This window comes from Rhinolophus ferrumequinum, chromosome 23 (genome assembly GCF_004115265.2).
Source record: "Rhinolophus ferrumequinum isolate MPI-CBG mRhiFer1 chromosome 23, mRhiFer1_v1.p, whole genome shotgun sequence".
In the NCBI taxonomy this organism is placed as follows: Eukaryota; Metazoa; Chordata; class Mammalia; order Chiroptera; family Rhinolophidae; genus Rhinolophus; species Rhinolophus ferrumequinum.
This window is the reverse complement of record NC_046306.1, coordinates 23,853,282-23,925,061: the sequence shown is the minus strand read 5'-3', so window position 1 is coordinate 23,925,061 and position 71,780 is coordinate 23,853,282. Positions and strand designations below refer to the sequence as shown.

At 45.9% G+C, this 71,780-nt stretch overlaps 2 protein-coding genes across 3 annotated transcripts; one reads left to right on the top strand and one right to left on the bottom strand.

The window, feature by feature from the left end:
* Nucleotides 1-5,852: 5,852 nt before the first annotated feature.
* TMEM74B (transmembrane protein 74B) lies at nt 5,853-11,891 on the top strand. 2 transcript variants are annotated; one of them, XM_033094373.1, is made up of 2 exons: nt 5,853-6,231; nt 10,428-11,891. In XM_033094373.1, the coding sequence occupies exon 2, from the start codon at nt 10,469-10,471 to the stop codon at nt 11,165-11,167; it is 699 nt and encodes a 232-aa protein (XP_032950264.1). In that variant the 5' UTR covers nt 5,853-6,231; nt 10,428-10,468; the 3' UTR covers nt 11,168-11,891. The 2 variants fall into 2 exon arrangements, with proteins under 2 accessions (XP_032950264.1, XP_032950265.1); XM_033094374.1 differs by lacking the exon at nt 5,853-6,231 and adding an exon at nt 6,367-6,447.
* A 13,300-nt stretch (nt 11,892-25,191) lies between these two features.
* Nucleotides 25,192-55,133, bottom strand: PSMF1 (proteasome inhibitor subunit 1). The gene is made up of 7 exons (XM_033094772.1): nt 54,834-55,133; nt 48,748-48,900; nt 47,228-47,310; nt 39,084-39,272; nt 27,436-27,489; nt 26,139-26,297; nt 25,192-25,607 (listed from the first exon to the last, which is right to left on the bottom strand). The coding sequence occupies exons 1-7, from the start codon at nt 54,960-54,962 to the stop codon at nt 25,556-25,558; spliced, it is 819 nt and encodes a 272-aa protein (XP_032950663.1). The 5' UTR covers nt 54,963-55,133; the 3' UTR covers nt 25,192-25,555.
* Between the last annotated feature and the right edge of the window lie 16,647 nt (nt 55,134-71,780).

Here is a 71,780-nt window from a genome sequence, read left to right as displayed (position 1 = left end):
AAAAGATTCCATACAAATGGAAACCAAAAGAAGCTGGAGTAGTTATACTTATATCAGACAAAATAGACTTTAAAACAAATACTGTGATAAGAGATAAAGAAGGGCATTGCATAATGATAAAGAGGTCAATTCAACAAGAAGATATAACATTTATAAATATTTACATATCCAACACACAAGCACCTAAATATAGTATAAAGTAAATATTAACAGATCCAAAGGGAGAAATAGACAGCAATATAATAATAGTACTGGACTTCAATACTTTATTTATATCAATGGATAGGTAATCCAGAAAGAAAATCAGTAAAGAAACATCAGCTTTAAATGGCGCATTAGACTAGATGGACTTAACAGATATTTGTAGAACATTCTGTCCAAAAGCAACAGAATATACATTCTTCTCAAGTGCACATGGAACATTTTCCAAGATTGGTCAATATGTTAGGCCACAAAACAAGTCTTAATAAATTTAAGAGGGTTGAAATCATATCAAACATCTTTTCTGACCACAATGATATGAAACTAGAAATTAACTACACAAAGAAAACTGGAAAATTCACAAATATACAGAGATTAAACAAAATACTACTAAACAACCAATGGGTCAAAGAAGAAATCAAAAGAGAAATAAAAAATACCTTGAGACACAGAAATGGAAATATAACAGACCAAAATTTATGGGATGCAGAAAAAGCAGTTCTAAGAGGGAAGTTCATAGCTATACTGCCTACCTCAATAAACAAAAAAAGTCTGAAATAAACAACCTAACTTTACACCCCAAAGAACTAGAAAAATAAGAACAAACGAAATGCAAAGTTAGTAGTAGGAAGGAAATAACAAAGACTAGAGCAGAAATAAATTAGAGATTAAAAGACAATAGAGGGGCCGGCCCGGTGGCTCAGGCGGTTAGAGCTCCATGCTCCTAACTCCAAACGCTGCCAGTTCGATTCCCACATGGGCCAGTGAGCTCTCAACCACAAGGTTGACAGTTCAATTCCTCGAGTCCTGCAAGGGATGGTGGGCAGTGCCCCCTGCAACTAAGATTGAACACGGTACCTTGAGCTGAGCTGCCACTGAGCTCCCGAATGGCTCAGTTGGTTGGAGCGTGTCCTCTCAAACACAACTGCCGGTTCGACTCCCACAAGGGATGGTGGGCTGTGCCCTCTGCAACTAGCAATGGCAACTGGACCTGGAGCTGTGCCCTCCACAACTAAGACTGAAAGTACAACAACTTGATGCTGAACGGCACTCTCCACAACTAAGATTGAAAGGACAACAACTTAACTTGGAAAAAAGTCCTGGAAGTACACACACTGTTCCCCAATAAAGTCCTGTTCCTCTTCCCCAATAAAATCTTAAAAAAAAAAAAAAAAGACAATAGAAAAGATCAATAAAACTAAGAGCTAGTTTTTGAAAAGATAAACAAAATTGGAAAACCTTCAACTAGGCTCACCAAGGAAAAAAGAAGAGGACTCAAAGAAAATCAGAAATGAAAGAGGTGGTGCTACATCTGATACCACAGAAATACAAAGGATCATAAAAGCCTACTATGAACAATTATATGCCAACAATTGGACAACCTAGAAAAAACAGATAAATTCCTAGGAATATACAACCTACAAGACTGAGTCATGATGAAATAGAAGATCTGAACAGACTGATTACTAATAAGGAGATTGAATCAGTAATCAATAATCTGCCAACAAACTAAAATCTAGGACAAAATGCCTTTACTGTTGAATTCTACTGAACATTCAGAGAACTAATACCAATCTTCCTCATACTCTTCCAAAAAATAGAAGAGGAGGAAACTCTTCTAAACTCATTTTATGAGGCCAGCATTACCTTAATACCAAAACCAGACAAGGATGACACAAGAAAAGAAAATTACAGGCCAATATCCCTGATGAACATAGATGTAAAAATCTTCAACAAAATATTAGCAAATCAAATTCAGCAATACATTAAAAGGATCATACACCCTAATCAAATGGGATTTATTCCAGGGATGCAAGGATGGTTCAACATCTGCAAATCAGTCAACGTGATACACCACATTAACAAAATGAAGGATAAAAATCATTTGATCATCTCAATAGATGCAGAAAAAGCATTTGACAAAACTCAACATCCAATAATGATAAAAACTCGCACCAAAGCAGGTGTAGAGAGAACGTACCTCAATATAATAAAGAGCATACAAGGTCTGACAATTAAGTTTGCAAACTCATCCTAGAAAAAGTGCTACCCACCTCATTGCTCAATATCACTATGGTCACCTTTGAAGTACTCCCCTTGGGAAGCTATCACCGACCAGCGCCTAGTCCACCCTTCAGAGCAATTTTGGAACTCTTTTTCTGGAATGGCCATCAGAGCTGTCATCATATTGCCCTTGATGTCCTGAATGTCATCAAAATGTCTTCCTTTCAATATTTATTTTATCTTCAGTAAAGAAAGAAGTCATTGGGGGCCAGATCAGGTGAGTTGGGTGGGTGTTCCAATACAGTTATTTGTTTCCTGGCTAAAAACTCCCTCACAGACAGTGCTGTATGAGCTGGTGCATTGTCGTGATACAAGATCCATGAATTGTTGGCAAAAAGTGCAGTTCGTCTAACTTTGTCACGCAGCCTTTTCAGCACTTCCAAATAGTAAACTTGGTTAACTGTTTGTCCAGTTGGAACAAATTTACAATGAATAATTCCTCTCATATCAAAAAAAGTTAGCAACATTGTTGCAACAAGTTCATGAACTTAATTGTTACACTTTGTAGATCACAAGCCCACTGCTAACATCATACTCAACAGTGAAAATTTGAAAGTGATTCCTCTAAGATCAGGAACAAGACAAGTAATGCCCACTCTCACCACTTTTATTCAACATGGTATTAGAAATCCTAGCTATGGCAATTAGGAATAAAAAGAAATACAGGCATCTAAGTTGGAAAGGAAGAAGTCAAACCATCACTATTTGCAGATGACAGGATATTTTACATATATAACAAACCCTAAAGACTCCTTTAAAATACAGTTAGAATGAATAAATGAATTCAGTAAAGTTGAGGATACAAAATCAATACTCAAAAATCTCTTGTGTTTCTATACACTAATAACAAAATATCAAGAGGAGAGATTAATAAAACAATTTCATTTACAATTGCACCAAAAAGATTAAAATATCTAGGAATAAATTTAACCAAGGAAGTGAAAGACCTGTATACTGAAAACTACATGAAATTAAAGAAAGTGATTGAAGAAGACACAAATAAATAGAAAGGTATTCTGTGCTTGTGGATTGGAAGAATTAATATTGCTAAAATGTTCATACTACCCAAAACAATCTGCAGATTTAATGCAATCCCTATCAAAATTCCCCTCGAATTTTTTCACAGAACTAGAGCAAAGAATTCTAAAATTTGTATGGAACCATAAATGACCCTGAGTGGAAGTATCATGCTTTCTGATTTCAAACTATATTACAAAGCTATAGTAATTAAAACAGTATGGTATTGGTATAAAACAGATCAATAGATCAGTAGAACAGAATACAAAGCCCAGAAATAAACCCATGCCTATATCGTCAATTAATTTACAACAAAGGAGCTAAGAATATACGATAGGAAAAGGACAGTCTCGTCAATAAATGGTGTTGGGAAAATTGGACAGCCACGTGCAAAAGAATGAAACTGGACCACTATCTTACACTACACACAAAAGTTAACTCAAAAGGGATTAAAGACTTAAATATAAGACCTGAGACCATAAAACTCCTAGGAAAAAAATTAGGCAATAAGTTCCTTGACTTAGGCCTTGGTGATGATTTTTTTAATCTGACACCAAAAGCAAAAGGAACAAATGCAAAAATAAATAAGTAGGACTACATAAAACTAAAAAGCTTCTGCACAGCAACAAGATAACAAGGCAACATATTGAATGGGAGAAAATAATTGCAAATCATATATATGATAAGGGACAACATCCAAAATATATAAAACACTCATACAACTCACTAGCAAAAAATAAACAATGTGATTAAAAAATGGTCACATCTGAATAGACATTTTTCCAAAGAAGACATATGGATGGCCAACAGGTACATGAAAAAATACACAACATCATTCATCATCAGAGAAATGCAAATCAAAACCACTATGAGATATCAGTTCACACCTGTTAGAATGGCTATAATAAAAAAAGACAACAAATAAAAGTGTTGGCGAGGATGTACAGAAAAGGGAACCCTCATACACTGCTGGTGGGAATGTAAATTGGTGCACCCACTATGGAAAACAGTATAGAGGTGCCTCAAAAAATTAAGAATAGAACTACCATATGATCCAGCAATTTCATTTCTCGATATTTATCCAAAGAAAACAAAAACACTAACTGGAAAAGCTATATGCACCGTCATGTTCATTGCAGCATTATTTACAATAGCCAAGAAATGGAAACAACCTGTGTCCATTGATAGATGAATGGATAAAGAAATTGTGTCATATAGCTATATCTGTATATCTACACACACACACACACACACAGGAATATTATTCAGCCATAAAAAGAATGAAATCTTGCCATTTGTGACAACAGGATGGACATCGAAGGTATTATGCTAAGTGAAACAAATCAGACAGAGAAAGACAAATATCATATGATCTCTCTTATATGTGGAATCTATAAATCTATGAATGAATGAATGAATGAATGAATGAATACCAAGCTCGTAGACACAGAGAACAGACTGGTGGATGCCAGAGACGAGGGCTGGAGCTATCAGGAAGAAGAGTATCCCAGGCAGAAGGAACAGCAAAGGCAAAGTCTCTGAGCCAATACTGTGCATGACTCAGGGAGGGAACCAGGAGTGCTCAATAGGGAGTATCTCATTTAATCCCCATAAACCTTACTAAGTCCATTTCACTGATGAGGAAACTGAGCTCCGAGAGGGGAGCCTTTTGCACAAGGCCACACAGCTGTGAGTGGCAGAGCTGGGATTCCCTCAGGAGTCTGGTTACATAGCTAGATTCTCTTCCAAGTCCCCAAAAACAGGCCAGGCAGGCCTCTGGAAGGCAGGTAGAGACAGAAGCCTTCTCAACCCTGGAGGTCCTGCCCAGAATTCCACCTCCTCGCAGGCTCAAGCATCTGGCTTCCAGGTGGCCTCTGCTCTCCTGGTTGTTGAGGACTGCACAGGCATTTGCAGTAGGACAGATCAGGCTCTCACACGAGGTGGCTTGAGAAGGCAGGACAGGACTCATTATCTGCCTATCCTTCCAGATGGCCGACCACTGCCAACCTTCTCAAAGCCCCGGTAGCCTGTATTTTCATGATCCCATTGGCAGAGGCGAACACTGAGGCTCACAGAAGTGAGAAGATTTACCTGAAGCCACGCTGGTGGCAATGGGGTCATCCTAGAAACCCATGTTCTTCAGACCAAACTTTTCTTTGGACTTGGCCTGGGCCCCAAAAGAGGGAGTGTCTCTTTAACTCATGTGCTCTGGGCACCTCGTTTGATTCACCTTAATCTGGGACCTGTAAAGGAAAGAAACAGTGAAAGTCACCCCTACTCACTGCCTGTTCACCCCACCCATCACGCCGGGCTCCGGGGTCCAAGAGAACACCTCTCTTGGGCTGTGCACCCCACTGTCCACTGAGAAAGAAGAGCAGGTAAAAAGGTGGTGTGGCGGTGGGGAGAAGGGGGGCGTTCGTCAAAGGCTTCCTTTCAGCCTTCAGGCGGCGCCCTTGAGCCACGGAGACGCACGCATCTGTGAAGACTGTTCGGACTTAAGGACCTGGGTCCTACCTGGGGGCCGTGTGTGTGCGGGGGTGGGGTGGGGTGGAGAGGAGAGGGCTGGGGAGGGAAGGAAGATTTTGAGTTTGGCGCAGTCAGGACTCCCCAGCGGTGGGGAGAGACAGGAGGCGGGGGAGGGGTCCTCTTCACCCACCTCCACGCCCCGCCCCTGCGCCCCGGACCGCGCGCTCGAAGCTTCAGTTCACTAAGCCCGCTGATGAGCCCTAAGGGGAAGGGGAGAAGGGTGTCCCTCCACCCTTACTACAGTCAGACACCCGCCGCCCAGTCCCTCCCGGTGCTAACTCTCCGGGCGCCCTCGCCGGCCGCGGGTGGAGCTCGATCCGCTGCGCTCCGCGATCCCGGGCTCCCGCCCCTTCCCTTGTCCCCCCTCCCCGGAGACCCCAGCTGCCGTGGCCACCGGCGTGCAGCCCCGCGCGGCGCAAGCAGGTACGTGCGCCTCGGCAGTGGCTCCGCGCGGGGCTGGGAAGGGGGCGGGAGCCGGGGAGGGCGAAAAGGTGGCGGCCGGGCCCGCGCCCTCCGGGGCTGCGCCGCAGCGGAGACACCCGCGGGCGGGCGCCGGCTGCAGGGAGGCGGGCGGGTGCCCTCGCTCTCGCCCGCCGGCCGCCCGGCGCCTCGCCTCCCGCGTGGGGAGGCCCGGCACAGGTACGCTCGCGGAGCGGGGACTGCGGGGACGGCGGGCGGCTGAGGCCCGAGGCGGGGAGGGGTGGCCACAGAGAACTAGCCTGACCTCGCGGCCCGACCGAAGGACATACGGAGAGGGGACTCGGGCGCACGCGGGTCCTCGCAGAGCCTGGCCTCGCTGGGCCGCCTCGCCACCCGGCTACCGGTGCCGCCCGGCTCGGCCTGGCCTGGCCCGGCAGCGTTTGTGGTCAAGGGCAAGAGCAGGGGGTGTGAGCTGCAGGCAGGCGGGCGCGCGGGTGCGGCGGGCAGCCCAGCGCCAGCGCTTGCGAGGAACTTTGGGTATAACAGCGTGGACCTGCGTGTGTGTATGTGCGCGCCCTGAGGCTTTGTGTACAACTCGTGCGTGTCTGTGTCGGTTGGGTTTTGTGAAGCTTCACCCACGGCCGCTGTGCGTCTGTTTCTCCGCGTGTTAGTGTGCGCGTGTGGGGTGTTGGGCCCGGTGGGTCTTGGTGGGTCTAGTAGCTTAGATCTTAGCAGTCCTAGGGTGTGTGTGTGTGTGTGTGTGTGTGTGTGTGTGTGTAACCAGCTCTATCCCTTTCTGGGTGTGGGTACCAGTGGGGTCCGCGGATCTGTGGGTCCCACCGCGTGGCTTCCCATGTCTGTGGGTGCTAGGCGTGGAAACGGCCCCTAGGGGTGTGAGTGTAGAACTGGGGTGTGCCTTTCCGGTCCTGTTGAACCGCAGATGGAATTGGAGTGTAACTGGTACAGTTGCTGGGTGTGAGCCGTGGACCCCAGCATCTTTGTCAGTTTGTTTCTGCTTATGTTTTGGGTAATTGACTGGGCGTGCCTTGTGTGACTGTGGGTATCTCTGAACCTGTGTGTGAGAGAAATGCTGAGACGAGGCTCCTTTTTCTCCACCCTCCTCCTAACTCTGGCATCCGAAAGAAAAAGTTTTAGGTTCCTGCTGGTGAAAAACAGCTCTGCTCCCAGAATTTGGGTGTCCTGGGTTTTCTCTGGGATACAGAGGCATCAATGTGCCAGGCTGGGAAGGTGGTTCCTGGGCCATTCCAGGGGTTGAGTTCTCTGAAGGGTGCTGAAGACCCTGGGGTGGGATGGAGGGTGACATCTGGACACCTACTGGGCAGGAGCAGTCACTGCCAGTCCCTGTTTGTGGCTGGGCACTCAGGAAAATGCTTTGGTGCTAAGAGTGAAAAAGCCAAACAACTTACCTCTCCTCTTGGTTTACTGGGAATGGGAGCAGTCTGGGCAGGGCCTGGCCTTGAACAGGCCTCCCAGACCCGTGTGTGGGAGGGATTGTCTGCCTGAGCAGGTTGCCAAGCCATTCCTGAGGGGTGGCTGTGTTCTAAGCACTGTACAGGGGGCTGGGGACCCAGACGGAATTTAGACATATCCCTGCCCTCAAGCTACTCATCCTGGCTGTTAAACAGTGGGATAAATTAAAGAGTCTAGAATGACAGCTGGAAGAGCCAGGGAGGGAGGGTAGAATGATGCCACTGGCACAAGAGTTTGTGGGTTTGCAGGTTTGTAGCAGTTCTTAGGGATCTGAGTTCCACTCCAGCCCCCCACAAGCGTGCCATGGGCTCTCAGCCACCTTTTGCAAATGGAGACAGTAATTCTTGCTTGTGGGGGCTGGTGAGGGTTATACGAGATAATCCCAAGGGAAGTGCCCGCTATAAGGGCCCAACAGGGAGTGTAGGTGCCCAGTAAACATTTATTAAATTGAAACTCAGGAGAGAGGGATGTGGTGATAGAAATGGATTGTAAGTGGAAACAGCTTTGTACACAGATGAAAGGCTCTGTGTGTGTTAAGAGGTGTTCAATGCAAGTCCATGTTGGAAATAAGATCAGAAAGATCAGAAAACGTGCCTTCCTGTACTGAGGCTCTTTGAGTTTCATTCATTTCCTTCATTTCCACTTCATTCATTTACTCGTCTCTCTCTCTCTCTCTCTCTCTCTCTCTCTCTCTCTCTCTCTCTCTCTCTCTCTCTCTCTCTCGCACACAGACACACATAGAACCACAGTGCACTGGAGAATAAACTCAGGCATGGGAGTACAAAGAAACATATAGAATCGTGTGTGTGTGTGTGTGTGTGTGTGTGTGTAGACACACTACAGCACATGAGTCACTCTGCAACCGGGGGTCTCTCTACAGTGTGGGGACTTTGGTCTGTGTGCCTGGGGCCCTGGATGTATGTACCTCTAGGACATCGGTGTGTACGGGGAACAGAGGAGTTCTGCTGTGGGATCAGGAAGTCTACATGCCAGGTGGGGAAGGAGGCTGCAGGGGGACCTGTGGGTAGAGCCCTGGATCTGCCAAAGGGAGTACTCCATCATCAACTCCAGCTAAGTGTTTTTGGGAGGGAATGGGGGCCTAGGGTGGCCAGATTCTTCCATTTCGTAAAAGAAGCCAGGAATCTGAAGTTTAAAATGTAAAATCTTTTGCTTTTTATACTGGGGAGCCAAAACAAATGTATACAAGTGGACACATTGGTCAACGTTGCTCAAGCTGTAGTTCGCCGTAATCAGAAGTGTCTGGACGCTGATGGTAACCGCTTTGAGCACCTCTTGTAATTGCAGAAGTCAAATGTGACTTGTATTCATCTTTTGTTATTGGTATATATTATTACAATTTTAATAGTTTTTTTCCTTTCTTAAAATGTGTATACATTTTTTTTGGCACCCTCTGTATATTGGCAAATACTTCACCAAAAACAAATGAACAGACCATAAACAAACAAACAAACAAAAGCAAACCTTCTGTGAAGCCAAATGTAGCCCATGGGCTGTACGTAATGTGTTGTCTTTTGGCAGGAATGCACGTGTGCTGTCTGTCTGTCTGTGCAGGGGTGTGTTCAGGTATTGGGTGGGATATTTCCGCTTTGAGCAGAGAGTGCCCCTTCTCCCCTCCCCTTTCAGCTCCCCTTCTGTCGTCCTCATCCAGGTCTCCCCGCCCCACCCTCTACTTACATAAAGGCATTTGGCTGTGACTTTAGTCATGGCTCTCAAATATGCTTCCTGTCAGCCCCATCCATGCCTCCCCCGACCGCATCAGATTCCTCCCTGGACCCCGAGCCTCTACTCTTTTTCTTCTCATTTGTTCTCCACTCAGCAGCCAGAGAGAGCTTTCTGAAACTTAGGCAGATGTCAGCATTCCCTGCCCCAACACCTTGCCTCGCAGTTCCTTGGCCTCACTTTAAGCGTCCTTTGAGCATGGGTCCCGGCTGACCTCTGAGGCACCATTCCCCCGTCCAGAATACCCACATCCACTCTCACTGCTGGGGGATTTTTCCACCCATCCTCTGAGGTCTGGCTCAAATGCCACCAACTCCCAGAGGCTTCTCTGACTTTCTCCTCTTTGTTCCCAGACCACCTCCATCATCTCACCCCCGCCCCGCCCCGTCCCTCTGCTCCTGGTCATCCTTATTCATCACAACAGTGTCCACTAATTGATCTGGCTGGGGCCTTATGTGCATTATTGTATGAAATCCTCACATCAACCCTATGAGGGAGGCATTTCATTTAGTCCCATTTAACAAATGAGAAGTCATATCATTTGCCCAAGCGCAAGGGGTGTAGCTGGGATTTGAACCTGCCAGCCACTATATCTAAATTCCCTTCATCATCATAATAGCTCATCACTGATACCGAGCACTTATTGTTATGAGTGCTTTATATGGATTATCTCAATCCCTACATCAGGGAGTGGTAGTAGTATTGCCATTTAATAGATGGGAAAACTGAGGCCCAGAGAGAATAAGTGAATTGCCCAAAGACGGCCAGTGCTGAAACAGGATCCTAGCACAGATTGGATCTCACTGCTGTCTCTGTTCGTTTCCCCACCTCCCTCTCTGGCAGGCACCCAGGTGGGAACTGCACCTGACGCACCTGCACGTGGCTCGGGGCCCAGTGTGATATCCAGCACCAGCAGGCTCTTGGTAGAGATTTGCTAAATTCGACTGACTTTCTGTTTTCTTTTCCAGCTGCCAAGGGGCCAAGGGATGAGCAGGGGCCCTTCTTCTCAATGGCATCTCCCCCTGGTCTGGAACTGAAGACACTGAGCAATGGTCCCCAGACGCCAAGGAGACCAGCTCCTTTGGGCCTGGTGGCCCCATCCAGCGATGGTGTGGAGAATGCCTGCTTCTCCTCAGAGGAGCATGAGACCCGTTTCCAGAACCCTGGGGATGCCAGACTGGGCAGCTCCCCCACCCCCCCTGGGGGTGTCCCCTCATGGCCCCAATCCCAGAGGGATGATCTGTCCCTGCATTCAGAAGAGGGGCCAGGCCTGGAGCCTGTGAGTCGCCCGGTGGATTATGGCTTCGTTTCTGCTCTGGTTTTCCTGGTAAGTGGGATCCTCCTGGTGGTGACAGCATACGCCATCCCCCGCGAGGCCCGCGTCAACCCAGACTCAGTGACAGCGCGGGAGATGGAACGACTGGAGATGTACTACGCCCGCCTGGGCTCCCACTTGGACAAGTGCATTATCGCGGGCCTGGGGCTACTCACAGTGGGCGGCATGCTCTTGTCTGTGCTGCTCATGGTCTCCCTGTGCAAGGGCGAGCTCTACCGCCGGCCGACCTTCGTCCCTGGTAGGGGCTCCAGGAAAACATACGGCTCCATTAACCTGCGCATGAGACAGCTCAATGGGGACTGCGGCCAGGGCCTGGTGGAGAATGAAGTTGTCCAGGTCTCAGAGACCAGCCACACCCTCCAGGGGTCTTAAGGAGGGGCCGGCCTGATCCGGCTGCTGCAGCTCCAGGGCCACAAGCCCCCCAAGGCCTGGGATTTCAGGCTGAGCTCCGCACAGGGCCCTGGGAAAGAAGTCTTCAGGGCTGGAAGTGGAGCTGGGAGCCTGGCTCAGGCTCCACTGGAGACAGCAGCCCCCTGATCTGTTTTGTAGCTTCAGGTTTTGCATAAGGTTTTGTTTGGAGGATGGCTTCTGCTGCTAAAAATACAAATGTTTGGAAACTGCTGCCTTTGGAAGATGAGGTTTCTTGGCACTTCTGAGGATTGAGAGCAGTTTGAAAAGCTGCCCATTCTGTTCCTGGTGCCTTTGGGAATTCCGGGATCTCTGTTGTCCTCAGCAGCCAAGTATGGGTGTTGGGCAACTTTGGAGGGACCCCTGTCAGCCCTGACCATCTAAGGTTGGAGAGATCACCGGGGTGACCCTCCCCTCCTGACCTCAGTCCCCCTGACTGTAAAGTGACGGTTGGACTGGACTACCCCTTGGGCCCCTGCAGGTCTGCCCTAGAAATGGGCACCCGGTATGTGCCTCTGGCCACTCCTTCAGGGGAGTGGGGTGTCAGCAGGTGCTGACCATTCTCCACTCCATTTTCTGGCTCAGCCTTTTTCTGGCTCACCACTGTCAGACAGCCTGCAGCTCACATGGCCCTGCCAGAGTCCCTTAAGTCCCCTGGTGAGGCCCGGTTAAATCCAAAGTTTGCTACCACCTGGCTTTGGTCTTGGGCATCTGTACTGACTAGATCTCAGCACACATTTCCCAAAGTCAAGTGCACAGTTTCACCAACTCCCTGAAGAAGAGGGGTCTTTTGTCTAAGAAAGGGTAAGGGCTTTGTTGTGTCTTTATGGACATGACGTGGGCCTGCGTCATTTCCCCTCCTCAATAGTATGTCTCTTGGGTCTGACTTTATCCTGAGAGCAGAAAAAAAAAAAAAAATTTTTTTATGCTGAGTTTGCAACCTCCCGCCTCCCCCCTTCTTAGCAGTAAAGTGCAGTCCCAAAATATTTGGGGAGAAATCAGGCACATTCTGGTGGCTTGGAAACTCCAGCCACAGTGATCACAGTTTGTTCTGCTTCTTTTGTGGAGTGTTTCCAGGCTCCATCCAGACTCTTTTTAAACTACTGATGAGGAAAGGAAGTGGGTCCTAGGGGTCAAGGAGATAAAGGTGTCTGAGGACTGGGGGAGGCATTGTGCAGTCTGAATGGCCCTAGAGGGCTTCGAGAGTACATGCCTTCTAGGCCACTGATGTGAAGACTCTAAAAGGGCCATTTCTGTGAGCCCCCTGACCCCATGCAGGTCCCACTTACTCCATTTCAGCTGGCCATATGGGCCATGGATCCTGACTATCTCCTGGGGGTGGGAAAGTGGGGTGGGCATGGGGTCTGTAGACTAGAGCAGCTCTGATTAGCTGTAACCTGAGCCTTCAGGCTGATGAGTGGAACATCTGGGCAGTATAACATCACAGCTTACGACAGATCAAATATCTGCTCCTGCTGGCAGGTTTTGCCAGGAGCAGAAGGCTGGAGGGGACAAGGGCTGTTCAGCTTGGCCTGCCAGGTGCTGTTCCTAGTGTGGAAGGGGTGTGGTTTGAAAAGAACAAAGCCTCAATATGGTGAAAGATTCCTAAGTCAGAGCTTCCACTGATGTGTCCATTTTTCCCAGACACCACGCGAAGGAGTGAATGCAGAAAGTGGCATGAGCCTTTCTGGGTAAACTACAGTAGAAATGAACATCCCAAAGGATGAGCTAAGACCTTTCAATCCATAATGATAATAAAAATATCAGTGCAGGCCATGTGGATGACTGTGATGGTGGCGGATTCATTTGGAGACTAAACCTGTTGAGTGGATGCATCTGAGACCATCAATTCCTATAGTTTAAATGCACTAAATTGGATTTAGGGGCTGTATCAGTTAGAAGATTAAATCCCAGGAATCTCAGGTTTTCTCTAAGCCAGAGAAGCCTGCTTTGCATCCTAATGCAGAAACTCCTTTAGAAAATGTGTATAATGGATCGAGGCAGTCATTACCTTGTCAGTGAATTAAGAAAACTTGAGAAATGCCAAAAAACATTTCTCCAAGATCACAGCTGAGATCTGCCAGGCAGTGGATCAGAAAAGGGATTAGAAGGAGTCAGAGAGGAGTGTGGTGTAGGGTGTTGAGAACTTTCTTCACAGGCTTTTTTTTTTTTTTTTTTTTGAACATGCCTTACCTACAGGAACTGTCTCTCCCACCTGACATTCTACCAGTGTCCCCAAACCTTGCTTTTCTTGGTGTATTAGAACAGATATCAATTTGGGAGTTGGGAAAACCTGGGTTCAAATCCAGGCTCTGCTGTTTATTTACTGGCTGTGTGACCTCGGGCAAGTTACTCCATCTCTCTGAGTACCCTTATCTGTGAAGAGAGAGGAATGAAAGCTCAGGCTCAGGGGTGGTAAGAGATAAGATAGAGACCTGCATGTTACAAGGTCGTCAGTGATCACTCTCCTTCTCCACCTCAGGTGGAGATAACGAGTAGGCCTAAAATCTCAGGGTCAACCCTTCTGCCTTTCTTCTCTCACACCTTCCATCCTACCCGTTAGCAGATCTTGCTGGTTCTGCCTTCAGATTATGACCACTGCCCACCCCTTGGCCACTGTTGCCTGGCCCATGTTGCTCATTGGTGTCCTAATTCCTCTCCTGCCTGCCCTCTGCCCCCAGTTCATCCTTCACTGGACAGCCAGACACATCCTGCTAAAAGGTTAATTGGGTCAGATAACGCTTCTGCTCAAAACCCTCTGATGGCTCCCTTTCGCTCCAGGCAAAAGCCAAAATTCTCCCCTCGGCCAAAAGCACATTTACCATCCAGGCGTCTCATTTGCATAGGCCCCCTTCCAAGGCCCAGAGTCAAATTCTTATTTTTAATTTTGACTTATTTTTAAGGATGGCCCCTAAATTGCATAAGCTTCAGGTCCCCCCAAACCTGAGCCTGTCTCTCACGGTGGCCTGTGAAACCCGATGCAGTCTGGCCCCTGGGCCTCGCCTGCATTATTTCCCACTCCTTGTCCCTTTTGCTCACTCCACACCAGCCACACTCGCCTCCTTGCCTTCCTCTTTCAGGGCCTTGGTGCCGCTTTATGTGGAAGAGGTAGAGGGGTCTTCCTGATGGTGGAAGACGCCTCTCCCGCAGCCTTATGGGAGACAGCCAGGTTCTAACTAGTCTTGCAACATCTGCTGGGTGTTTAGGAGCCTGTGAGATACACCAGCCTGATTCTCCCTCACTCAAGGACCTTGAGTGCCCAGGCCTGGACCTTGAGAACTCCAGTATCCATCATCACATCTGCCCACCTCAGGCACCGCGAATCTTCCAGCTGAAAATGCCAGCTGCCTGAGATTCCATCATCTTTGCTTCCTTCCTTGGGAATAAGCATTACCTCCTCTGAGATTCTCTTTAAAATGGGCTCCTCCTTGCATGTACACACCTACACATACACACGCATGCACACACGCAGGAGCACATGCCTTGGGCTTGAACACACACACACACACACACACACACACACACACACACACGGCTCTCTTGTCTCACCTAGCTCAGAAGACAGGGACACATACTCTTTTGGAGCAGCTCCAAGCCAGGACAACCTCTGGGTTAGTGATAATGTTTTCTTTTCTCCAAAAGGCACAGGCCTTGCAGTTCCCAGGATGCTAACTAACCTCAGAGCAACAGTTAAGTTTCCACTCTCCAGACGAGGCTGGTATCTCAGTGTCCTTGTGCCTCGACTTGGGTAAAGCAGGAGAGATGTCCAGGGAGTGTTTCCACCCGGTATTTTGGGAGGGAACTGTGCAGTCCCAGGCTGGGAACAAGGTGAGCCAGGTCCTGTAGGTCACCCCTTCCCTGTGGGCCTTTGGGCGAATCACTCCATCTCTCTGGTCCTCCAGAGTAAAATTGGAAACCTTCCCACTCTGCTATCTCTGGGGACTGAGGAGCAGGAAACCCAAGCAGAAGGCTTTCCAAAGTTAAGAGAATGGTTCCCTGTGTCTGGAGAGCTTTGGAGGGGCAGGAAGCGGGGGGATAATGGGGAGCATTATGAAAAAGGCTTAGGAGGTGAAGTTCTGTCTACGGGTTCTGTCTGGGGAAAAGTGGGGTGTTGTGGTATTGACAAAGTAAAGGATATGCCCTCCAGCTAGGCCTGTTGGTTTTACTGTGAGAGAGTGGACTCCCCTTGACGTCCCCGAGGAGGGAAATTTCAGCTAAGGGAAGGAGAAGCTTGCTGAGATTTTGCCTAGTTGGAGTGGTAGGGAGCTCCCTGTCAGTGGAGGTATGTTAGCATTTACTGGGCAGGTGTCGGGTACCTCCGGGAATGGACGATAGTGGATTTGGGTAGGATTTAGTCAAGAGGTTCCCCAAGCTTCCAACCCACCTCCTTTGAGTAGAGCCAATACCCCAATGGCTGGAACCTGGCTAGACAGTAGCACCCCTGGCCCTGCTGTACCTTCTTGTCTTTGGCCCAAACACCCCCTTCCCTACATCATTCCTCTTCCTAGGTCGGGTTGTCCAAGAGCAGATGGGCAGGGCCAGGATATCTGAATGGTGCAGAGGGTGGCAGGATTAGCATTTTCTTCCTTCCAGGGGTCCAAGCACTTCCGAGCTTCCTCCCTACTCAAATCTCAGAGGGATTGGGGACTGGGCCCCTTATGGAGGATGATCATCCATCAGGTGAGAGTACAAAGGCACTGGCTCGAGTCTGTTTGCCTGGATGCTCGGTGGATACCTAATGCGAGCCTCTGTTTCCTCGTCTATAAAATGGGGGTGCTAATAAAAGCACCTTCCCTATAAGGCATGGTGAGCAGTAAATGAGATGATACCTGTATCGCACTTGCCATACTGCCTGGCACTTCATAATCACTCAATGTTACCTATTCACCTTCATGCCTCCATTTATTCACACCTGATCTGCATTCTTTCCTGGGAGAGGCAATGCACAACATATGGCCCCAGCCTTTGAGGACCTAGGGAAACAGGACAGTGCCCGGTAGGCTGTGTGTGTTGTGGGGTTGGGCGGTGGGAGGGTACAGGGGAGGTACCTGATTGACTTAGGGTCAGAAAAGGCTTTCCTGGAAGGAATGATGTCTAACAGGAATCTTAAACAGTGAGGCAGCATCCAATGTGGGGAGAGTGGGGAGAAGGAAAGGTATTCCAGGCAGAGGAACAGCACGAGCAGAGGCTCAGAGGCGCAAAGCAGCCCAGTGTGTACTGAAGAGGGACAGGGTGGGAAGGAGAGCTGCAGATTCTGTGCTGGAGTGTTGAGATGAGGCAGGCAGAAGGGCAGGGGCGTCATTGTGAGGGCCTTGTATTTCATCATCTATAGAACGGGGACAACCAGTTCTCAACTCACATGGCTGTCATGAGGACTCGAGTTCATGCTGCTACAGCACATAGTGTGGGGCCTGGTAGTGCTGAGGCTCACTATTAGCCTTTACGATTACCTGCAGATGTGTGTGTCAGGAAGAATTTTCTGATGACAAAGGTATTGTAGGGGTGACACTGGCACTGGGGAGGCCAGTTCATGGGACTGTGGCCTCCAGCTGCAGCCGGAGGACATGACCTTGAACTCCAGGACTCAGACTTGACAGCCTGTCCCTTCTCAGCTTCTGAGCTGCCAAGGTCGAAATGGCAGCTGCTGCTCTCCTGGGCCTGGGGGAAAGTTAGTGAGTGAAAGGATCTTCTGGCAGGAAAGCTGGCCCTAGGGGAGCAGGGATAGCAGCAGCAGAAGGCGGCTGCCATGCCAACCTCTTTTTGGGCCGTGGCGCATCTGAGCCAATACTGACGTAGGGCCAAGGGCATTCAGCAAAGGCCACCCTCTCCCTCTCCCAGGTCTTCTCTTCCTCCAGTCTCTCCTATTCTTCTCTTTTTCACGTCCACATTACCTTTCACTGAAGCCACTCCGGGGGGCGGGGGGTTAGGCACCCACAGGTGTGCTGTTACTATTGCTGACTCACCTGCCAGCCATCTGACCCTCCTCCTGAGAGTCTCCAAACTCCACCATCAAAACCAAAAACGGGGCCAAGTGCAAATGCCTGTAGGGCTTGGCAGGTGACATTCACGAATGACGCAGGTGGCTGTGGACAGCAGGGGCAAGATGAAAGGGGTGCCTGATTCAGCTCTGGCTGGCTGTTGGCCTGTGCTACATGGGCTGAGGGTTGCCTGAGCTCCTGATTTTTTAAGAGCAGCTAGGTATTTGGACCTTTGTGTGGGTAAAAGGATTGACAAAGGGATTATGATCCCGTTGTCTGAGAATTGTGACAGGCCAAAACTGAGGGCAGGGGAGTGTCCAATGAGATGCCACCTGCTGGGGCCAGACAATCCCCCCCCCATCCCAGGGCTTTCTAAATCACTCATGGCAATGGGGGGTGCCCTCAAGAAGTGGACTAGCCTCTCCCCTCCGCAGGAGGCTTGCTGAACTGCAAGGCCTGCAGACTACTCTAGTGCTGCTCATCTGAGATCCTTTAGTCATTCTTTCAACAAAGATTTGAGCACCAATCCAGTGCCAATTTTGGAGGCATAGCACTGAACAGATGAAAAACGAGAATATTCTTGAGAGGACTTGAAATGTGTCTTTTGGAGCTTGGGGCAATTGTGAACATGGAGATAAGGTCTGTTTCTGACCCAGAGAATTTCTGATGTGGGAATAGCCCGTGCTGGCTTGAAGGGATGGGGTGCTGGGGATCAAGGAGGAAGAAAAGCAGTCCTGCATCCCCTCCCAGTGTCCTGAGGCCCTGAAGGGAGGTGGAGGACCCCAGTGTTCTGGGACAACAAGTGTAGATATAGCGAGTGAGAAGAAGCTGGAGAAGAAGCTGGGTGACATGGGTGGTTATGCAGCCCAGCACACTACAGCAAGCAGCAGATGGGCTGTGAGCCACTGATGGACTGGGCAGACACCCTAACTCCTTTCTGAGAGTCTAGGATGAAGTTCTACTCCCCCCCCCAATTATGCATGTTGTCAATTGGGGACCCCAGCATCAAAAACCAAAAAACCCCATACAACCAAACAGAAAAAGCCCCCCAAACACAACCCAGTATATATTAGAGCAAGTGCACCTCCCCCCACAACCCCTGTCATCATGACCAGTGAAGAGATTTCTCACCCCACACAGTGGAGGAGCAAAGGTTCAAGAGCTCAGAGGAGACCTCTTGGAACTGGATGTAGTTGGATTGAGTTTGAAAATCAAAATGACCAGTTAGTTACGGGTTGGGCCCTAGCTGCTGAAATGAGAAAGGATTTGGTAGAGGTCACTTAGATATAATGAAAACACCATGTTTGTACATTTCAACGAGCCAGTTACACATTAGATCATCAAAGTTTCAAATGAAATATAGTGCTCTCTCTGTGGCAGGCACTTTTAAATCCTTGTATCTACCAGCTTATTTAAAGCTCATAACCACCTTGGAGAGCAGATGCTATCACTTCCATTTTACTGATACAGAAGCTGTGGAACAGACAGGTTAAGTGACTTGCCCAAGGTCACAAGGTGAGAGCTGGTAAACAGCAGTGTCAAGACTCAGATTTAACGGTATTCCATTATGCATCTTACAAATTTAATAACATGTGGGCCAGTCAGAGCATGTTTGTGCACAGATCTGGGCTGTGGGCTGCCAATAGTTTAAATGTGGGTTGGGAAGCTTTGCAAGGGAGAGGACAGCAAGTGGAGGAGTACTGAACTTCAGGCCCATGGCCCACTTAGAATCATGGAATCTCACAGATGGGCAGGATCTTGGTGACAGGTCCACCCTTATCCCCATTTTACAGATGGGCAAAGCCAAAGAGGGGGGGCAGGACTTGCCCAAGATCACCACGGCCCAGGTTCCCTGCTCATCTCTTCTTCATAGGCTTCTCACTTGAATTTATGTCCTGGGAACCAAGAAGTCTACAGGCTGAAACTGCTCCTGTGGTTCTCATCTGAAGGAGAGGGGGAGGACAGGGCTCTGTCTGGGAGGTAGGACGCCTAGGTTCAGGTCCCCGTCTCTTCGGGATGCCCGTCTGTTCCAGGAGTGGGCCATCCTGTGTTAGGGAGCAGTTGTTTGGCCCAACCTGGCCCAAAGGCTGCCTCTGGCAGCGGCAAGGAAGGTGGGCGCTGACCAGGGTGCTGAACCTGTACAGTGCCTTCCTCTTGGCCTAGCTAAGGGGAGGGAGGTGAGTGGGAAGGGTGACCTCATATTTTGGTCACTCAGGGACCAACATTACTGTTTTGGGCAGTTCTTAGTGGGAAAGTCTTGGAGCCAGGTATTCTGTGGTCTGCATGGGCTTGGGAAGGTCACTAAACTGCTTTGGACCTTTTTCATCTGTTCAATGGGAAGAGTAGTTCCTATCCTACTAAACCCAGAATGCAGAGGTGAGCATGATTTGGTGAAGCGAGCCCTGCACAGAGCCCAAGCCCATCTCACCGTCACAGAGGGCCTTCGTGGGCCTGTATTTTCCTCTGTAGAATGGGGCCTGTGCTGGGTGGTTTCAGATGCTCCTAACCTGTGAACACCGTGGCTGTAAGTGGAAGTGCTGACACGAGACACTTGCTTGTCTCGGGACTGAGTTAGGAGTCTTAGCCCATCCTGGGGGTTATGCAGCATGGTCCCCTCTCACATAAATCCTGATTTGGTTCCCCAGCCTGAGGAATGGGTTTTGCCCGGGGATCCATGCTTCTCACCTGGATAGGGTGTGGAGTCTGGGTATAGCAGTTCTACAAAGAGCACTGGCTTTAGAACCAGGCTGTTTCCCATCACTGTTCCGCCACCCATATAGCGGGGCAAGTCCAGCACCTCAGCCAATGCTGCTGTGTTTACCTCAGGGTGGCGACATGAGACTAGGAAAAGCCTAGCGCACTGTGGGAACCAGATTAATGCTTGTTTCCTGCACTGGACGGCCCCCTAAGGTTCCCTTCCTCTTGTCCATGAGCCCCCAGGCTTATCTACCCATATGGCCTCAGTAATAATAGCTGGTAGCCACAGAGCTCCAACTGTGTTTATAAGACACATTATTTGGCCGGACCCTGTGACGATCCTGAAGGTAGAGGTCATGCTCATTTTGCAGATAAGGCCACACACCAGCAAAAGCAGAGCTGAGACACCCGCCTGATTCTGAGACCTCTGCTTGGCTTTGGGCAGATTACCGGACCTTTCCAAATTCTTTTTCTGGTCTAGAAAATGAGGATAATATCTCATTATGGTTGTTATGATTTGAAGATATAACATATGCTATTTTATAAGGGTATATGCATATTTAAAACCTTATGAAACACATTTGAGTGACCCATGGGGGCATGGGAATGGAGTAGATACAGGGGGTAAAAGTGGAAAAACCTAAAATGAGGGGGTTCTTGCATCCCCAGTCACAGGGCCATGAAGCAGGGCGACTGACTCCATTCTTTGTACCTGATGTCCAGGGGAAGGAAAAAGATAGTTTGTACCTAGAGCGTCTCAAACTTTAAGGTGCACATGAATCAATTACCTGGGGAACTTGTGAAAATGCAGATTCTCACTTAATTACATCTGGGGTGGGGCCTGAGATTTTGCATTTCTAACAAGTCCCCAGGAGCTGCTGCTGGTGCTGCTGGTTTGAGTACCAAGGATGCAGAAAAGTCTTCCCTTCTCATGAGTTCTCAAACATGCTTTATAATATGAATCACCCGAGGAACGTGTAAAAAATGGACTTAAAGGCCCTTCCCTAGAGATCCAGGGCCCTTCCCTGGATCACAGTCTGGGCTGGGCCCAGGATGTAGTGTTCTTTGAGCAAGCATCTCGGGAGACTGTTTGGCTCAGACAAGCTGGGGAAGCACTTGGTACTCATCTGTACCACGGCCCACGGAGCAGACACAGGAGGCCAGCCTATCGGACCTCTGTCCCCGTGCACGTTCCTGAATGCAGAGGTGAGAAAAGGGAGCATGGGTATTTTCCCAGGCTCTCTTGCAGCTATGGTTTGAGAGGTGATGTGGATTCCAACGATCAGATGCATTCAATCAAGCCTTGACCTTGGAACTGACTGGAATGGGGTCGAGGTGGCAGCACGAAGGGCATTTGCCTCCTTGTGCAGATCTAGGCAGCTGCTGTGCGGCTCTGGAGTTTCCTGATCCCCAGATCGTGGCAATGACATAATCTTGTTGATCTCTATTTCCAAATCTTTTTGCTTAAAAAAGCTAAGTCGTGTCTGTTTACTGCAGCGGACCCCAGGCTAACACTTGAGCAGCACCCTCCCTCTCTCTCCTCCCCCTGCATCCCCATCACACCGTCACTCTCACAACACTCCCCATATGTGGCTTGTATGGAACGTGGCCTTTTGTGTGGTCATCCAATATCCTCTACTAACTGCACCGTCAGCCTCAGCAGAGACTGAGCCTCTCTGTACCTCCTACCCAGCCTTGCAGCTAGTGAGGTGTTTAAGCCTCATGTCACTGCTACTCTTTGCATTCCAGGTCTGTCCTCAGTCACCTGGGTCTTGCTACCCACCACTGCCCACCATCCCCACTGCCTGCCACGCCTGCCTTTTAACCCATCCTGCAGGCCAGAGTCAGGGCCAAGCACAGCTGGACTGGCTCGGGTGTGCTTTGTGGTATCCCAAGGACAAACAAGGGCTGGGGACTTGGCTGCCTGCCTTTGAATCTCTCCTGTGGTGCAAAAAGTTGATAGTAGCTCACAAGCATGCAAATTTTAAGACAGAGAAAGCTGAGGATATGCTCGTGGGGGGTCTTTCCTCGCCTTGGTGGTGGGACCTGACTTGTTGGAACTGCACCAAAGTAGACAAGATTAGAAGGTGACAGAGGATACTAACTGCTCCCAGACTCTAATTTTCCGTCTGTGAAGAGAAGCATGGATCAGTAACAGAATGTTACTGAAGACGGTAGAAAGGGAGGCTGTGAGCAAAGCTGGGTTTGAAAGACTGAGCTTGTGTGTGGAGCTTTCTAACTACGTGTCAACAGGTCGGAACCATCCAGCACAGGAATATCACCTCTATTTTGAGCATAAGACATTTTTGGAGTTTGGGTCTCAAGAGATTCATGACTTCATGATGGAGGTTGACAGAAGCTCCTGACTGAGTGGATAAATGCAACGAGAAACACAGCCAGATCAAAACCTGAGAGGAAGACAGGCAAGGAAGAGAAAATGGGGGTTGCCAGAGATGGTACAAGCAGTGCATGGCACGTCACCAAAAGACAGGATTTAGAACCAGACCTTTATTTTACTCGTAAGCCACTGGAAGAACAAAATTTCAAACCAAGCAAAAGTGATACTATGACCCTCACTAGGTCTGGAAAGGTCATGGGAACGTCCCCACAGACAGGGCCTGTCTGATACCACAGCCCGCCCAGAACCTTCCCCAAAAGTCAAACCCAACCCCTCTGTGGCTCACAGCCACAGCTATCCCCAAGTGGCCATTACCAAAGCCATGGTCTGCTCCCCGGGTGACTGGCTCTGGTCTCTGCCTTGTTTGGCCTAGGTCAAAATTCTTTTTTTTTAAAATAAGGACAAAACCACGAGATACCACTTCACACTGACGAGGAGGGTTATACACAAGAAGACTAACAAGGACTGGCAAGGACGTGGAGAAATCGGAACCCTCATACCCTACTGGTGGGAATGCAAAATGGTGCAGCCACTTTGGAAAACAGCCTGGCAGTTCCTCAAAAAGTTAAGTATCAAATTACCATGATCCAGCAATTCCACTCCTAGGTATATACCCAAGAGAATAAAAAACATATGTCCACATAAAAACTTGTACACAAATGTTCATAGCAATATTATTCATAGTAACCAAAACGTGGAAACAACCCCAATGCCCATTACTGATAAATGGATAAAGAAAATGTGGTATATTGATACAGCGGAATATTATTCAGCCACAAAAAGGAATGATGTACTGGTACATGCCACAACATGGGTGAACCTTTAAAACATGAAGTGAAAGCAGCCAGACACAAAAGGCCACGTATTATGTGATTCCACTTAGGAGAATTGTCCAGAATTGGCAAACCTTTAGAGATAGAAAACAGACGAGTAGTTGCTTGGGGCTGGGAGTGGGGAAATGGAGAGTGGCTGTTAGTGGGTCTGGGGTTTCTTTTTGGGGTGGTGAGAATGTTCAGGCATTAGATACGGTGACGGATGCACACGTAACACTGTGAATATACTAAAAATCACTTAATCGCACACTTTTAAGAGGGTGAACTTTACGGGTATGTGAATTGTATCTCAATAAAGTTATAAAAAAAGAGGAAGAGGTATTATTAAGTGCCGACATTTATTAAGGCTCCACAGAATATACACCTGAACCACTCCCACTTGCTGCTTGGTGATTACTCGTGGTGGAAGGAGGGAAGTGGCCCTGACTACAAGCACTGACAGCTCGACCTGGAAGTTCCTAAAGGCCCCCGCGTAACAACTAAGATACTGTCTGTGCCGCTCAATGTCCTTGATGCAAGGAGACCCCCCCACGCACAAAATGGCCGATTCTGCAGATGAATCACTAAAGCTTCTGTTTTCAGAAGACAGAATTACGTACATGGCTGTCCTTTCGACCTTTGCTACTAGAAAATCTAAGTGGCAAACTTACTGTTTCGGTCTTGTCTTTTCTTTGAATCGGGTCCTAAAAGTTAGATCTACCTTCCTTGCTTATCTGATGGTCTCAGGTCTGATGTTTCTTTAAATGTTTCCTTTTATAATAAAGGATGCTTTTATGAGCAAATTGCCCCAGGTCCTTTTGGCAGTGAGTATGGTCCAATTTCAAAACAAAAACATCCCACCCATCTGCTGACCCATAAGGGAGAAAACTGACTGGTGATTTCATTTGTAGCTGTGCCTGACCCAGAGCAGAGATGTGCTAAGGGATTCACGGTGGTCTCGGACTACCTGTGCGTGAGAGGAGGCCCGCCAGGAATGCCCAGGGAGCCCGCTCCTGCCAGCCGCCCCGCCCAGGCCCAGGCCCAGGCTCCATCGTGCCAGTTTAGTTAACCTTAACTCGCTCTCGGGCACGGCAGACAGGCAGTGCCACACATTAGCAGACACCTCAGGAAGGCTGTGGGAGCCCCGTGCACAGATAAATAACAGGTCCTACTGTACGGGAAGGAACCCAAGGAGCCGAGGAGTGAGACCCACCCATGCCGGAAACGCTGGCTGTGAAGCCAGAGTGCCTCGTGCTTTGATCGCTCGCCTCTGAGCCTGGCGCTCTATGCTGCTTGTCTCACTCCAGCACAGGGGCTCGTCACTGACCACGTCTGTCAGGCCTCGGGCTGAAAAGGATTGCGAAAACACCCAAGGTCAGGTGGGCCTGGACGGAGGCCACCAGCGTCCAGAGGTGGGGCTCCTGAGGGGTGAAATGCCTTCCTGGGTTGTTTTTCGCTTGACTAACTCCTCCATCCGCCAGCCACTGGCTTCCACAGGCTGGCTTCCCTGCTCCTCTCGAAGTTCAAGACCAGGCTCAGATGGAGCCCACGCTGCTGTGCTTGCCTGGGTTCCCGGGGAGATGAGAGGCACAGAGTTACAGACTCTGTGGGTAAGTACCACACACAACCTGCGACCTTCAACCTTTTCCTTTTGCCCCTGTTCCTATAGGTTGCCATACAGAGACAGACACCAGAAAGTTTCAGAGTAGGAAGGGCACCTCAGATTTCATAGGTGGGCACAAAGGTCCTGGGAGGGGAAGGGACTTAGGGTCACTTAGGAAGTTAGTGGTAAAAATGAGATTAGCTTTCATGTCTGTTCTGTTTACAGGCCGCCACTGCTCAGGCACAGACAGACCCAGAGGACTGGCTCACATGAAAGTCACCCTTGTGACCTATGGGTTTTCCAGTCACTCATTTTCATCCATGGGGCCAGACTGGGACCCATCTTAGTGATGTCAAGAGCAATAGCAATTTATGAAGGGAAGGTGCTGGAGAAGCAAGAACGGGCCCTGGGTAGGAAAAGAGTTATTTAGCTTCACAAAGATTCAGTCTCTAAAGGCTCATAATTAGAAGGAACTGTGCAGTAAAGAAAAGTAAGTGGGAGACGGCAACATGATTTTTGTATTGACATTTGGTTCTTAATAATATCATCCAAAATGCGTTCTGTTCTTATAGCACTGCATCAGGTCGAGGGTATATGTTGCCGGAGTCTCCTTTGGGAAGTGGGGACAGGCTGGTGGTGAGAGAGACATACTGATTTCTCTTTGGGACCTATATGCAGCCAGGTGGAGAGCTGCAGCAGGCGCCTTGGCTCTGACAGAGGGTGGGGAGGCAATCCCAGCCGGCCTGCAAACACATGGGCAGAGTCCCTTGCCCCCAGCCCGTAAAAACACGGTTGCTGACGGGGCTAGTGATGGCAGCTCCAGGAGAGTGAAGGAAAGGATGGGATGTTACATTCTTGAGGCCTTCACAGGTACATGTCATCGAAGCCCGGCGGGGGAAGATGGTCTGGGTTAGGTCTGGAATGGAAAGAGGGGCTGGTGAGTTGGAGTGATGGCAGGCCAAGGGCACACAGGCACACAGGACCCTGAGCTGAGGGAGCCTGCCCTCCACAGTGATGTGGGGGTGCCTGGAGTTTCAGAGCATGCGCTCCAGAGCCAGACTGACTGGGACTGAATCCTGATTTTTCCAGCTCGGCTAAGTTACTTCATCTTTCAGGGCCTCGAGCTCTGCATCTGTAAAATGTGGGTACAAATACCTACCTGCAAGTGTTGATACAAGGACCCAGTGAGTTCCTGAAATGTGCTCAACTTCCAGTAAGTGACTAGCTCCTCCTTCTCCGGGTCCTCCCTGAGGGGAGCTGCGGGAAGGGAGGCGCTGAGGGGTGGGATTCCCGAAGCTCCAGGGGAGCATCAGACAGGGTCTCGAGGAGGCTCCACTCTCTTGGCAGTGGGGAATGGACCTAGTGGCAACTCTGTGGCTTTATTCCTGCAACACTGAGCTGAGCTGCCATCAAGTCCTGCTTATAGGATACCTGAGTGAATACCTACCCAGATGGGCTGGTCCCAGTGGGTCCAAAGGGGTCAAAGCGCGCTCCCGGGGGCACAGCGCCTGGAGGAAGCCGGTTTGGGAGGCCTGAGGATGGGTCAATAAGAACTCTTGGGAAGCCGGATCTCAGGGGATCCACAATCATGCCACCTCTCCGACACCTGACGCAAGAAGGAAAGATGGGTCAGCAGGTGTGACAGGGAGCTGCTGGGAGAAGAGGCGAAGGAGGAGAGAATGAACTAAGAATGTCTGGGATATTCCCTCTGGGTGGTTCAAGCAGATACATGGGGATGGCTGCCTGAGTGGCACCAGGCAAAAACAAAAAGCATACCTTCCCTGGTATGCACGGCCTGGACTTTCGGCTCTCCAGCCTCCCTGAGCCCAGGAAACTGACATCCCTGCCATGTCCTACACCCAGGGGAGACACTTTGATCAAGAACAGGTGCCAGAATTTACCAAGGTCAATGTAGAACCATCCCAAGGCCCTGCAGGGCACTACTTTAGGTCTAAGGCCTAATAAGAGCCTTGAGACAATTCATGCTGTTAGCTTTTTGGCTGTTTCCTTGAAGAGCCTCAGGGCAATCGATGGACTACCTGTGGGTCACCTCTCTGGCTCCTGACAGCGTTTGTCCCGCATGGAGTTCCATGAACCTGACCTCCTGTGCTCAAACTAGGACACATGAGCTGATGTTCCCCTAAACGTTGAAATCACTGTTCAAGCTTGGCTGCAGACTTATGTGATTTCCCCACTGTCTGAAAATGAGATGCTCAAGTTGGGTCATTTTGCAGCAGAGGTTAAAATCTAGTCTGAATCATCTGGAGAAGACAGGGCACAGCTGAGGCTGTAAAGACTTTGTTGAGTGCATGACAAGAACCACATAGAGCCCAGTGGGGATCAGACACTCCCCTTATCAAGTGAGGTGACCTCTGAAGAGCAGTGAGCTTTCCTGAGGTCTGTAGCCCACTGTGTGCTCTTCAGTCTGCACCTGATAAGCTCACGTGGTACCCTGCCATCCAAGGGAGGGCTGCTATCCTCCACAGGGCGAGCGGGGCCAGAAGCGACAGAGCAGCTGCTCCCGGGCTTGCGCAGCCTCCGACCCCCAGCACTCGGAGCTCTCCTGCACTGCTCTGGGCACGGCAGAGCAGAACAAGTGGCAGTGATTTCTTAGCTGCTCAGCAACAACCTACCTCCTTCACCCCAAAGAAGACTGATGAAAAGCTCTAAAATTAGAAGATGAGCTGGGGCTAAAAAGCCATGAGAACGAGCTGTGTTGCTGCCACCTCCCCAGCAGTACTCACCCAAAGGGGTCTAGGTCATCTCCCCCGACAGAAAACGGGCCCAGAGGATCACACCTGAAACAAACAAGGGACAATTACCATAAGTCCCAGAGCAGCGAGGCGCCTGGGCTCCCAGGGGCCCGAACCTGATGCCCGTGGGGTCACAGATGCACTCCCAGGCTCGGGGGACAGGCAAAACCCCTCCAGGAGACCATAACACAAGGGATATTTCAAAGTGGTCTTTGGCATAGACTAACACTGATTAGCATTACCAGAGCAATACTGCAAAGACCTGCACACAAAACTAAAAACATGGAGGACCCCAATTCTGTAGGAAAAAAAAATATTAATGTGGTAACCTTCACATAAATTTTATTTTATTCACACCTTTCTCAAATTCCTAAACTCTAGATAAAGAATCAAGAACTTTTAGATCAGCAAATTATTCTAAAACCCAAAAGCTAAGATGTAAAAGCTGCCAAGGGTGGAATGAGCTGGGCGCTCTCCTTCAGCCAGCCAGTGCTCGTCAGCCTTGCTGTCATTATGGTCCCTACCTGACATGTTAATACCACCGGTACTGCATACCTGCTTATGCACTGTAGCCCATTGGACGGCCACAGTGCCTTGTTGCCATTGTGGTCCCTACCTGACATGTTAATACCACAGGTACTGCATACCTGCTTATGCACTGTAGCCCATTGGACGGCCACAAGCCATTGTAACCGCCAAGATTTCTTCCACTTCCCACCAAGAACCAATTTTTGCCCTCATTGACAATGCATGATGAGCTAAGAGCATAAATCAGTGCGTGCTTTCTGGAGATTCTGTTACATATGTACAAACAAAATATATATCTATCTTTCAAAAGCCTTATGTATCCTTATAGTCTTTGACCCAGTAATTTTATGTCTAGGCATCAATCTGAAAGAAAGAATACAGAATTCAAATTAAAATATCACCATAAAACTTTAATCAAGGGAACTGGATCGGTCTAAATGGGGACCAGTTTAAGTACATTATGGTATATCCTAAATGCAGCCGCCATGGAAACAGTGTTCTTAGAATGTTTTAAAAATGCCGTGGAAAAATGCTATGCTCTCATGCTAACTATGGGAGAAAAGGGGATTATCAATAGCCTAGGAAATCACCTGCGGGGGGGGGGGTGAGAGAGAGAGAGAGAGAGAGAGAGAGAGAGAGGGAGGGAGAGAGAGAGAGAGAGAGAGAGAGAAAATAAAACTAGAAAGCAGCATACTAAAAACACAAACAGTGACAGTTATACCTGGGCGGGGAGTTTCTTCTTTCAATTTCCTGCGTTTTGTTTTTTTTTCTATAAAGGACACGGATATGGATATAATAAAAAAAAGAGTTAGTATTTGAAAAAGTGGTCTTTGGAACCTGCCTGGAGCCCCGGCAAGCAATTCAAACCTGACAGTTCGGGGGCATGGCAGTTTCCCGCCAGACCTCAGGAGAGCCTTGTAAACAGCAGCTAATCGGAGCGTACATGTAAGAAGCCATTAATTAAAGAACTGGGAAAAATCCAACAGTAGGTGCTTCTCCAGTCAGCTCTACCTCATGGGCTGGAAAGGATACTGTGATTTACGTGAACTAGGTTTCCAAGGAAAGGAATTTTTCCTGCTCTAGGTTACTGTTCCCAAGGCTTGGCTCGTGGAGCTGGCAGTCGGTTTTCGGTGGTCGCTGGTCTCTCAACGTCCTTCCGGCCTCACTCGACAGACCAGACGGTGCCAGTAGGTAGCAAAGCAGTTTATCAAATACCTCCACAAACTGCCCCCTCCGAGCAGCCAACAGAAGGGGCTTTCAGTGGCTATAAAAACGCCCAGGAGAACAGAACCTTGACAGCTCCTGAAACATGCAGTCGTATCTGTTTTTCTGCCCCAGGCCACAGTGTGGAGAGGGGAGAAGACAAGGAGAACAATGGCACTAGAAAGGCCGCTGCAGGCCCACCCCAACAGTCTGTGTACTTGAAACCGTCACAGCACATCCTTCAGGCTTGCACTCAACACAGTCTCGCTGCAACACATGCGCACTGCCGTGAGCTCATTAAGTACACGCGGAGAACTCATTTAGAAATAGTCTCAGTCCTGGATGTGCTGAATGAGGCTCTAGGGATTTTTAAAAAGATAATTTTCGTACACGGCCTCTGAAATCAAGCCCCTACTACTTCATCTGGTAATCAACTGAAGGAAAGCGTGTTGTACACTAACCCTGTAGGCACAACTACGTGGTCGGCCCACTGGACAAAAGGGGCCCCTCTAAGGGACTTGATCCCGACCACACACAATTGCCTTCTCATACGCTCCCCTCTCGTCTGAGATGGAAACAACACGCTTCTTTTGGGCACACAAACCCAGCTGACACCATTCGAATGGCTGAGGTGCTCTGGTGAACTGGAAAGGCCTCAGGACTGGAATTCAGGGATGGGCTCCGAACTCTGGGTGGGGAATCACAGATAACTGTGACCCCACGGGCTCAGGTTCGGGCCCCTGGTTGGCAGGGGTCTGTCACAAAAACCGCTGCATCTCGGTCTAAGTTTAAGTGGAAAGTCTAAGCAGTAACACTCGTAGGGTCTGCTGTGATGGAAACATAGTATTGGACATGAACAGACAGGAAAGGCCTGGAAGAGCGGATTAATAGCAGCCACCACTATTCATCGAGAACTTTCTGTGTGTCAGGCACTGTGCTAAATTTAGTTTTTAAAAGATTAAAATTTTAAATTTAATTTCCTGGATAGGTAATTTACCAGTTTCAAAATTCAAGAGTAAAAAAGGATATAAAGATCCATAATCTGAGGCTAGCTGTTTTGGAATTCGGAATTCTTTGTGTTTCAGAAAGGTCAGATGAGTACACTTAACATATATTGTGTAACACTCCCAAGCGGCGCTCTGTAACTAAATACCCTAATATTTCTGCAAAATGAATGAGTACTCACAAGTAGGATAAATGAAGATACGAGGAGCTTCATGCCACTTCAGGTCAGGTTTTGCAACCAAACGAGGTTTATCAGCAATCTTATGGGAAAAACCCTTGCTTTTCAGAGCTCTTTTGATTTCAGAAGTGCAGATAGGAGGTTGTAGATTCATAAAAGTAAAAAACTCTCCCTCTCATCCCTGTCCCCCCAGCCTACCACGTCTTCCCACACACAACTAATAACATCAGTTTCTTGTATGTCCTTCCAAAGATACTCTGCATATATGAGCAAATATGAATCCCCCCCAATTTTTTAATAGATGGATGTCCTGAGCTCCTTATATACATTATCTTATTTCATCTTTGCAGCAGCCCTCCGGGTACATGAGCTTGTTAGTTCAGGAATACGATTGACGGTATATGTTGCCGATGACAAAATTCAAGCTTTCAAGTGAAAATTAGCAATCTGGAAATTTGTATTTACCACTAGCTTGATGGCTTCCCAATACAGATGGTGAGGAAATCGATAATGTTAATGAATGAGATTTTCTGACATTGTGTAATAAAATGTGTCAACGTTTAGCAGATCTGCACATCTCAGTGTTATTTTCTAAACAACTAATACATGATCTTCCAATATCACGTATGGGTAAAAGGGGTATGACAGACCAGTGGATTTCAATGTAATAATGCACAAAAAGTTCACCAATATGGATTCAGATTCCGCTTTACAAGTAACCTTTAAAGAAACCATCACTTGTCAAGTTCTGGTATAATGCAAAGAAGAATATCCACAATTATTTGGAAAGGTTATTAAACTACTCCTCTCCTTTCCAACAACTTATCTATATTAAGGCTTGAACAAAAACATTATCACCTACAGACTAAATACAGAAGGAGAAATAAGAATCTAGCTGTCTTCTATGTCTGATATTAAAGAGATTTACAACGATGTAAAACAATGTCACTCTTCTCACTAACTTTTTTCTGTTTTGGAAAACATAGTTCCTTTCATAAAATTTATTATTTATGTTAACACATAATGGATTTATTATTGTTATTTTAAAATGAATGAATAAATGCGTATTTTAAAATTCCCAGCTATTATCTCTAATACGGTAAATATTGATAGATACTACTCAAACAAATAAGAGCTCTTTGGGGTTCTCAATAATTTTTGAGAATGCAAGAGGATTCCTGAGACCAAAAAGTTTGAGATCTGCCAGCTTAGGAAATGCAACGCAAGGAAGTAATAAATAAATTTATATACAGATGTTCAGAGTGTACAATTTAAAATGAAATATTGGACATGCTTCAACTACTCCATTGAGGTTAGGCAAACGAAACAGCATAATAAAATATCAGACACTAAAAAAAGATGTTTAGCACTTCAGTCAATGAATTATGAAATTTTAAAAAGGAAATACAGAACACAAATACCAGGAGCATTAAAGAATATGCAACGATATAGACTGATTGGGATTGAAATGAATTTTGAATGACATAAATAAGAGCTTTGTAGCTAAGGATTTATTTTCAGCAAAGCTGGTTAAGCATAGGAAAACTTGCTTTTTCAAAACAGCGAACAAGATCTGGGGCACAGAGTCTCCTGACTGAGGACAGATGGAGCAAAGGGAAATTGGGTAGAACTGTAATGACAAAAACGAAAAAATATTAGGCTTAGATGAAAACAAAACTTCCCTTACATACGGGCTGCTTTCAGTAATTCTTCCCTCAAGATCTCAGGAGTAGGAGACCTACTTTACACGCTCAATTCTCCATCATAACGGAATGTCCTCTCCGTCAAAACCAGCACCAAACCAGCAGACCCCGTATCCTTTGACAAGCTCTGGACACAAATCACCCCACACTGAGAGAAGCAAGTCACTAGGCACTAGGGAAGACAACCCCACTTTGGTTTGCATTTGAAGGCTTCCAGGTGTGGGGTAGGCAAGATGGGGTGTAGAAGGTGAGGGGTGAGACACAGGGCTGTGCCCTGGGGGGAGGGGCGCGGGCTGCTGTTTCCTGCTTGGAGGGCAAGCCACCTGTTCAGGGATGGGCTCATGAACTCCGCAGCACCGGATGGGCCTGAGGCTGTACTGCTCTTGCCCTTGTCTCCGCCCCGAGGCCCCACCCCCAAATTGGGCATTTGAGGGAAAAACAAAAAGGTGAAAGTGTGAGTGCCTGGTTGCCCGGCAACACGGAGAGGGGAGCTATAATAAAGGAATCGGTGTCATCACAGACATCTGTGCTACAGAGAAAGGGGGCTGGCAAAGAGTGGGGGTGGAGGGAGGAGAAGGGGGCTACAGAGAGAAGTCCTGACAGGTTTGTCAACTCACTAGTGTGTGACAAAAAGTCTCCTAAACACCCCGCCTCCTCTTCTAACCATCTCACCCAGTTCAGTGTCCAAGTCCTGGGAGACAGGCTTGCTTGATGAAGACCTAATTGGGGGTGGGCGTGGGGGGCAGGGGATGGATTTTTCTCCATAATCAGTTCATGCTCACTACTTTGAACTTGTACACAAATTTATTACATGACTAAAACTGAAGACCCACGGAAAGCCCAGTGTTCACCGTCCCAATTAGATAATTCCGGGAAGTTATGCTACCTCCCTACCCACTGTCTCCTCCTCCTATAAAGTGGGGGTGCCACCGATCTTCTGGGAGGGCTGCCTGAAAGATGAACCACCATAAAAGCAAGCACTGGTTCAGCGGTCACCACTTGGTGGACAGCCAAGAAATGGCAGTTGTTCCTATCCTCAATGGCAGCCAATGTCCTGGTCTAAACGCAGTCACCCAACACGCCCTCCGGGCCAGTCTTCTCACACCTGAGCGGCTCCACTCACCAAAGTCTTTTCTTGGGGTGGGGTTTTGGGGAGGAGGCTGGGTATCTAATAACATAAAACAAGGTTCTCAATGGGGAGGCCCTCTGCTCATTACACCTTCAGTCTCGTTCTCATCTCTGCTGCTACTGAATGGGACCCACTGGATGTTTACTGAACATTTACTATGTTCTGAGTAACGAGATGAACACATGATATCCATCATCACATTCAACGCTAAGACACCTCTGAGACAGGCATAATAATCCCAAGGTGCAGCTGAGGAAACCAAGGCTCTGGGGGGCTAAATGTGCTCATTGAAAGACAGGTAGAGCTACAAGATCAGGGCTGGAACCCAGCCAACCAACCTCCAAAGCCTGTGCTCCTGACTACCATATAACGAACGCCCACTCCTTGACATGGGGGGTGGGTGGGGTGGCAGGAAGAAGGGGGACAAATCCCGCCTGCTCAGAGTGGTGTGTAACAGGACGAGGCTTGGCCTCCTGCCCTACCCCCTCCCACCCACCAGGCACTTTAGCCGAAGGCACCACTGCCCTCATCAGAATCCTTCAGTGGTTTCCATGGGGAGACGCACGTACTTTGCATCAGGGGTCTTCCAAAATCTCGTCCCATCCTCCTCAGCTGTTTGTATCCTAGGATTCCAGACACGAATTCTTTCTCTAGCCACCTTCAAGAACAGTCCCATGCTTTCAGACCTTGATGCCTCTGGCCTACTGTTCCCAAAGCCTTGAATAACCTATCCCTGAAAGAAATAATTCAGACACATAAAAAGGAAAAAAGGAGCTTATGGAATCCCATGAAGACACAGCTCAGGCAGCACCTCCTCCAAGAAGCCTTTCCCAGGGCACCCATGAAGGGTCTCTGTGCTAACGTCTGTAAGTGGCAGCTGTCACTTTCATTTACTGACCTACTCATATCTCCCACATCAGAGGGAGAGCATGTGCCTCAAGAGTAGGAGCCCAGTCCTGGGGATCCTTAACCCACAGGGAAACGTGATGAATAGAGAACTCATAAAAAAGTACAAGGCATAGGTCCAGGTGATGGAGATACAAAGAGGTTAAAAAGTGGGGCAAAGGAGATTCACACTTGAAAAAAGCCAATAATTTTAGATAAAAAATAACCAAGTGGTAGTGTTAGCAAAGGCGAGGTGAACCCCAGGGCTAGGGGGTCCAGGGGTTTTGGCCAATGAAAAGAACACAAAGGGCAGGAAGAGCAGAAGGGCTGGCTATGCCTGCAGCAGACCTATGATTGGCTGAGACCATTTCCAGCCTCTCTCACCTTCTGGGCCTAGAACATCTATGCCCACATCTTCCCCAAGCCTTTCTCAGCCCAAAGACCCAGGGCCTTCACTTAGGAAAGGTTGCTAAACTGAGGCCCACACCACTCACTTGGTAATTCTCCACCGTGACAGGGAGCATTATATCCTGCCCCTTCCCCAAGTGTGGAAGCCTGCCCTGGGCTCTGCAATCCACTCACCAACACCCCACACCACCCACACCCAGCTCTAACCACACTGCCTGTCCTTCCAGCAGCGCTCTGCCCACGACGGGCCTTCAGGCTGGAGCACCCTTTCTACCACTCTTTGCTTGGCTAACATCTCCTTCTTGGGACAGCCTTCCCTGAACACCACGTGTGGTTCAGGTTCCTCTTTCTATGAGCTCCCAAGTACCTGCTGTTCATCCTCTATGCGATGAGCTGAGAGTAGGAGGCAGGAGGGCATCACTGGTCTTTGTAAAGCAAAGGGGCTAGATCTAGTGTCCCACACGTAGTGAGCTCAGTAAGTACCAGAGACTTAAGAACCTAAGTGGCTCCTCAGCATCTACACTTTGAATTATTGTTTATTTTGAAATAATTACCCATGAATGTACGGATTATTTCTGGACTCAATTCTATTCCCTTGCTTTACGTCTATTCTTCTGCCCGTATCACACTGTCTTAATTACTGTAGCTTCGTAGTAAGCTTTGAAATTAAGTGTGAGTCCTCCAATGTTTTTCTTTTTCAAGATCTTTTTTTTTGCAACCAGCTATGGGGGTTCCCTTGCATTTCCATATGAATTTTAAGATCAGCTTGTCAATTTCTAAAAAAAAAAAATAATAAAACAAAACCTTAGAAACAAAAAAAGCTCTGGGATTTTGATTGGGATTGCACTGAATATGTAGATCAACTCAGGGATTACTGAGAATATTAAGTCTTCCTATCCATGAACACAGGATGTCTTTCCATTATTTAGATCTTCCTTAATTTCTTTCAACAATGTTTTATAGTACTCAGTATACAAGTTTTGCACTTCTTTTGTTAAATTTATTCTTTTCTTTTGTTAAATTTATTCTTTTGGGGGTTACTGTAAATGGAATCAGTTCCTTAATTTCATTTCCAGATTGTTCACTGCCGACATACAGAAATACAACTGATTTTTATTCATCTTGTATCCTGTCATGTAGCTGAATTTGTTTATTAGTTCTAACAGGTTTTTTTTAATTCCTTAGTATATTCTAGACACAAGATCCAATGTCATTGTCAATAGAGATTGCTCACTTTTTACTTTCTAATCTAGATAACTTTTCTTTTTCTTGAGTGACTGCCTTAGCTAGAATCTCAAGTACCATGTTGTATAAAAGTCACAAGAGCAGATATCCTTGCTTGTTCCTGATCTTAGGGCAAAGCCTTCCCTTTTCCTCCATTATGTGGGATGTTAGCTGTGCTCTTTTTGCAGATGCTCTTTATTAGGTTGAGAGCATTTCCTTCTATTGCTGAATGCTTTTATCATGAAAGGGTGTTGGATTTTGCAAATGCTTTTTTCCCTGTCTATTTGAAATGAGCATGTGGGTTTTCTTTTTAATCCTTTGTTCTATTAATATGATGCATTACACTGATTTATTTTCAGATGTTAAACTAACCATTCCTGGAATAAATTTCATTTGGTCATGGTGTATAATCCTTTTTATGTGTGGCTGGATTTGTTTTGCTGGTATTTTGTTGAGGACTTTTATATCTATATTCACAAGGGATACTGGTTTGTAGTTTTCTTGCGACACCTTTGATTTTGTTATCAGGGTAATACTGGCCTCAGAGAATGAGTTGGGAAGTGTCCCTTCCTCTTCCACTTTTTGAAAGAGTTTGTGAAGGATTAGTATAAATAAAACATTCATTATTAAAGAAATTTTCAAATGGACCAAAAAATAGTAAAAACTTATGAACCCCTATGCATCCTTCCACTCAGTTTCGATAATTATCAATATTGTACTATTCTTATTTTACCTATACTCATTTCCCAATGTCTGATTCTTTCGGGGGGGTGAAATTATTTTAAAGCAAATCCCAGACATATCATTTCACCCTTAAATACGTGTATATATATATGTATATATATATATGCACACATATATACATATATATGTATATATATATGTAAATATATCTCTAACAGACTTTTTTTTAACATAACCAAAATTTAATTGTTTCACCTAACAAAATTAACAGTAATTCCTAATGTTATCTGATACCTGGTCCATGTTCAAATTTCCCCAAATGTTTCAAAATGATTTTTAGAATTAGCGAGAATCAAGATCTAAACAAAGTCCAATATTGTATTTAGTTGGTACGACTCTTTTAATAACGGTCCCCTTCTCTCTTTTCTCCCGATGGCCTTCATTTATTTGATGAAAAAAATAAGTTTAATTGTGTAAAAATTTTTCACGTTCCATTTTTGGCTGGAACACATGTATTCTCCTATCCCTCCTACTTCTTTTAAACTGGGAGTTCAATCTAGACACAAATTGCTGTAAACTTACTTATTAGAAGACACTTAATGTCTGGCTGTCCCATTTTCAGGTTAAGATTGATCTATGGGTTCAGGGGCTGCCAGCCTGATCCATCTATTATAAAGTTCCCCATCTACATTTGACCTACTGGCTTTAGCAACCACTGGTAATTTGTGGCCAGGTGTATGATTTCAGTAGAAATTGCAACACAGTGATTTTCTAATTCTTTCAGTTCCTCCAAGGCTAGGATTTGTTTACCTTCACAATCATAGACTCACAATCATAGACTCCAGGTCTATGATTCCCAAATCAGTATGGCACAGCCTGCAGGTGCCACTGTGGACGTCCTGGGGACATTTTTGCTTGTCACGGTGTCTGGAGAGTCCTCATGGCATTTACAGGCAGAGACCAGCTGCTGCATGCTCTACAATTCACAGCTGAATTCCACATAATGAAGAACCACCTGTATCCCACACTTTCGAACTTTCGAAGTCTTGTTAGACATTCATGGAGATGTAAAGTACCTGAGTCCAAGACCACTTCTATATGAACACAAAGTATTTTTTATACTGCACTAATGCAAATTTTTCCAGGACGGTAACTATGATGTAATGGAAGCAACACTGTCCATCTACTACTTTTGTTTGCCATTCTCCTAAGGGCTGTTCATCGTTTCAGGAAAGTCACGTTGGTAACAGCAACAGTTTGTGTATTTCAGCTGCTGATACAACACATCTGTATGTGCCAGCTTTTGTAACTGTTGAATTCAAGATAACCCTACATACAACTGCAAATGTCTATGTTTCCAGTGAAATCTTGCTCAGGCATCTACACAGTGAAAAACACATCATCTTATTACTAATTACTCTCTTTTTACTTTCCATTTATATCATAGTTAGGATTTTATACCGATTCTGTACCTTTTGAAACTGTACATTCTGTAAGTTAGATTATCTGTGAATTCCATTTTGAGAGAGTAAAGGCGATTTCACAGAATATTTAGTTTGAAACGGGTAGTAAGTCTGAGAGAGCTGAGAATTTTCTACTTAAGGTCTAAAAACCTCCTCCAACTTGACCGCTATCCAGGGCGTATTCTTAAATCTTGCCACCATATTCTGGGTACATCACAGCCAGAACCTTGTACTGGGTGTGAGGACACCTGGACCCCAGCCCTCTCTGTCTCTTTATTAGTGGCTTGTGACCTCAGGCAGGTCATCTTACCTCTGTTCCTGTCTTTAAAATAAGAAGATTAGATCAGACAAGCTGTTCTAATGTTTCAACCACTTTTTATTATTCTCTACTCTCCTCACAGGACCTCGTATTTTTGGAGATTATCATTTATTACTTATTGTAGTAATTAAATCAATTTCCCATTAACTAACCAAACGTATATAACTGCAAAACAGAATAAAATAACAATAGCAGTTAACACTTACTGAACGCTTATGATGGTCCCACAGGGAACCCTCCCACAACTCCGCCAATCCTACCATTACCACCACCACACTGTGGACTCAAATTGGGAAGTGCCATCTCAGCCAGAGACTAAGGTCTCCCGGGTCCTTGTCTCCTCCCATCGAGCAGACGTCTCCAGCCCTAAATGCTGCCATCCTAGTTTGCAAAGATCTTGGACATCACTTGTTCGTACCCCATGCTGTTTTGGAAAAGTTCTGAATTTGTGAAAAGAGGTCAGGGGACTACAGTGAAATGAAATGAAACAGGCAAGACTCTAGGACTACATCCTCTCTGGGAAAGCACCTCTGCATCTTTGCATTTTCCCAAAAAGCCTGGTCCAGGGGTCCCTCACAGACAAAGAGCTCTGGGATGAATAACTGAATCATGTGGGCAGCCATCCAGAACTGCACACGAGCCCCACGGGCACTGAGCCTTGGGCTGACTAAGAGGCTCTCTGTGACCTCTAGGAAGGGGACAGGTGGACTTCAGACACTGGGTACTTAGGGTGACTAGTAGCAGTACAAAAACTCACTGCTCTACTTATGTCTCCACGCTCTATCTCCATACACCAAGACTGACAATTCCGTTGAAGACACATGGGGGCCAGAGAGGGGTCAAGTAGCAGGACGGTCATGGCTGGAATCCTTCTGCAAAAGCATGGGCCGCCCACGGAGACTGTACTCACCAGGGAGGCTGCCGGCTGGTGTGCGGGTGGGGTGGGTGAATCCGGAGTGGGTCCACCTCTCTGGCAGTGGCAGGGGGAAACTCCCGCTGTGGACAGTTTACATTATTAGCCTTGTCCCATTGCTCATGGATAGGTGTGATGATTCCAGACACAATACGAGACCGAAGCTCCTCACTGTTCTTGTAGGTCCTGCAGGAAGTAGACGAGGGGTCAACTGCTTGTTGCTGGCTGGCAACCCCGTACACAGTATTTTGGTGGTAGAGGCGACAGCCCTGACAGCTCTTGGCGTGGCGCTTGGACCGTTTGCAGGGGTGGGAATGGGTTGCCTGGCGGGCTTGGGTGAGGGGGGCAACGGCCTGGCGTTGTCTCCGAGATTTGGGCCTAAGCTTCTTCGGCATCTGAGTTGCCCCTCCTCATGTACCAGACCATCAGAAAGAGGTGAGGACGTAGGGGCACAGGGCCTGGACTGGCTACTCCTCTGCACTGCCCCAGCCCCCCACCCTCAACTGTGTGCTCATCATGTGTCATGGGAGGATCAGGGAAGGCAAAGGCTCCGTGGGGACGATGAACTAGGATCCTGGTCCAGGTAGGAAGGGCTCTGGGGCTCAAGGTCCAGGGCCGTCACTAACTCGGGGGCCATCGGAAGGCTGCTCTAGCCTTCTTTCCTCCACCTGAGAGAGACAAACAATGCGAGCTACAGCTGAGGTGTTAAGGCAGCCTGACATAACAGAGCCAGCAGGACGCTGGAGTTCCTAAAATTCTGGTGTTTTAAAATGAGCTACTTCCTGGGTCAAAAAAGCAAACCTGCAAATGGAAAAGAACTAAAATCCTACAGAATGTTCTCTGACCACATGGTATCAGAGTAAACATCATCACAGAAAGGAAGTCTCTAAATATGTGAAAATTAAGCAACACAAGTCTAGATAATCCATGAATCAAAGAGGAAGTCTAGAAAAACAAAAACAAAGCGGTGAACCAAACTACAACATATTAAAATATGTGGGATATAGCTAAAGCAGTGCCGAGAGAAACTTTATAGCACTAATAGCTTACATTGGAAAAGAGAAAAGAAATCAATAATCAAAATTCTGACCTAAGAACCAAGAAAAAGAAGAACAAATTAAGCCCAAAGCAAGCAGAAGTAAGGAAATAATAAAGAACAGAAATCAATAAAACAGAAAACAAAAATAATAGAGAAAATTAATGAAAAAAGCTGGTTCTTCAAAAAAATGAATAAAATTGATAAACTCTAGCAAGACTGGTGAACATAAAAAGAGAGAAGACACAAATCATTAGCATCCAGAATAAAATGGGATACTACAACAGATCTGTGGCCATTGAAAGGATAAGAGCCTACTAAGAATGACTTATTCAACAACTTAGACCAATTCTTCAAAAACCATAAACTGTAAGAACTCAGCCAAATGAAACAGATAATCAGAATAGTCTATTAAAGTAACTACATTCATAATTAAGCACCCCCAAAAAGAAACCTCTAAATCCAAATGATTTCAGTGGAGAATTCGACCAAACACTTAAAGAAGAAGTAACATCAATTTTCAGTCACTTCCAGAAAATACAAGGGGACATTTCCCAACTCATTTTATGAGGCCAGTATTGCCCTGATATCGAAACCAGACAAAGAGAGTACCAAAAAAGAAAACTACAGACCAGTATTTCCTATGAACTTGGATGCAAAAATGTTCAACAAAATATTAACAAATTGAATTTAAAAATATATAAAAAGAATTATACACCACAGGATTTATTTTAGGTATGCAAGGCTGGTTCAATATCCACAAATCGTACCACATCAATAAGCTAAGGAAAATCATATGATCGTATCAACTAATGTAGAAAAAGCATTTGACAAAATCTACCACGATAGATCCATTCATGATAAAGACTCTCAACAACTAGGAATAGTTTGATAAAGAGCATCTACAAAAAACCTATAGCCAACTATATACTTAATTAATGACAGCCTGAATACTTTGTCTTTAAGACTGGAACAAGGCAAGGATGCTCTCTCTCACCGCTCGTAGTTAGCATAATACTGGAAGTTCTAGCCTTTTCAATAAGGCAAGAAAAAGCATCCAGATGAGAAAACAAGGAATAAAACTGCCCCTATTTGCAGATGACATGATAATCTACTTTGAAATTCTCAAGGAATCTACAAAAAAACTCCAAACACAATGTGAGTTCATCAAGAGTTCCGTATACAAGACAGGACATAAGATCAACACACAAAAATAAGTTGCATTGCTATATACTAACAACAAACATTTGAAAATCAAAACCAAGGACAGAATATCATTTATAATCACCTCTAACCACACCCCCCAAAGAAATAAAAACATACTCAGATTCCAAATGCTTAAAATTACAAAATGATAATGAAAGAAATCGAATAAGACCTAAATTAATGGAGGCATACCATTTTCATAGGAAAAGTGTCAAGTTTCCCCATTATAGGTTTAATGCAACTCCTATCAAAATCCTAGCAAGGTTTTTTTTTTTAATTGACATAGACAAGCTTATTCTAAAGTTCACACAGAAAGGCACAGACCCTAGAAAGCGAAACCTATCTTGACAAAGAAGTGAATGGAGGAATCATTCTACTCAATATTAAGGTCTACAATCATTACTGTGTGATACTGGCTGAGAGATAGACACAAAGATCAATGGAGAAAATAGAGAACCCAGAAATAGACCCACCCAAGTACAGATAACTGATTTCTGACAAAAGTTGCAAAAGTAATTCAATAAAAGAAAAACTAGTGTTGGAGCAATCAGACATTCATAGGCAAAAAAATCTGTTTAAACCTCACAACTTAAATCACATTCTTAATTGTAAAACATAAGACTATAAAATGTTTAGAAAAAAAATAGGAGAAAATTTGGGGGACTCTAGGGCCAGGCAAAGAGTTCTTACACCTGACACCAAAAGTTTGATTCATAAAAGCAATTGATAAAATGGTATTATCAAAATTCAAAACTTTTGCTTTGCAAAAGACCCTGTTAAGAGAGAGAGAAAAAATCAAACTACAGGCTGGGTGAAAATACTTATAAACCACCATCTAAGAAAGGACTTGCATCTGAAATATATAAGGAACTCTCAAAAATACAACAGTTAAAAAAAAAAATCGAATTAGAAAATGGGCAAAAGACATGAACAGACATTTTCCCAAGGAAGATAGACAGATGGCAAATGCACGCATGAAAAGATGCTCAAAATCATTAGCCATTGGGGAGATGCAAATTAAAACCACAAGATATTACTACACATCCATCATAATAACTGAGAAATAGTGACAACACCAAATGCTGGTGAAGATACAAAGGCACTGTATCACTCATACACTGGTGGTGGATATGTAAAATGGTACAAGTACTCTGGAAAATTGTTTAGCAATTTCTTTAAAAACTAAACATGCAATTCCCATTGCATGTACTCTTGGACATTTATTCAGAAAAATATTATGTCCACACAAAAACCTGTACATGAATATTCACAGCACCTTTATTTGTAATAGCAAAAAACTGGTAATAATTCAGATATCCTTCAATTAGTGAACGATTAAAAAAACTGTGGTACATCCATACTATAAAATACTACTCAGCAACAAAAAGGAACAAACCGTTGATGCATGCAACCATTCAGATGGATCACAAGGGTATTATGCTGAGTGAGAAAAGCCAATCCCAAAAGCTCACATACTGTATGATTCCATTTATATAACATTTTTGAAATGACAGAATTTTAGAAATGAAGAATAAATAATGGTTGCCAGGAGGTTAGGGGGAGTGGGTGTGGCAATAAAAAGGCATCAAGAAGGATCCTTGTGAAGATGGAAATGCTTTGTATCATTGTATCAAAGTCAAATCCTGGTTGTCCCGTGTAGTATAGTTTTGCACAATGTTATCATTGAGACAAAATGTATAAAGGCCACAAAGTCTCTATTATTTTTTGCAACTGCATGTAAGTCTACAATTATCTCAAAATAAACAGTTCAATTAAAAATACATTTATTATATAACCATAAAATAAACTGAGATCAGACTAGATCAGGTCTTCTCCAGCACGCAAGGGAACCCAGGGAGGGCAAGAGAGAGAGAGCCAAGTGGATAGGGCATAGGGTCCTCCATTTCCTGCGCCCACCTTTTCCACTAGAGCAACTCTACTTGAGCCAGTTTAGTAAGTCAATCCTAAAGAACACTGTGCTTGAAGTTTCATGGTTAGAAAGTGTTAATACATATAATAGCTTGGAAGCGCTAAGGGCCTGTGGTCCATACACCACTACAAAGAACAGGTTTCTACTTAGAACACAGAGCTTTGTGGTCCTTGCTCCTTCTCTGACAAGCAGGGCAGAGGGATAAGTAAATCTAACTCCTCTTTCCTTCCAATCATACGAGCTGTGTGTGATACAGTTAGAAGGCCCTCTGACCTCCCTATATAAGATGTTTACATGTAGAACTCAGGTATGATTCAAAAATTACCAAGTATTGAAAGAAGTTCTCACACAATTTCTAAGTCTCGGCAGAACTGCCACTTTGGTAGTAACAAAAGACAACTTGTCGTCCTGTCTAATGTAGAAGGGGCGTAGCAGAAAGGTACAGGTTTATTCTCCTTAGCAAATCAGTTTGCTCACCAAGGGGCACCAATTCCCACCTGAAGCAGACACGGCAGCCATGATGACCTGCCAAGGAGGCCACACGAGGGAAGGGGACTGGAAGCAGGAAATGGACTGGAGGGTGGTGAGCAGTAGTGGAAGCGGGGTCTCCTCACACAGAGGCTGCATGCAAGAGGGGAGCAGACAGACGGGGGTGCTCAGAATGACGGAGGTGGTTTGGAAGTCTGAGGAGTGCAGCGGGTTCAAAATGGTTATTGCTGATTAGATACAATCAAATGCAACAGGGTTGCTAGGCAGTTCTGATGACTGTGCTTTTACAGTGAGGCCGGGCTTCCTCCGAAACCCCAAGGAAGTCAATGAGGATAGAAAAGAAGTCCTTAAATGGAATAAAGTGGAAATAAATGGGCCTAACTATATATCAAACAGATAATTTCATTACTGATGGAAAAACAAGCATTAATCCAAGTATCTAATGAACACAATACTCTACATACTGCCTCAGAGGGACACACTCAAAGGACAAAAAGAACTGGGAAAAGACCGTATTAGAAACTTTACTTAGTAGATTTCTTCTTGGCAGGCACTGATGCAGCAGTTCAGAAACGACTTGTGTATTTTAGGACCAAACAAATGAGTAAATACGTCGACGCTCTTAGGCATCGGGTTCTCAGAACAGAACGGAGCTACAAGGGGGGATAAGAGAATAAGGGTCCCGCAGGGTGAGGTTAAAAATACAAGTATCAGTTTGAAATTTAAGAAAAAAGCTTTAAAAATAAAGCTTCTACCTCTATTCTCTGACAAAGCCTGGAAGTGATAACATCCTTAGCCTTAACGAGCACTCTCAGGGTGCAGATCTTGGTTTTTAAATAATATTCCCCGCTGTCACGCGGGGTGAAACGCGGGGTCTCTGGTCCGGCTCCCCACACAAGAACGCAGGATATGGTGAAGCCAAAAAAGAACACCCACGGAGCCATAGGTAGGGGAGTCATACCACTATAGTCTCGCTGGCGTCTGGGTTGGAGACGCAGGAAGCAGGAGCCACACGATCCGCAGCCCGCCGTCCAATGCCCTCTGTCAACCAACCCCTTGCTAGCTGCAATCCGCCATGCCAAGTGCAGTCTGCTCTTGCAGGCTCAGCCGCCATCTCCTTGCTAGCCCCAGTTTGCTGCTAGCGTAGCCACAGCAGTTATATTAGTGCCCAATGGCTCACTGGTTACAGCTGACAGCCAACTAGCCACAGTTGATGGCCATCCAATCCCAGTTGATGGCCACTTACTACCTGAGCCAGTACCTTTCCATGTGAGGCCGAGAGCCTGGAAACTGCACTCCTAGCTCTGTCCCCACACCCACCAACAGAAATCATGGCTCCTCAGAAAAATGGGCGATTTCAAGGTAGGGGGCAAGGAAAGTGCAAGGTGAGGCTAGAACATCTTATTATGCCAGACAGGAAGAAAACGCTCAAAGAAGGATGAGGAGCTGTCAAAAGGACACAGGAGGCAGCTTGAAGGGGTTATCACCAGTCAGCTCTGGTACGACGTGAGCATTCAAAGAACAACAGAAATGAACTATAACTGAATAAAAAAAATCCACTAGTCTATACTGATATTTTAAACATTAGAAATGAGGGGGACAAGGAGAAAAGAAAACATTTTTATAAAAAAAATGCTAAAATAAAAGTAGAAAAAATGATAAACATAGAAACTTACTGTTTTATAATCATCACAATAATAACTGATTTGGCAAGAAACATCAATAGGTGCTAAAACCACTGGGCAAAGACCATTAGGAAGCAGAATATTCAGTCCACTAGTATAATCCCACATATCACTTATGAAACACAAAGGAAAACAGGTGGCTTCATAACCAAGTGATCAAACCGAACAAAATCAGCTGTGATCCAGGTCACACACCTGATGCGAAACACTGAGAACAGAGTCTCACCTACAGTGTTCTTGTCGAAAACGTTCAACCTCCATCCAATGATGAGCAAGCAATCTGACCTTGAGAAAAAAACAATCTGAACATTCTACACAAGAACTGACCTCAAGTCTTCAAAGATACCAGTGCTACAAGAAAACAAAAGTCTAAGTAACTGTTCTAGATTAAAGGTAATTTAAGAGACATGACAATAAATGCAATGTGTTATCTTGGTGGACAAGCAGAAAAACTCAAATCAAAAACCGAAAGACTAGCAAAAAAGGAAATTGGGATGACTGCAGAAATCGGAACACAAACTAAACTATACCAACACATCGGTGCTACATTTCCTGACCGTGATAACTGTATTAAAGTTATATAGGAGGATGCCCTTGTAAACACATGGAATTACATTATGAAATATTTAGGGGTCAGGAAACAATGCTCAAATGGTTCAAGAACAAAAGAACATACAGAAAAATTCAGCAAATATGGCAAAATGTTAAAAAAATTAGTGAATCTAGGTGGTTGAGTGTATGAGTGTTCATTGTACTATTTTTGCAAGCCATCTTTTCTGCAGGGTTGCAAATTTCAAAATCAAAAGTCCAGAGAATGAGAAGATAAAAGCCTGACTAGAGAAAATATTTACAAAACACATATGATAAAAGAGTGTTATCAAAAATATACAAAAAAAAACCCTCCTAGAACTCAACAAATAGAAAACAACTCAAATAAAAAATGGGCCAAAGACCTGAACAACTACCTCACCAAAGAAGATACAGATGGCAAAAAAGCACATGAAAAGATGCTCCACATCGTATGTCATCAGAGAAACGCAAATTAAAAGACAAATGAGATACCACTGCACACTTACGAGAATGGGCAAACTCTGAAACACTAACACTCCCAAATGCAGACGAGGAGGTGGAGCAACAGGAAGTCGCATGCATTGCTGGTGGGGACAGTGGTACAGCCTCTTCGGAAGACAGTCTGGCAGTTTCTTACACACCTACACACACTCCAACACCACTAAGAACGAACCCTACGGTAAACTATGGACTTTGGGTGACAATGTGTCAATATATAGGTTCACCCAATTACAAAAATGTACCTCTTTGGTGCGGGAGACTGACAGTGAAGGAGGCTGGGCGTGTGTGTGTGCATAGGGCAGGCGCAGGAGGTACATGGGAACTCTGCACTTGCTGCTCAATTCTGCTGTGACCCTAAAACTGCTCTAAAAAAATAAAGTCTATTAAAACGAAGTTGCGGGTGGAGTGGAGTCCCGAAAAGGCGCATTTTCCTCAGGAGCCTACTCTGACTGCCTCCAATGGCCCAGCGCATCTCTATTCTGTAGCCGCTGTACCACTTGTGGACTCTTGACTGCATGATTTTATTTCCCGTGGCATTTCCCATGTGAGTCTTCTCTTCAAATCAATTAAAAACAGAGAAGAGAATTGAGGAGTGACTGAGCCCACAAATGAAAGATCCTTCTGTTAACCTTCCTTCATTCTCTGGATACCCCCACCCCATTCCTAATTTCTGGCCACCGATTCTCTTTTCTTTTTCCCAGGGAAAACTATCACTTAGAAGTACCTGTCGAAGTCACGCAGGTGTTCTGAATCGATATAATCATCCAAGTTCAGGGTCAAGTCTGACACTTGCTGTGAGCCATATTCCTAGAAAAATAAAAATGAAAATAAGAGACTGGGAATATTTGGGGGCTAATGAGTGGATTGGCGGGGGGAGAGTGCCAATTAAATATTCAACCTAAATACATATGCACACACAGACACATCCAGAAGGACTGTTTGTAATATAGGAAACACCCTTCTAATGCCTGGGGACTTCTCTGATTTAGGAATACTGTCTTTCTGAGGCAGAGCCCAGAAAACCTACTTTCCAGGCTCTTTTGCTGCTTGTGCACCGGTGTGTAACTGAGGTGCCAAACGGATGCACAACTTCGACTTTGAGGTGGGCGATATGAAGAAGCAAGATGAGCAAGGAGCAGCTTTCTTGCTAATGAGGGGACAGAGCCTCCGTGGCGCGTGGGAAGAGGCAGTGTTGGCCAGTACCTAATGCCTCGGGCGGCGGCGGCACGGGTTCCCACGGCATGGTGTAGGGCACTCTCCTGGAAGCCCAGCCTTAAACTTGTTTCCAGCCCTTCTGACGATTCAATGAGCTACCCCAGCTCTTTTAATAAACCCAATCTGTTTAAACCTCAGGGGATTTTGTTGTTTGTAACTAAGAAGCTTGTCTGATATAAGATCTAAATGTTCATCGAAAGGGAGGAATAAATTGTGGTATTATGAAATACTATATAGTGGTTAGAATGAAGAAGGCATATCTGTCTATATGTATTCCCATGTAAACACCTCCAAACATGTTGAGTGGAAAAAGCCAGGTGCAGTACAATACAGACTGCATGGTACTTTCATATGAACACACGCAGACAACCAGGACAAACAAAAAGAAAGTCACTGCCCTCATGGTGCTTATAGTCCAGCGACAGAACGCAACATTAACCCAAAGCATAAATAAATACATAATTACACACTGTGGTACCAGGCAGGAAAATAAAATCATGAAGCAGAGGCACAATTTAGACTTTTCTGGCAAGTGAGAGTAGGTAGTCAGCACTGAGCTTTTTGACTAAGTAAACGAGAGGGAGTTAGCCAGGCTAAAGAAAAGATGGAGGGTGTGCATGAGGTGTGTGAGGCGACCCACGGTGGAGGGGAAGAGCTTTCCAGCACAGGAAACAAGAAGTGTAAAGCCTCCAAGGCAGCAGAGAGCTAGGCTTATCTAAAGAACTACAGTAGCCACCGGGGGCTACAGTCAGTTTTCCCCCTCATGTTGTCACTGAATGGTTTATTGTAACCATTCCCCTGTGATGGACAGTCCCCTGCGCCCTTATAATACCAGGTGGTGAAAATCTTTGAGCACAGAGCTTTTCTGTACTTCGGGTTCTTGCCTTAGGATCCAGTTGCAGAAGGAGGCTCCCCAGGTAAAGACTCCACAGACGTGTAGAGCTCTCCATGCACACTGTTAAATGGCTGTCGAAAGGGCGACCCCACTGCCCACCGCCACCAGCTGACCTCCCTGCGTCTCACACTCACCAGCACGTTGATGATCACGCTCTTCTCCACGGTGACAACCTTCAGCAGGAGCTTTCTGGACCCGTCCTTAGATTCGTACCGGAGGGCATACAGGTCTTTATTGTTGCTCCACTCTGCAGGCAGCAGTTCTGACTTCTTGTCACTGGGACTCGGCTGAGAAGACACCAGGGTTGTGAGATGGGCGGTCAGGACCTCAGAACACAGTTACACAGGACGTTGTAGACAATCTAATCCCATGCCTCTCTTCCCAGATGAGGGCATGGAGGTCAGGAGAAATAAAATGTCCCAGGCCCTAGAGCAGGTTCGAGGTCTGGGACCCGGGTGTCTGGACTCCTTGCTTTTGATCCTCTCTCATCTCTGACTACCTCTGTGACAGGGCACTGGAACCTGTCAGGAATCTGCAGCCGTGGTTCAGTAGTAATCTCCTCACCATCTCGCTTGCCGAGAATAAGGCAAATCATCTCAAGGGATTCTGTGAAATGCTAAGGCAGTGTTTTTCAGAGATTGGAATTTGGGCCATCTGCAGTAGGATCACCAAAATACTGACAAAAAATACAGATTCTAACGCACCCCTCCAGACCACTGGAGTGCTTTAACAAAAATTACAAACAATTTTCATACACACACAAAATGTAGCATAAGTACAAGATAAAAGAGAATGATAAGATGGACACCTGTGTACCTCGCAGCAGCTTAAGAAATAGGACACTGCCAGTACGGCTAAAGCCTCGAGTAACAAACCCCCAGCAAAGCTCCCTCCTTCCCTCTCACAGCTAATTACTACTCTGTATTTCTACAAATTTCTTAACTTTTCCTTATAGTTAGTTGTATTACTATGCATACAACCCTAACAACAAATTGTTTCAAATGTTTCTGAATTTTATTGCGTCACTTTTATCACTTGCCTTTCTCATTCGATAGTTTCTTGAGATTCATCCTTGCCAATGTATTTAACTATAGCTGATCACTATAGAGCATCGCACTGCTATACAGCAGTGCACAGCTATCCAGCATGCAATGGTGTATGTTGCCAGTTACATCCCCACTTTTTGATAGATATTTGCAGCGCGTACAGTTTGTTTAGCTATTACAATCACTGCTCCTATGAACGCCCTTGTACACATCCCAGTACACACATGGATGAATGTCTACCCAGTATGTATAGAGGAAGAACTTTTAGTTTAGAAGTGTACAGATTTGCACTCCCATCAGCAATGGCTAAGAGTTCTGGATGTTCCATGTGATCAGCAACATTGCTCTTATTCAGTTTTTAAATTTCTGCCAACCTAGGGGTGCAAAGATGCATCACTCCGAGTTGTGATGTCTTCCTTTCTTTTGTTTTTTAGTAATCCTGCGACTTTCCTTTATACACTAGTTTGAGAACCAGTGAGGGAGAATGGTGGCCATTTAAACTCTGACTACCATGTTTCCCCGAAAATAAGACCAGGTCTTATATTAATTTTTGCTCCAAAAGACGCATTAGGGCTTATGTTCAGGGGATGGATGTCCTGAGAAATCATGCTACGGCTTAGTTTCCAGTTAGGTCTTATATTCGGGGAAACACGGTACCCCTCTGAAGAGCAATCGGCAATATTGCAATGACGGGGGCTGACACCTCATGAACCAAAACCTCCACCCCTGGAAGAACCCCTGTGCAGAAGCACAGGACACGATGAGGGACCTTCATCACAGCCTTATCAGGGACACCAAAGTGGAGCTGATATGCAAAAGATGCTCACAGAGGAATACGCTGTATCCGTGAGCAGGAACAAACGGGGTAATTGCAGCATTACAGATAAAAGTAAAAAAATAGGACTTAAAGAAAAGTTAAAGAAAAAATGAGACTTATAGCTGGATATTATTTATGTAAAAATTTTTAAAACACATGCAAAAAAATCTGTATTTTTTTCATGGATTCATATTTATATAGCTAAATATGGAGCAAATGGACTGGGAAGATCTATATTTGTGAAAATATAGTAGGAGAGAGTGGGACCAAAGATGAAGAACAAGGGCAATAAGACAAAGGTCCAGCAACGCAGGCCTTACACACCCCATGGACAGACAGCAGGAGGCCACGAGTGGAGAATTGTAGGCCTCTCCTCCTTGGTCACTCAGGAATCCAATGGGGAAAGAGATCTCAAGTAAAATTCAAGGTGTTGCTACTAACGTGGTTTAAAGCCTGACCTGATGACAAGGAAACTCACAGGCCTGAAGCAGAGAAATGAGAGTGACAAAAAACAAAAGTGAAACTAATCAAACAAAATCAAAATCAAAACAGAAGAGAAACTACTCTGTTAAGTAAGAAAGAGAAACTCTCGTCATCGCAACCCAGTCAATTTTCTGTAACGTGTAGTGTTGTGGATTTAATGTTTACTTTGGAAATCAAGAATCTCATAACATGCCTGTCTTTGTTGTTAAGGGCCTTTGAATTTATATTCATATCTTCCATCTACAGTATTCAACCCCTCAGAATTTTTCCTTGGAAGGTAGATAGTTCAGTATGCTCACTACCCCATAACGTCGAGCTTCCAGAGCCAGAGAGAATCTTGGGGCTTGCCTCTCACTGCAGTAGAACAAAAGGTTTCCCAGCCCCAAGGGCTGCCCTGATACGGGAAAAATAAGTGGAACAGAGAGGCACTGGCCCTGGTGGTATCAGGCCAAACACGGCTTTCAACTGCCCTCTAGGCCCTTTATATATCGGGCCTCCCAGAAAGCTACAATTGGAATGTAGCCAAAGTGCATGGCTTGTAGTTTAAGTCCCTCAGATGGAAAATCCGAGGGCTGACAGGGCCTGAGAATTGCCCCAAGTCATACTAAGGCAGACACAGAACTGGTTTTGCCATTCAGAGATTCTGGTTGCCCAGGCCATGGCTGGAGAAGATTTTCCCCAGCCAGGTCCACCAGAATGACCCCCAAAGAGGAAATAGAGTTGTCCCCTTAGGCAAACTCCTGGGGGTTGGAAGCATTCTTTAGTGGTCACGAATTCATCCCAGTGCCTCTGAGCTAAAATGCAGCCAAAGAAACTCAAACAGATTACTTGGAGAATTTTCTCTTTGTCATCCTTAGATTCCAACAACAGAAAACAAAATTCTCTAATTTAAGTCTATGGCCATCTCTCTCCTTCTGCCACCTAAACCACTTGACACACCTGTAAAGCTTTTATGAGGCAAGGTGCTGACTTCAAGAAAGAAATCCAAATATTGGATTTTTATTCAAACCAATGGCTGCATTGCTTCCCTAATCAAGTTTTATGGACACAATTCCCGTACCAGAGGAGACAAAACCAAAGAGAAAAAGCAGACAATTTAGCTTTTTATTTAACTGCCAATATATTATATGATCGAGACGTACACACTTTTGGGACCGTCCTCTCTCTCATCACCCCCAGAAGGGTGCAGAGCGGGAGGTGGCTAGAGAGGCAACATACACATCCTCTGAGCTTGACAGACACTACTGGTCTCTGCAGAGTCTTCTGGTTCCAGGCCAGAAAATTAAATACTCGCTCAAATAAATGAATAGGAAAGATGCCTCTCCAAATGGCTTCAACTCTGAATGAAAGTAGACTCAGCAGAAGTGAAAGGAGGACAAGTGCAACCTGAGCTCCAATGGCACTTAAAAGAAAGGGCAAAGAGAAGCCAAAATAGTCTAGTGTGCAGTACAAACAGCTGTCCCCTCCGAGGGCATGCGTGACTTAGTACTGGGGTAGACATCCGAATAGGGGGCCATGCCTTCCCAGATGCTCATCCTCACCCTCCCTCGCCTCCCCCCAGACGTCTGGAGCCAGCGTCTTTTTCTGACCTGCATGAAATACACACACAGCACCATGAACAGGGTGGAATTAGATGGGGGCTTTTCGGAATTAGTTCAGGACCTTTTATTTTAACCAGTATTAAAATGAAATCATCTTCTTTCTGCAGATTTCACCTGAAAATTTTGGGGCTCGGAGTATATGGCAAGGAGATGACGCTGGCTGGAAGGAGCCACTGACCTATATGAACCGACGTCCCTAAGCTGTCAAAGTGACTCAGAGTCGATGTGAGAGGGGATGAGTGATGGGAGCAGATCTGTAGCGTGGATATGTATCGTGGGGAGAAAAGAAGGGAGTCACAGAAGGCAGGCCCTGTGTAACAAGCTCCTGTTCCAGGAGAAGAGGTTCTGACGGTGTGGCAGCTCGTAGCAGCTAGCTGGGAATACACACGGCAAGTGAGATGTGTGCGGACGGGCAGAGAACAGGGTCGACCTGTAGGACCTGAAGGAGAGGGCAAGGGGCAGGGTGGGGGGTAGCTGAGGGCCCATGGGGGAGCTCCAAGGTCAGGACCAAATCTTACTCCGCTTTCTCATCCCACTGCCCCTTGCACATCCTACAAATTCTTGGGAGAACTTCCCAGGAAAAGCTGAAATGAAATGACTGGGGCAAGTGAAAGAACTGTCAAATACCGGAAAGCTAGAGTGGGGCAAATGAGGAGATATAGGTTTCTGTTGGGGAGACTATCCACTGAAAGGGCAGGCCTGACACTTCTGAGTGGGAGCTGTCTCTATTTGGTGAAAGGGTCTAAAATGATGAAAGACAAGGTAAGTGGATGGAGCGCAGGGTGAACAGAAAAGCCAGGAACAGAGACATTTGGGGGCAAGAAATGGTTCCTGTTTCCAGGTGTGTGTATGTGAAAGGCCAGTCCTTCCTTTCCAGCCTTATCTCCAGTCCTATAGTCCACACGAGGGAAGAAGTATATGTGAGCTTGGACGTGCGGAAAAGGGATGCTAAGTGTCTATGTGGGGTCCCAGTGAGAAACTAGAAGTTTGGGGGGGAGGGAGAAAAAAAAGAGAAAGTGAGAGAGAGAAAAATCCATGACAGTTCTTGGGCTTCTGATTCCTGTTGGTGCGGGCACAGAGACAGGGGTGTGGGCGTGGTGGTCACTAGTTCAAAGAGACAGCGGAATGGGGCAGTGAGAGCTCCGGGGAGTAGCTGGTTCTAAGTACTCAGGCCGTGTAAACCGTGTTTGAGGAGGGATCCCTAAAGCTCTCGGTCAGGAGAGGAAACATTAAGACTCTGGATGTATATCTGGGGAACTAAAAAAGGATTAGGGAGTTTGAGAGCTGAAGCAGTTAGAAATGAGAGTCAAGTTAAAAATCTCACTGTAAGATGCAAGGGGTGAGGTGCCCTGCTCCCCAGAACTGGTCTAGGTTCTGAGAGAGAGAAGAGAGAGGCAGTGAGGGGCAGGCTTGGAGTCCTGAGTGTGCGAGCAGTGACTATGGCTGGGAGGGTATTTCCTGAGGGAGGAGAAGGGAAATGAAGGGGGAGTAAGGAGGCTAGGCGCGGTTCTCACAGGAAGCCGCCGTGTAGTACGGGAGTCACAGGGACGAGGGGAGAATGGTACAGCAAAGAAGTAGTGAGGTAGGCTGTGCCCAGCAGTCCCAGGGCTCCCTGGGGGCTGACAAGGCCCCCAGCTGTGAGAGGCAGAGCCTGACATGGGAGGGCAGGACGGAGGGACAGCGGTGGGGAGGAAACCTTACAGCCAGGCTGTCTGTGTGTGGCAGGTACCTGTCTCCCCCAGCCCAGAGTTGGGAATGAGGGTGGCGAGCGGGATGCACTGGGCCGTTGATTGGGGCTGAGTAGGTCAAAGCTCACCCCTCTCCCTGGGCTTGGATCCAGTTATCTGATGGAGGCTAGAGTACAGTATGGCGGCAGGACTGAGTCCAGCTCCTCGTCCCCCACTGTGTGGGAAGGAGCTGAGTGGACGTCAGGCAGGTGAGGAGTGCGCATGGGAGGACAGCCGTCGAGGTGCCAGGTCCACATAAGCCTGGCCTGGGAGGCTGCTAGGCTGTGCAGAAGCGAGTTTCTGTCCTTGGGTTTTCAATCCCGTGCCAGCTGTGTCGGAGGGGCTTTGGGCTGAGCAGGGACAATACAGCACGTCGCCCACCCGCAGCCCACTTAGGCACTACACCCATAGGGTCGTGCACCCCAGGTTCCGAACTTGGGAGGGAAGAAGGGACAGGCGCTTTGGACCAGGCCTTCGGTCCTATGGGTTTGGGCAGAAGACACCTGAGCCCCTCCACCCTGATCCTGAACCGGCTCCGCGGCGTACCTGGTCGCCGGTGCCCAGGGCGTAGTAGCCGTGCGTCACCACCTCCCAGTGAAGGAAGCAGACGAGCGCGTCCTGCGCGCAGGTGATTGCCGGCGCCGCCGATGCGAACAGCACCTCCAGGCCCGCCATGCGCGTCCCGGGCTTCTGCGGGCAGAGGAAGTAAGGAAATGCGGTGAGCCTTCTCGGCCCTCCGAGGCCTGATAACTCCGCTCTGCTACTCCGCTAGTCCCGCCTGCGACTCCACCACCGGCCAAAATGGAGACTCCCCGGGGTGGGGGCAGGGCCGCCGGAAGTAGCTCTACAGGCTGGCGCAGCGGCGGCAACGCTCCGGGGCGGGACACTGGAGCGCGACACTTAAAGGTTCCGCCAGGTAGCGCGCGGGTGGGGCCCCTGGGGGAGCGGCCCTTCAAAGCTGGAATCCTTATCTTCCCCGGTTTCTGGCCGGACCTCTGCAGACAGGGTGTTTTGAGGAGAGGCCACTTCGTTCTGAGCCACAGACTTCCCACCCACAAAACGGGATGGGCGTATGCTAGTGGCGGGAGAGGTTAAGAAATATGGCTAAAATATGTTCATCATAATAGTTGGATCTTATGTAGTGCTTGCTATATGGCTAAAATATATTCATAATAATAGTCGGCTCTTATATTAGGGTTAGGGTTAGTGCTAATGTGCTATGTGCCACATTATTTGAAATGCTTTACTTCTTGTATTCATTTATGTAATCCTCACGACTTAACCTTATAAGGTTGGTATTAATGATAGCCCCATTTTACAGTTGGGTAAATAGAAGCACAGAGGGTAAATTTGACCAAGATGACTGTCACGGAGGGTCCTCTCCATACTGGCTGGAGAGCCATCCATGTCCTCCCACCCCTCCTCAGGGGTCCAACTTCTGAGAACAGTGGCTACTGGGTACCACACACTGTGTGGGGGCCACATGTCCTCCTGCAGAGTCAGACACCATTTCTACCTGGCCAGAATCCTGCTTGCGGTGCCAGGTGCCTGATTGGGTGGAGGCTACGGTTTAAGATGTCTGCAACCCTCGGAGCCTACGGCAGCTGCAGGCTACCAAAAAGCAGGTGATGCCTGCTATGGCTAACAGGGTGGCGTGCAATCTGGCAGCTTGAGAGACCCACCAATTCACTGAGGGGTAACATTTCTCCCAAACAGATCGCACCTCCTGTTCCCAGTGCTACTTCTCACGGGTCTCCCAAAACAGAGTTTATATGTATTAACAGCTCCATTACCTTTCGGATTGTTTTGGCCAACACCATACCCTAGTCGCTGCACAATTTGTCATTCAGGGTCTCTCGTCCCGCTCCCCACATAAGAACACAGGACATGGTGAGGCCAAAAAGGAACACCCATGGAGCCACAGATAGGGGAGTCATACCACTATATTCTCCCTGGTGGCTGGGTTGGAGACACAGGAAGCAGGAGCCACATGATCCGCAACCCGCCACCCGCTTCTCTGCCAACCAACCTCACTTGCTAACTACAATCAGTCTCCCTGCAATCCGCAATCCACACTCGGCCCCCTGCTAGTGTAGCCACGGCAGTTATATCAGTGGCTAATGGCTAACAGCTAACAGCTGACGGCCAACTAGTCACAGCTGATGGCCATCTACTACCCAAGCCAGCACCTTTCCATGTGAGGCCGAGAGCCTGGAAGCCCAAGCCAAAAGTAAGGGGGTGAGGTCGCGGGCCTCAGAGAGTAACACGCATGCAGATGTGGTGTGATCTCATGGCAGCAGGGGTGGCTCGGGAAAAAATAGACCAACAGCCCAATGCGTTCTTGTTGCAACTTTGGAAACAGTTGCGTCCGGAACAGTAATTCCAGCACAGCCTAAAGGAGAAGTCGTTGAAAGTGACGGGGGTACTCATTTTACGGGGCAAGAAGTGCAGCGATGGATATACAATGGTTGTTCCATACCCCATACAAACCACAAGCAGCTGGCATGATTGAACGCTACAATGGCCTTTTGAAGAAAGGTCTCTGGGTGTCAAAACACCCTCCCACAATGCACAACTGGGCCTCGCGTCTGTGGGATGTCTTGAGAATGCTGAATAAGAGACCACAGAAGGGAGGGCCCGCACCAGTAGAAACTCTGCTATATCGGTCGGCCACTCCCATTCAGTTACAGGTTACAAGTGAGACTCTGTTAAAGCCAGGCTATGGCAGAAATGGAAATATTTTGCTGCCAGCACCCAGATGCTTGAAAGCAGGGGAACGGCAGCAGTGGACTTGGCCCTGGCAGGTCAAAAGCCCCCACTGTCAGTGGTTGGGCCTGATAGCCTCATGGGGGAGCTGGTTTGACTTATGATTTGCAAGTGATGCCAGGGGTAGTGGCCAAGTGGCCACCGTAAGTGACCGTAGTATGCAGAGGTCCCGATGCCGGGATGATTTTGTGGGAAACCTATATGCTCTCGCTATGGCCTATTATGGGGTCCCCTGTTCTGTAACATGTTGAAACTATGCAAGGGACCCCAAGAACTGCCATAAAGGTCTGGTACTACAAACCAGGAAAGGTGCCAGTGGCAGCAACCCTCCTTTCCCAGGACAAAAAGCTGGCATGTATCCTCCCAGATGGAAGGGATTTGCCATTTTGGTTCCTAAGACTACTATTTCTTTCTGCCCATAGGTGCCTATAGGCTAATACGGCACAGGGACCCTCGCAGAAGATGCTTGTCATGTAGATTGTGAGGTGAGACCGTGTAGGGGTGGAGTGTGGGGACAGAGCCCCAGAGAGCAGTTTCCAGGCTCTCAGCCTCACGTGGAAAGGTGCTGGCTCGGGTAGTAGATGGCCATCAGCTGTTACCGGTTAGCTATTAGCCACTGATACAACTTCCGTGGCTAAGCTAGCAAGGGGCAGAGTGTGGATTGCGGATTGCAGAGAGACGGATTTCAGTTAGCATGGTGGATTGCAGTTAGCAAGTGAGGTTGGTTGGCAGAGAAGCGGGTGGCGGGTTGCGGATCATGTGGCTCCTGCTTCCTGTGTCTCCAACCCAGCCACCAGGGAGAATATAGTGGTATGACTCCCCTATCTATGGCTCCATCGGTGTTCCTTTTTGGCCTCACCATGTCCTGTGTTCTTATGTGGTGAGCGGGCCCAGAGACCCCGCATGACACCCTGCATGACAGTGACACAGCAAGCCACTGAGTGGCAGAAATGGTACTGGAACCTAGCAGTCTGGCTCCTAGGATAACATTTATTAAATGTTTATTGTGTGCTAGATCCTGTGCCAAAACCTTTACATCACCCTAACAACATTTCTATGAGGTGTGTTCCATTATCACCCCCATGTGGCACATGACAAAACCAGCTCAGATAATTGAAATCACTTCCCCCCAAGAAGACAGAACTGCTGGCCCCAAAGCTGAAGCCCCTGATCCACTACCAGATTTCAGTTGTTTATTTGCCTGTCTCCTTCATGACTTTTACCTCCTATTATTTCTTCAACAAGTTTCTTGAAATTCACTTACTGTTTTTACTCAAATTCGTTTAGTTTCCCATTCCAGTCAGCACCCTGCTGCACGCCATATTCATCTCTCACTTGGATGCCTGCACCAGCCTCTGAACTGCTCTCCTCCATCTCTGCCTCTCCAAAGTCTGTTTGACACTCTGCGGCTAGAGTTTCTGTTAGAACACAAGCCAGATCCCAACCCTCCTCTGTTCAAAACCCTCCCAGGGTTTCCATCGCACTCCAAAAGTAAAGTCCTCTCCATGGCCTGCAGAAATCTGCATTTGGTCTGCGCCCCCTTACCCCCGCCCCTTACCTGTCTCTCTCCAACATCAGTTCCTCCAACTCTTCCTTCATCACCTGCATTCTTAACTGCAACGACCTTGACTCCTATCTCCTCTCGCACCACATCTGATCCAACAGCAAAGCTAGTGAACTTTGCTCTCAAGATATACTCACATCCTGAATCTGACCACTTCCTACCCCTCCACTGCCTCCACCCTGGTCTGATCCTCCAGCATCTCATACTTGGACTATACAGTAGCTTCCGACCCATTCTCCGTCTTCCACATGTTCGATTCTCCAGGCCATAGGATGTACTGCTGCTGTCTCTGCCTGGAGTTCTCTTTCCGCAAAAGGTTGTTCCTTCCTTTTAAGTAACTCCTTCCCTCACCTCCTAACTAGCCTCAGCAGAGGGATACCCTGACACTAACCATAATCTGATGGATATTAGGTATTTATTTGTTTGCTTGTTTACTTAGTGAATGTCTTCCCAGCAGACTGTGACAAGGGAGCAAGGACCATACCTATCTTGTACACAGGTATGCCTGAGTGCCTTCCTGGATCAATATATACTTATTGAATAAATAAATGATAGATGAATGAATTATTGGCCTGGGCTCAACCCAACTGGGCCAGTCTCACCTCTTTGGAGTCTACCACTCACTTTGTTAGCTGACCCTGTATCTCTCCAAATTTTGTGTTCCTGGGGTTCACCTGGGATGGCCAGATTCTGGAACCCCATCTACAGAGCTTCTAGCTGAGCAAGTCTGAGATAGAGTGCAGGTATGTTGACCACACTCTGGGCGATGCTAACGCTGGTGACCATTGAACTCCTGTGATATACTGCCTGTGGCATAAAGCTCCATAGCTTTATGGCTCTTTCCACCAAGAAGCTCTATGCTTTCAGGCATCCCTGCCTTTGCTTGCTCTGTCTCTTCTGCTTGCATTGTCCTTCCCTGGTTATGGAAAATTCCACCCATTCATTCATTCATTCATTCAATCATGCAGTAAACCTCCACAGGCTGGGTTGCCATGGATGGTGATACAGACTGTGCACTACACGAAGGTGCCCAGCTTACTGGCAGCCCCGTTCCTGAGTGCCTGCTGTGAGCCAGGCCCAGAGGAACAAGCCACTATGGAGTCCACTATCTAGTGGTAAAAAATTGTTACAGACAAAAGTCACCCAGTGTGAAAACTCATGACAAAGAGGCACTTGGAGGTCTGTGCAAGCCCAGAGGAGGCAACGAATTCAGTCTCGGGGTCAGGGAGGACATATTGGAGGAAGAGAGGCTCAACTGCACTGGACCGTAATGGGAGATTGGGAGTGAAGTGAGGGACAAAAGGTGTTCCAGTAGTAGGGAACAGCATATGCAAAAGCTTGGAGGTGTGAAATGCCGCTAGTACTGTGTGATTAGAGGGCCAATGCTGCCATCCGTGAGAGGCCTTCCTTCAGCTCCTCTGCCCCAAAACTAATTACTCTCTCCTTGGGGCCATTTATCAGTGGGGGTGCCAAAGGGCGGGCGTGGGACAGTGAGGGCTATCAGCCTCAGTAGGGAGGAGAATTTTATCATTGAAGTTGATTAGAATGGCTGGTTCATGGTGATAATATAAAGCAGACTGGCTATTGGTTAGTTTTGTTATTGCTTTTAAGTTTTTTCATAGACAGTGTACCTTCACAACCCCACTGCCTGCACCTTGGCAAACAGCTCCCCCACCCCCACTCTTTGGTTTGCCCACTGCTTTGCATACTATTGGTTATAGCTTGAAACCCACACAACTTTGACTCCCTGTTATACATTTGGTTCCCTCATCATCCCTGTTAGCTTGGGTTCCCTCAGAAGCCAGCACGAGACAAGGATTTGAGTGGTTTATGTGGGAGCTGATTCCGGGAAATAGCAATAAGGGAGTGGGGAAGTGAGACAGGAAAGGAAGGCAGCCAATAGGTGCTAAGGTGATCAAGCCAAGATGTTTCCTCTGGGTACCTAGAGCTCGCTTCTGCCTGGCAACTCTGAGTGGCAGTGTAGGACGTGACTCAGAGTTGTCCCAGTTGAGGGCAAAGGAACTGGGGGGATTTTTTCACTCACTCCCTGTCTGCCACAGGTTGAGGGCTGCTTCTGGGAGCATGAAAAGCCCTCAGGTAGAGAATTGCAAAGTTTAGAGAAAGCAGCCATTGGTGCTTAGAGCTGAGTGCTGAGGAGTGAATGGGGCACAGTGGCTATGCCCCCAAACTAAGGTGAGCTGTGCCTTAAGCATCTGTCTACTGAAAGAATGAGGTTGGCTGTGAGTCTCTGAAGGCCAGGACTGTGTTCTGTCCACCCCGGACCCCAGGGTCTCCAGCATCCTCCATAGATGGGAACAAATGGGAGGGTCTCCTGGGACTGGAGGTTGTCTGCCTCTGCCCCTGGTCCATCTAGCACTTCTGCAGCCTTACCTCCATCAACAAGAGTCTCAGTTGTCCCTGTCAGGCCTGTGAGTGGCTACGAGGGGAAGCAGGTGGAAGGTGCCTCCCCGGCTGGGCCCTCACTTCCTGGGCAGTGGAGAGCTCATGCCAGAAATGAGGGCCCTGGATGGTGGAAAGAAGGTGACAGGTGGCTGCAGCCACCAGTTCCTGGTTGCCAAGTGACAGCAATATGAATATTCCAAGCTCACTAGAGACTGTCTCCCTGGAAACTGTGGAGAGGTGAGCTAAGGGGCAGGGCCCAGAGGGGCACTGAGGTAGAGTCATTCACCACTGGAATCTTTCTATTCCTTTTGCCAGCATCAGTCCCACAACCTCACCTCTTCGAAGAAGCTCTCCATGATTACTACTGTTCAATACTAACGAGAACCCACGACTTCCCATTCCCCTTGTCAGTGGGGTGCCTAGCATATTTGACACCTGGAGGAGATAACTCTCTTTTTAAAAATTACATTATAACTTTAACATCACTCTATTTGTTTTTGAAAGTTTTTTTTTATTGTGGTAAAATATGCACAATATGAAATTTAAGCATCTTAACCATTTTAAAGTATATAGTTCAGTGGTATTAAGTACATTCACATTGTTATACTACAATCACCACCACCATCCATCTTCAGAACACTTTTCATCTTGTAAACCTGAAACTCTGTACCCATTAAACCAGAGCACCCCATTCCTCCCTTCTCCCAACCCCTGGCAACTACCATCCAACTTTCTGTGTCGAACTATCTGGCTACTCTACGTAACTCACATAAGTGGAATCATACAGTATTTATCTTTTTCTGACTTGCTTATTTCATAGCATATTGTCTTCAAGGTTCATCTATGTCATAGCATGTGTCAGAATTTCCTTCCTTTCTAAGTCTTAATTATATTCCATTGTGTATATCTATCTATCCACATATAAATATATATACACAATGGAATATTTATATCTATATCTATCATGTTGTGCTTATTCACTCATCTGTTGATGGACACTTGGGTTGCTTCTTCCTTTTGGCTATTGTGCCTAATGCTGTTATGACCATGGATGAACAAATATCTGTTGAAGACGCTGCTTTCAATTCTTTTGGGTCTATACCCCGAAGAGGAATTGCTGAATAAATTGTAATTCTATTTTTAATTTTTTGAGGAATCACCATACTGTTTTCCACAGCAACTGTACCATTTTACATTTCCACCAACAGTGCACAAGTGGTGTTCCCTTTTCTACACATTCTTGCCAACACTTGTTATTTTCTGGGTTTTTTGATAGTGGCCATTCCTAATGGGTATGAAGTGGTATTTCACTGTGGTTTTGATTTGCATTTCCTAATGATTAGTGATTTTGAGCATCTATTCATGTACTTATTTGGCCATTTATATATCTTTGAAGAAATGTCTATTCAAGTCCTTTGGCCATTTTTGAATTAGGTTGCTTTTTAAATAGACATTTTTTTAGAGTAATGTCAGAGTCACAGCAAAATTGCGGGGAAGGTACAGAGATTTCCCACATACCCTCTGTCCCCACACATGAATAGCTTCTCCTTTTACCAGCATTCCCTACGTCATGATCACCACAGTCCGTAGTTTACATTAGGGTTCACTCTCGGTGTTGTGCCTTCTGTGGCTTTGGACAAATGTATACTGATATGTTTCCACCATCATGGTTTCATACAGAGTAATTTCACTGCCCTAAAAATCCTGCGTGCTCTACCCAATCATCCCTCCCTATCCCTGACCCCTGGCGGCCACTGATCTTTCTGCTGTTTCCATAGTTTCGTCTTTTCCAAAATATCCTATAGTTGGAATCATACAGTACATAGTCTTTTCAGACTGTCTTCTTTTAATTATTATAGTAATATGTATTTAAGATTCTTCCGTGTGTTTTCATGATAGCTCTTTTTTCTTTAAGCACTGAATAACATTTCATTATCTTTATGTACCACAGTTTACTTAGCCATTCACCTACTAAAGGACATCTTGGTTGCTTCCAAGTTTTGGCAATTAGGAATAAAGCTTCCATAAATATCTGTGGGCAGGTTTTTGTGTGGACATAATTTTTCAACTCCTTTGGGTAAATACCAAGGACTGGCAATTGCTGGATTATATGGTAGAGAGTATATTTAGTTTTGTACCAATCTACTACACTGTCTTCCAACGTGGCTGTACCGTTTTGCATTCCCACCAACAATGGATGAGAGTTCCTGTTGCTCCACATCCTCACCAGCATTTTATTATCACTGTTCTGGATTCTGGCCATTCTAATAGGTGTGTAGTGGTAGCTGGTTTTAATTTGCATTTCTCTGATGAAATATGATGTGGAGCATCTTTTCATATGCTTATTTGCCATCTGTATATCTCCTTTAGTGAGGTTTCTGTTTAAGTCTTTGGCCCAATTTTTAATTGGGTTGTTTGTTTTCTTATTGTTGTTAAGAATTCTTTGTATATTTTAGATTAAAGTCCTTTACCAGATGTATATTTTGCAAATATTTTCTCCCAGTTTGTGGTTTCTCATTTCATTCTCTTGACAATGTCTTTCACAGAGTAAAATTTAATAAAGTCTAGCTTATTGATTCTTTCTTTCGTTAATTGTGTCTTTGGCAAAAAGTCATTGCCAAACCCCAGCTCATCTACATTTTCTACTATGTTATCTTCTAGGAGTTTTATAGTTTTGAATTTTATGTTTATGTCTGTGATTCATTTTGAGTTAATTTTGTGGAGAATGTAAGGTCTGTGTCTAGATTCCTTAAAAAAAAATTTTTTTTGCATGTGAATGTTTAGCTGTTCCAGCACCATTTGTTAAAAAGAATGTAATGTTTCCATTATATTGCCTTTGCTCCTTTGTAAAAGATCAGTTGACTATATTTACTTGGGTCTATTTTAAGGTCTCTATTTAAGGGTCTATTTTAAGGTCTCTATTCTGTTCCATTGATTTATCTGTATATCCTTTCACCCATACCACCTTGTCTCAATTACTGTAGCTATATAGTAAGTTTTGAAGTCAGGTAATGTCAGTCCTCCACCTTTGTTCTTCTTCAATGTAGTGTTTACTACTCTGAGTCTTTTTCCTCTCCACATAAACTTTAGAATGTTTGTCATATCCATAAAATAATTTGTTGGGATTTTTATTGGGATTGCGTTGAATCTACAGATAAAGTTTGGAAGACCTGACATCTTAACAGTATTGAGTCTTACTATCCATGAATATGGAATATCTGTGGTTAGTTAGTTCTTTCATTTGTTTCATCAGAGTTTTGTAGTGCTCCTCATATAGATCTTGAAATATTTTTTGGTGAAATTTTAAGAGTTCTCTAAATATTCTGGATATCAATCCCTTATCAGATATATGATTTGCAAATATATTTTCTCATTTTGTGGGTTGCCTTTTTACTTTGTTGATAGTGTCTTTGGATATACAAAAGTTTTGTACAAAAGTTTTTAATTTTCATGAAGTTTAATTTGTTGTTGTTTTTTTCTCTCATTGCCTGTGCTTTTGGTGTCAGATCCAGGAAATCATTGTCAAATCCAATGTCATGAAGCTCTTACTCTATGTTTTCTAATTTTACGTCTTACATTTAGGGCTTTGGTCCATTTTGAGTTATTTTTTGTGTATGGTGTGAGGTGGGGGTCCATCTTCATTCTTTTGCATGTGGATATCCAGTTTTCCTAGCACCATTTGTTGTAAAGATTATCCTTTCACCATGAATGGTCTAGGCACCCTTGTCAAAAATCACTTAACCATATATGAAAGGGCTCCCTATTCTGTTCCATTGGTCTATATATCTGTATACACATATGTCTATCTTTATTCTAGTACCATATTCTTTTGATTACTGTGCTTTGTAGTAAGTTTTGAAATCAGGAAGTATGAGTCTTCCAGTGGAGCATTCCCCCATCTATATGACAAAATTATTTTAAGTAATAACATATGATAATAAACAAAAATTAGTTTTCTGATTCATACTTTTTTCATAATGGTATAAGTTATACATAGTACAAATCCTCCTTTTCAGTGTACAATTCTGTTTTGGCAAATGTGCATAGTCCCATAACTACCATAAACTCTACGTGTAATTTTTAGAAGGCGGTGATTTTGTTTAAAAATTATCTTTATTGAAGTATAATTTACATCCAATAAAAGCAACCATTTTAATTGTACACTTTGATAAGTTTTGACAAATGTACAAACCAGTGTAACCACCACGACAATCAAGATGCAAAGTATTGATATCACTCCAAAAAGTTTCCTGATGCCTCTCTGCCAATCTCTCCAACCTCTGACTCAGGCAACCAGTGATCTGTTTTCTGTTTCTATAGATTAATTTGGCTTCTTGTCATTTCATAAAAATAAAACATGTATGTTGGTTGTAGTAAATCTCTAACTACTAACTCCAGATGTCAGAATGGAGTTAGTAGTCAGAGATTTACTACAAATAAGACTTGTCAAAAAAAGGGAGGGAACGGGAGCAGTAGTAGAGGACTTTCACACCATGGGGAGGACTTTCACACCATGATGCAGGTCAGACACCTGTGAAAAGGGGACAGAATGAGGATCAGCCAGGAGGAGCCTCAGACATCAGTGCCGTTCTGAGAAAGTCTCAGCCAGCCCAATATGGAGCCCCAGAACCATAGACTCCCATTTTGGGCAGAATCGGCCAAGCGTCCCTCTGTACTCTTTCTGTGCCCCATCGCTGGGTGACCTGCTGTGAAGAGCATCATCTCAGCATTATCCCAAAGGTGCTACAGCTGGAGGCTGTTGGCGAACTTCACTCCCCATAGCTGATCGGCAATTTCTTTCTTGAAGAGAGACTGTCATCCCTCTATAACTGAGTCATAAACTATGTACTCTTGTGTCTGGGGTTTTTCATTCATCAGCATATCTGAGGTTCATCTATGTTGTCCTGTGTATCAGCTCCTTCCTTTTTATTCCTGAGTAATATTCCATTGCATGGATGTACCAGTTTATCCACTCCCTTTCTGATGGCTGTTTGGGTTATTTCCAGTTTGGGGTGATTATGAATAAGGCTGCTATAAACATTCATGTATAGGTCTTGGTGTGGACATATGTTTTCATTAGTCTTGGATGAATTTCTAGAGTGGGATTGCTGGGTCATGTGGTTGTGGCGTATAATTATAAGAAACTGCAAAAAGGATTTCCAAAGTGTTTGTACCATTTAATACTCCCCTGAGCAATGAATGAGATCCCTGGTTGCTCCACATCCAGCAGGAAGGGATTTAATATGAAACATTCGGTGCTTACAAAACCATTGAGTGGTTGGAAGTAAAGATTAGGCTGGAGGCAGCTTTCAGAGAATCTTGGAAGTTGCCCTAACTGCAGAAAAACACCAGCAATGACCACAGCTGCCTTCTTTCCTGAGGCAGTGTTCAAAACCTGCAGAGGTGGCTGCAGAACGGAACCTTGAAACTCTGGATTCTGCCACTGCTGATGGAGAAACAATAATGTACCTTTGCTGCCTCCTGTTGACTGAATCTAATTCAGAACATTGCAGGCAAGTCATTCTGGAAAATGTCTGGCTTCAGGCCCCTGCAATACAGAAGAGAGACATAGGTGTGTGTGGAGCAGGGTTGGCGGGGATGGAAGGGGAGTAGGCAGGCTGTGGGGTGATGGACAGGGGTGAGTTTGAGGTGTTCACAGATGAATTGGACAGTGAGTATTGTCTCGTTTAATTCCCACAACTCTTTAAGGTAGAAACTATTATGACTCATTTTTCTTAAAAAAGGAAGGCACAGTAAGGTTGTACTTTTGCGTCTAAGTGACGCAGTTAGAGTTTGAACCTGGTGGTGTGCTTATTTGCTACAGCACCACACGCCTGTGCTCCTGATGGCATCACAAGGACTTGTAGGCACCCAAGCTTTGTGTTTCGAGGTCTCCACAAGAAAAGATGATAGAACTGTGACTGAGTTTTCTGGGCCTGGGCTGGAAGCATGAAAGGCTGGGAATAGGGAAAAGTGTCCAGGCTGGGGACATTTTTAAGCATGAGAAGCCCCTCTAACCACAGCACACACAGAGGACCCACACAGGCAAGGGAAGCCACAAGAGGGCGCCCAGGCCCACCCAAATGTCCACCGAGGGCAGCCATGCTGGGTGAGGTGCATATCTCCTTTGTCCTGACTCTTTCTATCAGGAGGTTCAGGGGAGCCGTAGACTGGGGGCTCCACAGCAGGCTCTGTCCTCAGTGCAGTCAGTCTTCATGTATGGAAATACATGCTTTCAGCTCTGGGCATCATAGATCCCAGGGAGAAACAATCCTCAGAAAACCCAAGTTCCAGGGGGCACAAGCAGTCAGCTCTGCTTATTTTGGAGGCCATTCTCCTTCCTGCACCCCCTACTTCTCTCAGCAGACATCTTTGTATCCAGATTTTCACAGACTTGGTCATGATCCTTTCCCCTGCCCCTGACCCCAGCTCAGTTCCAGTCCCAAAGCCCCATAAGGCACTTGCTCCACCTTGGTCAGGTAGGTGGGCTGGGCCACAGGTCTCACCTTGAAAGGCCAGAAGCTTTACCTGATACTCCCCGAACTAGAACGTGAGCTTCGTGAGCACAGGGATTTGGGTCTGTTTGATTCACTGCTGTACCCCTAGCTCCTAGAACAGTGCCTTGAATACATAGTAGGCACCCAATAAATATTTATTGAATTACTGAATGGATTAGCAAATGTATAGAGTGACAAAGTGTCTAGGTCTTGGAGTCAAGCAACCTGGGTTTACATCTCAGCTTCATTGCTTACTATCTGTGCAACTTTGGGCAAATGACTTAAATTGTCAAATAGGGATTATAATATTACTTCCCCAGAGGTTGTTGGGAGGATTCCTGGAGATGATGTCACTAAAGTGCCTCCCAGAGTGCCTGACACATGCCAGGAGCTCCTAACTGGTGGCTCATTATTTGAGATAATGAGGCCTTGGAAAGCAGTTACTATTTATCGAGAATTTACCATGTGTCTGGCACTTGGCTTTCATTATCTAATTCAATTTTCTTAACTACTGCATGAGAGGTTAAGTAGCTCAGAAAGGTTAAGTAATTTGGCCAGGGTCACACAGTTGAGAAAAACAAACTTGGGTTTAAGTCCAGGTCTTGAAGACTGCAGCATGCAAGGTCAGACTCCCTGGGTTCAAGTCCTGCCTCCATCACTTACAAATAGGATGACCTTGGGCAAGTTTCTCAATGGGGAGATCTAGGAAAGAACAGAAGTGGGCCACCACACAGGCCTGGACTGTTCTTTAGGATTTGGAGGAATTAAAGAGACCACTAACTGTAAGCCTGCAGCCTTACTCCCTGGAGACTGAATGCCTTGCCAAGGTATCTGGAACCTACTCTTTCACCACAGCATCACCTGGCTCCCATCATGCACCAGGCATCATTTCCAAATGCATTCTTTGGACTCCACCTGGAGCTGGATTCACAATGTAGTCAAGGAGGCAGAAACACACACACACACACACACACACACCTCCATAAGAAAATGTTGGCTTTAGCTGTATAAACTTGGCTAGGTTGCTTTGCTTCTCTGGGCCCTAATTTCCTACCTGTATAAGAATTTTCTAGAAAATATACATGGATGGGCTGAATGCTGAGCCCCAGAGGTAAACAAGGGGCAAAGGGAGGGTTGATTTCCAGGATTTTTGCTATAAGAATCAGGCACTAATTTCTAAGATCCCATTTAAAGATAACTTTCAGAAAACGGTAAAATCATGCCTCTCTTACTAACCTTAAAGTAATCATGTGTTAAATATTTTATTTTGCCTGTTAAACAATGAGAGACCCAGACACATGTTACAACTGGTTCAAAGGAAAAGTCGAAAAAGGACAGATGTATATGGAGTAAAGGAATTGAATTATAAACGGAGGCAGTTTTTCTACAAGGGGAGGAAAGTCAATTGTATTAGATAAGACAGAGTCTGCATGTCTATCAGGTACCTACAGTTTCCAAAGAGGCACAGAAGAGGCTAGAATCAGCAGAGGGGTGTGCTAGACCGGGAGATTCTAGGCTTCTCATCCTGGGTAAATGTAGCGCTTCTCAACTTTTCTTGGTTTTAGTTTCCTCATCTGTGAAATGGGGTTACTACTTGTATTACCTCCCAAGGTTGTTGTGAAGATGCAATGAGCCGGTAGAGTGCTTCGAACGGGCGTGGTATACAGCAAGCTTTTCTCCGACTGTTCTTAGGGGGAGGAGCCACCGCATGCTGAGGGACTGTATGGGTTAGGCCCCTTGTTTCTGTGTGTATTGCCTCATTTCCTCCTCCTCACAACCGGAGACAGGAGAGGCTATTATAACCTTTGATTAGGGAACTGAGGCTCACGAAAGGGGTGGCACGTGTCCAAAGTTGCACTGAAAGTAAGTGCAAACTCAGTTAAGACCCAGTGTCAGGCGGGGTCAGCTCCTGCTCTCCGCACAAGACTGTAGGATATGGTGAGGCCAGAAAGGAGCGCCAACGGAGCCACTGATACCGTTAACACCAACGGGGGTTCATACCGCTATTTCTTGCTGGCGCCTGGGTTGGAGACACAGGAAGCAGGCTCCACATGATGCGCAATCTGCCGTCTGCTTTTCTGTCAACCAACCTACCAACCAACCAACCCCCTTGCCAGAGTAGTCACAGCAGTTATATTAGTGGCCAATGGCCAACTGGCAACACCCAATGGCCACCCAGCCACAGTGGATGGCCATCTGATCACAGCTGATGGCCATCCAATAACCGAGCCAGCACCTTTCCACGTGAGGCTGAGAGCCTGGAAACTGCTCTCCTGGCTCTGTCCCCACACCCAGGTCGGTCTGGTCTCCTAAACTATGTGATTTTGTTGACTACCTGTGTGACCTTAAGACGGTCTCCTCTCTCACTGGCCTTCGTCTGCCCATCTCTCCAGGAGGGTTGGACCAGCTGACCAGACTGGTGTTACATTCAGTGCCTTACAAATAGGGCTGCATCACAGATAAGAGCAACGTTCTGCAGTTAAGCTAGGACTTCAAGGAAGCACAGCACTCTCTCTATCTCAGTTTGCACATGTGAAAAATGGGGGAGATAATAGTGCCTGATAAGGTTGCTATGAGAATGGAATGAAAGCGTGTGTGCATGGGGTTAGAATTTACCACAGTGAGAAGATGTGCACAAACAAGGCAGAATCTTTGCTTAATCTAACTGATCTCTGCCTCTTTCGACATCTGATAGTGGCCCACCTTGCAGTGTGCTATGCGAGAGTGTGTGTGTGTGTGTGTGTGTGTGCGCGCGCGGGGATCTTGCTTCCATCTCTACCTCTTTTTCCCTGATGTATCTCTCTTCCCTGATTTCCCTGTTCTTCCTTCCTAGGTAGATGGGACAAAAAAGGAAAAAGGAAGAAGACCCATATCTATTAGTAGTCACTCCCCATTCCCCCGTTCCCATCTCCTTGGCAACCACTAATCTATTTTATATTTCTAAGGACTTGACTATTCTGCACGTTTCATATATAATAGAATCATACAATATGTGGCCTTTTCAGGCTGGCTTCTTTCACATATACGTAGCATCATGTTTTCCAGGTTCATTCATGATGTGGCATGTTTCAGTATTTTATTCCTTTTGATGGCTGAATCATATTTTATTGTACGGATATAACACATTTTGTTTATCCATTTATCAGCTGATAGACATTTGGGTTGTTTCCACTTTTAGGTTATTATGAATAATACTGTTACGGACATTCATGTACAAGTTTTTGTGTGAATGTTTTCAGTTCTTTTGAGTATATATTAGGATGGAAATTCATGGGTTACATGATAATTCTACGTTTAACTTTATGAAGAACTACCAAATAATTTTCCAGTGGGGCTGCATCATTCTACCTTTCAACCAGCATTGTATGAAAGTTCCAATTTCTCCACGGTTTTGCCAACAATTGTTACTATCCTTATTTTTTATTTTATCCATTCTACTTGTAGTAGGTATGAAGCACTATCTCACTGTGGTTTTGATTTTCTTTGCCCTAATAACTAATGACTGAGCATTTCTTCATGTGCTTTTTGGCCATTTGTGTATCTTCTTTGGAAAAGGTGTCTATGCAAATCCTTTGCCCATTTTGAAATTGGCTATTTGGGGTTTATTATTATTGTTGAGTTGTAAGTTCTGTAAATGTTCTGGATACTATACCCTTATCAGATAAATGATTTGCAAATATTTTCTCCCATTTTGTGAGTTGTCTTTTTACTTTCTTGATAGTGTCCTTTGAATTACAAAGGTTTCTAATTTTTTTCCTAAAGAAAAAAATTTTGGTTGCTAGTGCTTTAGTTGTCATATCTAAGAAATCATTGCCTAATTCGACCTACTCCTAAATTTTATTCTAAGAGTTGTATAGTGCTAGTTCTTAGTTTTAAGTTCCTGATCTATTTTTAGTTAATTTATTTATATGGATTGAGATAGATGTCCACCTTTATTCTTTTGCTTTTGAACATCCAGTTGTCCCAATACCATTTATTGCAAAGACTATTCTTTCCCCTCTTGAGTTATCTTGGCACCTTTGTCAAAAATCAACTGTCCCTAAATGTATGGATTTCTGGACTCTAGGGTTTATTCCAGTGATCTATGTAACAGCTAGTAGGTTAGAAAATACTTTTATTGTTGTTCCAGTCCTTCCTCCCAAATAAATTGTACAGGGTGCTACAATTAGAAATCAGGGGCTTCTTGAGTTCCAGAAAGGCCTAATTTGGCTACCAATTAACTAGAATCCCTTGAGTGACAGTGACAATAGCCTTGCTGATCAC

Excerpts from the sequence above, each read along its gene's own strand:
- TMEM74B (XM_033094373.1), top strand. The coding sequence starts at position 10,469 with ATGGCATCTCCCCCTGGTCTGGAACTGAAGACACTGAGCAATGGTCCC.
- PSMF1 (XM_033094772.1), bottom strand. The coding sequence starts at position 54,962 with ATGGCGGGCCTGGAGGTGCTGTTCGCATCGGCGGCGCCGGCAATCACC. Across the intron at positions 47,311-48,747 it reads GCGTGATCATCAACGTGCTG|GAATATGGCTCACAGCAAGT; the intron begins GTGAGTGTGAGA and ends TTATTTTTCTAG. Across the intron at positions 26,298-27,435 it reads GATGACCTAGACCCCTTTGG|GTGTCGGAGAGGTGGCATGA; the intron begins GTGAGTACTGCT and ends TTCTTGCGTCAG.